Raw genomic sequence first — 69,184 nt, 5'->3', positions numbered from 1 at the left:
AAACCATAGTGCATTTCACCAAATATCTAAAAAAAATATTTAAACTTTTTATTATTTATTTTAATTTTCTAAAAAAAATATCATGACACACATGGTTGGCCCATCTGGGCTCATGGCACGAGCTTTCTTTTTACACTATGTTTGGTTTGAAGGAAAAAGTAGGAAAGATAGGGAAACCTTTACAAACCTTATATAAGTTTCTCTACCTTTCCCTTCTTTTCCCTACCTTTTCCTTCAAACCAAACATATAAGGGGTTTTGGGCCAAGTAGGTATGGCACGCCACACACCCAAGACCACATGTCAGCCCAACATAGCCCACATTACACCTATGGTTATAGTGCACAACTCCTTGAGCTTGAGCTTGAATTTCCTACATACATAACACTACATCTACATTAGGGCGCAATCAAACCAATTTAGTGGTGGATCCAAGACATTTGATCAATGGGGGGCAGGGATTATCATAATATTAATTTAGTCATAATACGACGGGTTTGAAGCGTGGATCATATTACCCATCTATGATCCCAATATCCATAAATAACCTATATCCTAATATTTTATGGAGTCGGAGGCTGTAGATCTCGGCACACCATGGTCAAGCACCACAATGGCCTCAACTCCGTAGCTCGGCACCTCTAAGGTCCCCTACCACAATGGCCTCAACATCGAAGTTCAGCCTCCCACTGGCATTAAAAAGCCCTTCCTTGACACTCAGCCAAGCTAAGCCCCCGACTCTGGAGTTCGGCACACCATGGTCGAGCACCACAGTGGCCTCAACACCAAAGCTCGGCCTTCCACCAATATTAGAAAGCCCTTCCTCGACACTCGGTCGAGTTAAGCCCCCAACTCTGGAGCTCGGCACACCATGGATGAGCATCATAGTGACCTCAACACCGAAGCTCAACCTCCCACCAGCATCAGAAAGCCCTTCCTCGGCCCCGACCGAGATAAGCCCCCAACTTCGGAGCTCGACACACCATGGCTGAGTATCACAGTGACCTCAACCTCCACCGGCATCAAAAAGCCCTTCCTTGACACTCGGCCAAGCTAAGCCCTAGACTTTGGAGCTCGGCACACCGAAGCTCGCCCTCCACTAGGAATCAAAAAGCCCTTCCTTGACACCCGGCCGAGCTAAGAGACCACGTAGCATTTCAGCCAAGGAACGAAGAGCCCTTCCTCAACTCCACCAGGAAGATGGACGTCGAAGCTCATCTCGACACCTCAACACCCTGTCGAGCTACACAATCGCACAACACTTCAGTCAAGCACTCCCCATCCTCAACTCCAAAACTGGGGGAGTGGTGTTCGGATTCCAAAGTTAGAATTCTTGGAGTTCTACAATCAACGATTGAAGGACTCCCCGGCCACAACCCACATTGTGCGGACCTCACATTCTGGCAAACACCGAGGAACATCAAATGGACCAGACGCTCAACCATACCAACTAACTAGACTTCGACTTGGAGCTCCTCAACCGAGGAACAAGGCATCCTGTCGTGCTACACCTCGGCCGAACACCTCATGCCTCGACTTCAGAACTGGGAGAGTGGTGTTCGAGTCATGGCTAAGCTGGTCCAGAGAGACATGTGGCCACCTAGTCATCGCTCGGTCAGCCCATCCACATTGGCATAGCTCGGCTAGCTCCGCAGCACGCACTCATTTTGCGGCCTAGGCTGAGCTACGCTATTACTGTGGCCCCCCATCTTATCCCCTCAACCACGTTAGCTACCCATGGCGTGGATAAGCGTAACTACGAATAAAGAGGAGTAAGGAAGACAACTCCACCAAGGATTAGGACTCTATCCCGAATACATCGGTGGCTTGCCTCATCCTAACAACCCCGGGAGCCCAATCTGACCAGGACATGGGTCTGCGGCTATAAGAAGGTATTCCATGCTCAAGGTAAGGGATCCGACTTCTAACACCCATACTGCTACTTAGCTCGGACCAGCACCCTTATAGCTTGGCCCGACCATCTACCACCTCCTACTGACTTGAGCATCAGAGTACTTACTCAGGGATAACTCCTCGGGTCTCTGACTTCTCCTTTCTTGATCACAAGTCTTGAAGCGCGGCCTTGTCCTTGCAACTCGGCACTGCCCTGTTGGCAAGAACTATTTGATGGCTCTCCTCAACTTGTGCACCACCTTTGATTGAGCAGCATCACACACACACACACACACACACACACATATATAGGGTTTTTATTGTTCAGTCCACCCCCAAAATTTCTAGCTCCACTGTACAGGTGGGGTAGGTGCCAGCTCGGAATTGATGCCAATTCATGGGCGGGTATGTGTATAGGTGGAGTTGTTTATAATTTGAAATTGTTTTAGGTTTGCAGTTCAAATCATAATTATGAGGAGGATTGCAGTCTAAAAATCCCTATTGTATATTTATATAATTGGCATTAGAGGCATGTCGGGGACTTCACTCCCTATCTCCATCCTTGACTTGATTAGGTTAGGGTTCAAGGAGGTTGGGTATCCAATAAGAAAGTGGAAAATTGCCATCTAGGTTTTGACAAGATAACAAATTGGGAGATAAGATTGAATTGCTCAAGGGATGAGAAATGGTTCCCATAAAATGTGACAAGCCTAGAAATATTAAAGTAACTCTTCACTTTATTAATTTTATAATCCTCAATTGTAGAAATGGCAAATTGAGACAGTAAAGAAAAGGTCTTATCAAAGTACAATTTATTGTTCAATCCACCTCCAAAAATCATAGCTCCACCGTACAAGTGGGATGAATCCTCACTGTGGATCGATGCCAAATCTACGAGTAAGATGCGGTTTATAGGATTTCTGAGGTGGAGTGCAGTCTAGTTATCACTAAAGAAAATGACAAAATGAATAAAGGTCTTATCAAAGTACAGTTTAGTTCAATGTTTGGTTTATGCTCTCAATGTAAAAGTTGTTTCTTTTTTCATTTTTCATGAGATCTAAGTTAATGTGAAGGTCTCTTATCAAAGTACAGTTAGAGGTATTGTTAAAGTAGAACCAGTGAGACAGTCGGTGTCTCATCGAATTAACAAAACAGTGGCCCACCAATCACAATCAGTTGGAGGTGAGCATTATTAGGTTAAAACTGAAATACTGGACCAAAAATTTTGGTTTCGGTTTTTGGTTATTTCGATTTGGTTTTTTCGGTTTTGTAAAATTTCGGTTTTCATGTTTAGAAATTTGGTTAACCGAAAAAAACAAATTAGCCGAACTTTATTATTCATAATATATATTAACATATAATACATATATAATTTGTATAAAATATATTATTATGTATTAAAATATATAATTTATTATATACATTGTATAATGTATTTTTTAATATATAATATACATTATATATTAAAATATACACTACAATATATAATAATATATATATATATATTGTTGAAATTCGATTTTAACCGAAAATCGAACCAAAAATTTTGGTTTCGGTTATTTTGGTTTTTCAACATTTCAGTTTTGGTTCTATTTTTTATTTAAAATTTTGGTTTATTCGATTTGGTTTTTAACCTAATAAACTGTTTGCTCACCCCTACAATTGGTGGCCTATCGGTCAAAGCCCACCTTTTCTTATTACTTAGCGGTGAAGACTATTTTCACCACTTAAGTATGTGGATGTAATTAAATCATCAAAATCCCCTTTATACCCCTCTCTACAAGTATAAATAGGGGTCCTTCCTCCTTTATTTTTTATTCCTTATTCATTTCATTGTGTACATGTATACAGTGTGTTGAGAGGAGTGTGGTGTTGGGTGTATTGGGTGTTGGGTACGAGTAAGGTTCTGGTGAGGTCATTTTTAATATTGTTTCTCTTATTTATAATGAAGAAGTAAAACTCCGAGCTGCTGCTCGTGGACATAGGCAATTTGGCCAAACCATGTTAAATCTGGTGTTTTATCTCTCTTCTTTCTTTCTTTCGCTTTCTTGCTATCTGCATTTGTTTCTTTCTATGCACATACAGATTATATTATCCGTTGTGCTATTCCAACAATTGGTATCAAAGCTTCATGATTTTGTTCTAGGGTTCTACCAAAATCTATATTTGATGCTATAATATTGCATGTGTTAAATATGACAAGCACAAGATTTACCTGGTTTGATATACCAAAATTCAATGAATCCAATTATGTAGTATGGAAGCTGAAGATGCATGTTGTATTGGTGAAAGAAGATTGTGCAATTGCTTTACAAGGAAAAGAGAAGAAGCCTACTGATATGAAGGATGAAGATTTTGAGAAGAAAAACTAGATAGCCACGACTGATATTCTTATTGCTTTAGAACATTAAGTTTTATTCAGTGTGTCCGAGGAAACCACTACCAAAGGTTTATGGAACAAGTTGTGGAATCTCTACGAGGGGAAATTGATGTCCAATAGAATCTTTCTCTGACGACAACTCTACAACCTAAGGATGAAGGATGAAGCCTCCATGCAAGAACACTTGAATGGGTTCAACACTTTAATAAGCAAATTAGCATATGTTAAGGTATGTATTAATGATGAAGAAAATGTTGCTTTTTTCTTTTCTCTATGCCAGATTCTTGGAATAGTTTGATAATGAATTTGAGCAATACCAAAGATCTATCATTAGAATCTACTATTTATACATTGCTCACAGAAGAATCTTATAGAAAAGTTGGTGAGAGCTCTTAAGGTGATGCAACGATGGTATGAGGTAGATCAAATGAGAGAAACAATTATAACAAAAATCAAATGAGATCCAAATCAAGAGGCAAAAGGAAAGGACAAGTGTTGGAACTATGGTAAGAATGGTCACATTCGGAAATATTTGTAGGCAACCCAAAGCAAATCAAAATCGGCCCAACTCTAACAAAGATCCAGTTTCAAATAATTTCCAACGAAATATTTGAGAAGGAAGTGATTCATCAGAAGATGGTGATGTACTGTATATTGATTCATGTGAAAACTTAAAGCACAACTAGATATTAGATTTTGGTGCTTCTTTTCATATGACACCATGCAAAGATTGGTTCTACACATACCAATCATGCGATAATGGGATTGTTTGCATACAACAACAACACATGTAAAATAGTGGGAGTTGGAGACGTTAGAATTACTATGTTTGACGACATCACTCGTACAATCTCTGGTGTACGACATGTTCATGAACTACGAAAAAGTCTCCTGTTACTGGGAAAGTTTAATGAGGACGGTTATAATTTTTTTGGAGAAAAAGACCAATTGAAGATCGATAAATGAGCTATGATGATTGCAAAGGGAAAATTACAAGGAAAGTTATATCACTTGATTAGAGATATCATGGTCGGTGAGGCCATCGTTGCAAATGCTGTGATCAATTTCGTCATTATTTGGCATAGACGTTTGGGTCATATGAACAAGTAAGGACTAAAGGTACTTCTTGGTCAAAATCTACTTATTTGAATTTTTGTGAATATTGTTTATTTGAAAAACACTATAGAGCTATTTTTCCTAAGTCTAAAGCTAGAAGTAGAGAGGTATTAGATCTAATACATCTAATACATGGGAAGCTACTATGGAATTTCTTTGAAGTTTTTTATTCTTTGTCTCCTTTATTGATGATTTCTTTAGGAAAGTATGGGTGTATATGCTCTGAAGGAAGAGTGATATATTTTTCTATTTTAAGAAGTTCAAAACTCTAGTTGAAAATCAGAAGGAAAAAATAATTAAGTGTTTGAGAACCGATAATGGAAAGGAATATACCTCGAATGAATTTGAAGATTTTTGCAGTGAGCATGACATTTTGAGACAATATACAGTTCCTCAAATTCCATAACAAAACGGAGTTTACTGAATGGATGAACCGTACACTTATGGATTGAGCTAGAAGCATGTTAAGAGCAACTGGGCTAGAGCAGTGCTTTTGGGCAGAAACAGTCAAAGCAGCATGTTATCTAGTAAATCGCTTTCCCACTATGGCACTTGATTACAAAATTCCAAAAAAAGTATGGTCATGAAACCTTGTTAATTATTCTTTCCTACATACCTTTGGTTGTGATGCTTATGTTTAGAATCCTAAGGAGCAGAGGACCAAGCTAGATGTAAGGTCCAAAAAGTGTATTTTTCTTGGCTACGCAGAAGGTACAAAGGGGTACAGATTGTGGGATTCTACTACTTACAAGATAGTTATTAGTTGAGATGTTATTTTCAATGAAGATTTGATGCAGAAAGAAAATACAAAATCAAGCTCTATGACAACGGAGAAAGTTGAAGTAGAATCTTTTCAAAAGATTTAAGAGCAACAAATTGATGCAACTGTTGATGAAACTAATGAAGATCACGTTGAAAATTTTGAAGGAGAAACCCATGATGATCAAGGTCGATCAATGAGAGCTACAAGATCTCTTGTTTGGCTTCAGGATTATGTAACAGCTTATGCTTGCATTACAGAAGAGCATGAGCCTTATTCATATCAGGAAGCATGCAAATGCCTAGATGTTTATTATTGGCAAGTGGCTATGGAGGTGAAAATTGAAGTTCAAAAGAAAAACAAAAGTTGGGAGTTAGTCAAACTACCTAAGGGTCAAAAGGCCATTAGTCAGAAAAGACACTAATGGAAATGTTAAAAGATACAAAGCTTGACTAGTTGTAAAAGGATATGCACAAAAATCAAGTATCGACTTTAATGAAATATTTTCTCCTATTGTTCGATTAAGCACTATTCTTATTATATTAAGTATAACTGCAGTACTTGAGTTGGAGTTGGAGCAGTTAGATGTTAAGACTATCTTTTTGCATGGTAATATTGAAGAAGCGGTTTATATGATTCAACCTAAAGGCTTTGTGAAGAACGACAAAAAGGATATGGTTTTTGGTTGACTAAACCACTTTGTGGCCTAAAGCAGGTGCCAAGGTGTTGGTATAAACGGTTTGATTCCTTCATTGTGAGTTTGGGCTTTAGCAAATGTGAAGCAAATCATTGTGCCTACACATACTTTGGTAAAGATTGCTTCATCATTTTACTATTATATGTTGATGACATGCTAGTTGCAGGTACTAATTGAAAGCTCATATAGCTAGGAAGTTTGACATGAAGGATCTAGGGGCGGTTAATCATATTTTTGGGATAACGATATATAAAGACAGAAAGAACAGAAAAGTTTGGATAACTCAGAAGAGTTATGTTTAAAGGATCTTATGTTGCTTAAACATGCAAGAATCCAAACCAGTCAGTATCCCATTTCCTGTTGGTTGCAAGTTGTCTTCAGAACAATTCCCTAACACTGAAACTAAAAAGACAAGGATGTCCCATATACCATATTTATCAGCAGTAGGTATCTTTATGTTTGCATAGTGTGCACCAGACCAAACATTGCACAAGTAGTGGGAGTAGTTAGTAAGTTCATGGAAAATCCAAGAAAAGATCATTGGACTGCGGTGAAAAGAATCCTTTGTTATTTGAAGGGTACTTCTAAAATTTCCATTTGTTACAGTGGCCAAAGCTTGATGCTAGTTAGTTATGTAGATGCAGATTATGTAGGAGATTGTGATTATAGAAAATCAACTACTGGATATGTGTTTTCTTTACTTAATGGCGAAGTGAATTAGGCATCAAAATTGTAATCTATAATGGCCTTATTTACAACAAAAGCAAAATATATCTTAATTACACAAATATGCAAAGAAAATATTTGGCTAAAGAGGTTGTTTGAAAAATTCCACATAAAGTAAGAAGTGGTGACTATTCATTGTGACAATCAAAGCGCATTACACTTAGCACGAAATCCCGTATTTCATTCTTGAACCAAACACATTGATGTATAATACCTCTTTGTTCATGAAGTAGTTGAGGATGGGCAAATCTCACTACAAAAGATTCACACCAACAATATGCTAACAAAGAATGTAATGAGAGAGAAGTTTATCTAGTGTAGAACTTCTCTAGGACTTAACGCCACTTAACAAAAGTTGATCGTCAGATATTCTTGAGAGGTTTTTTCACTATGAAAATAGTATTCAAGTGGGAGAATGTTAAAAGTAGAATCGATGGGCTAGTTGGTGGCTCACCGAATTAACAAAACAATGGCCCACCGACTAAGCCCACCATATCACAATCGGTGACCCACCAGTCGAAGCCCACATTTTCTTCTTACTTAGCGATGAAGCCTATGTTCATCGCTTAAGTATGTGGTTTTAATTAAATATTCAAAATCCCCCTTATAACCCTCTCTACAAGTATAAATAGGGGTCCCCTCTTCCATTCTTTTCATTCCTTATTCATTTCATTGTACACATGTATACAGTGTGTTGAGAGGAGTGTGGTGTTGGGTACGGGTGAGGTTTTGGTGAGGTCATTTTTAGTATTGTATTTTCTCTTGTTTATAGTGAAGAAGTAAAACTCCGAGTTGCTGCCTATGGACATAGGCAATTTGACCAAACCACGTTAAATCTAGTGTTATATATATATAGATAGCAAGAAAGTGAAAGAAAGAAGGAACTTCCTTCTTTCTTTCACTTTCTTGCTATCTACATTTGTTTCTTTCTGTGCACATACAAATTATATTATCCACTGTCCCATTCCAACATGTATTATCAAAGTAAAGGTATTAATGAATTTCGACTGATGTTGGACACTTGTCAAGATAAAGAAAAAAAGTTAAAAACAAAAACATCAATTTGTGTGATTGAAGCATTGAACTAACATTTTTATCTGGGTTGGTGTAATTGAAACCAATCCAAACCAATGTTAACCTAAGAAATCTCGGTTCGATTAACAATATTAACTGAAACTAAACCGACCCTACCCATGAACAGCCCTAATTTTATATTCTATAACGTATATATTTATGTATCTATATGTTAATTGAATCAGATTTGTAAGCTTTCATACCAAACTTTTTTATTGATTGAGCTTGAATTTTAATAAATAATCAAGCTTATCTCGAGATAAAATTTTGGTTCTAACTTGATTAGAATCGAACTTAAATCAAAGCCCAAACTATTCAATTAGATCTTGGTTCAATTGCAACCCTAATCCACACATCAAAGCATCTTCCCTGTTGAAAAAATGTTTCCAACGTATGGCTATAGTTGGTTGTGAGAACCAATTTTGTGTGGAGGGCATTCAGAGTGATATGCATGCAAGTCATGTGATCAAGAATGTTTGGGCTTTGAATGAATGATAAGAAAGATACTTCCAATGTACAACTTAAATGGCCTGTCAAGGAAGTATTGGGACCATTTTGTTGGTAATAGATCCCTAATTTGTTGTGGATTTAATCTCACAAATGCAAATAGGAATTTCAATGGATCTGGTCTTATATGAATTTGTTTAGATCATAACCCGAGATCTAAAACATCTCCCACCATCAAAACCAATCAAACTCGTCCATTTGTCCTCTATATAGTGCATCTTTTGACACAACCAAGCCTATATACATTTATAATGTATAAACATAATACTTGGATTTTATGCATTATGTAGGTATTTGGCATCAACGTTGTTGCAACATCAATGCCACATCAGAAATATTTTTTTTTTGGGGAAAATATTGGATGTTTGTTTTTTTCCTGGGAAAACGTTTTATGAGAAAAAAGCATGTTTATACAGCACCATTTTCTAAGAAATGGCATTAATTCCAAATGCCACCTATATATGATTAATACTTACTATACATGCCATCATTTTCAAAACCGAACCGGTCAGGACCGAGTGGTCAAATCGGAACTGGTCAGGATCGATTCCGTTTTGCCCAAGAACCGCTATTCTGCCAAAAACTGTTGATTTGGTCAGCAAACCGCTGACTCGAGCATTCAAACCATTTGAACCATCCAACAATTTGGCCGTTTATTTTATTTTATTTTTTTAGAATGGGTCATTCATTCAATTCAAAATGGTTGGACCGTTTAACCCAAAAACTGGACCCTGATCGGTTTTTATGCATGGGTATACCTAAAGACTCTTTTGTGGCTTGTTTCAAGGAACCCAATTGGCTTTTGTAGTACTTACTAAGGGTTCGAGATGACTTTTTAGGTGATGATCCTTAATTATTATCAATCTTTGATTTGTCGGAATTTATTTGACTTTTTTTTTTTAATTGTAGGTATAATCGCTTTTAAGAGTGGATGATAAGTGTATACCTCCGTGCTTTTGTCAAAATTTTTGAATCCTTATTTAGAATTTAACATCCACAATGAAAATGTGATTGTATTTGATGATGGCAGATTTGGCCCTCTAGTGAATTTGTGACATGTGGCACCTCGTGACAACTAGGCAAACACCCAGCCAGCAACTTACGAAGTTGGTGACCCACCCGGGCATCGGTCTGGCCGGCTTGGAGCGACCTGGCGCAACCTGCGCGACCTGGCCGACCTGGATCAGCCTAGCACATGATCCGGCCAAGCCGCACATAAGACGCCCACCAATAAACTCGGCATGCATACCCCACGAGCTCGGTAGCTCACCAAAAAGCTCGCTAAAGAGCCAGGCAGCTCGGCAGAGCCCGCCATAGGCAACTCGGCAGAGCTCGCCACAGGCAACTCGCCATAAGCAGCATGTTGCTGCTCGCCACTTGTAGAGAAGTTCGGTATAGGAGTAGTTTGGCATATCGCAAGAAGATCTCCTGCCTAATGACCTGGCCTAGACACTGACCCGCCAATTGACACAGGCGTTGACCTGACACGGGCGCCGACCTGACAACCTGGCCTAGACACCGATCCGCCGACTGACGTAGGCGCTGCCCTGACAACCCAACCCAGGCACCGACCTGGCCGCTTGACACAAGCGCCAGCCTGACGACCTCGAGGAGTTCACCATCGTGCCCCGGTTCTGACGGGATGTGACGAGTCTAACTGATTGGAGGCTTTTCACCCACCTAACCCGCAAGGACTCCGGTATATAAAGACCTCACCCCCCAAAGGGGAGGGGGATGGAAACAAGGGAGGTAACCCTTGCTCTCTCGCTCTCTCGTTTCTCCAATATCATCTTCAAAGCTCTCTACAGTCAGAGTGCTAACTTAAGCGTCGGAGAGCCCCCACCGGGAAAATACCCCCGGGTCCTCTGATTCAGTTCTCGTAGGTCCCTCAGCTCCGATCGCCTACAAAGAGGAGGAAAAGATGGAGTTCCCGCAGGTCCCTCAGCTCCCGCCACCTACAAAGAGGAGGAAAAGATGGAGTTCTCGCATGTCCCTCAGCTCCCACTGCCTACAAGGGAAAGAAAACCACCTCATGTTGAGGGCAGTCGGGTTGCGTTGCACCAGGGAGCTCCACCATTCTCTAAGTCACAGACTGTCTACTAGGGAGCTCGCCCCCGGGCAGTTCGCCACCAGGCAGTTCGCCACTAGGGAGCTCGCCACCAGACAGTTCGCCACATGACAGTTCGCCACCAGGCAGTTCGCCACCAGGCAGTTCGCCCCCAGGCAGTTCACCACCAGGCAGTTCGCCACTAGGCAGTTTGCCACTAGGCAGTTCGCCACCCGGGAGCTCGCCACCAGGCAGTTCGCCCCCAAGCAGCTCTCCACTAAGCAGTTCGCCACCAGGCAATTCGCCACCAAGTAGCTCATCACTAAGGCACGTCACCTCCGGGTCAAATAACGAGATACTTAACCAAAAAAATTTACATCACAAAACATTGATATATGGCCGAAAACGGTTACATCAGTAGGATCACATGTTTTTGTCGAAGTGTTGTATGCGATGACGTGGTGGCGGCTAAGGGATGCATGACGTAAGGTTTCTATTAATTTGTTAATTCGGGGTGTCTACTATGTTGGTTGAATTCTGACATCGACTTGTTGGGGCTTGTTTTAATGTTTTTGTCCTTGTAATAATCATCGTTAATTTCCTAACACCTTAGAAGAAGTTGTTGGTGGATATCTCAGCTTAGACATGTTGTATCATTTTTAATATCAACAATTTATTAAAAAATCACCCTTACGAAAAATATAATATATGAAAGTACATAAATACTTAATGTTGTAATTGGTTTGAAGATAAAAAAAAAAGTCGAGAAAGGAAAGGAAATCCTTTCAAACCAAACACAACAATGAAGAATGAAAAGATATTAATTTACCACCCAACTTTTTGCTAGTCTTATGTTCTCTACTTGAAGTTTGAACCTTTGACTATAGAGTCACAATCTTCATCAAAGCCACTACAAAGAAGTTAGTCACTCTTTGCTAGAGTTAGTATGATCATTAGCGAACTTCCTGATCAGTGAAAAATAAGATATCACCACTGTTGAAAAATAAGATATCACCACTGTTGCCGTGCCGGTTGGCCAAGAGCAATAAGGTAAATTTATTCTTCAAGTTTTGAGTCTTAGCCGAGGACCTTGGGGTCTCCAAAGAGGTTGACCGAAGCCAATGACAGAAAACCGAGGTAAAGTACTCCTTTTGAGGACTATGGTAGCCGAGGGCTGCAAGTCGAGGTGAGGTCCCTGGTGACCTGAGATGTTGCAAGATAGGGAGTGCCAGAGACCTTGGGGTGGATACCCAAGGCAGAGGCTCCGACGCTCAAGTTAGTATGAGGTGTAAAGCAGGGGAGAGTGCAAAAGTGCTCTTGGAGAGAGTCATCGGATGCACCAGATCTCCCTGAATTAATGTTAGGTAAACAATGTAGGCTCAGGAAGTAAATGTGTGAGTGATGTTGGAGTTACTTTGTCCCAGCCCCTTTTAAGGGGCAATTACCTCTTATTTATACTTGAACATGCTAGTGGTAGGTGAAGATTAACACCTCGGATGAGAGTCACGCGATGTTAGGCTGCAGGCCCTAGCGGTACGCCAGATAGTTATGAGGTTGGCTCCGTACGGAGGCAGGGGCTCCCTCCTACTGCCGTTGACATTAGCAAGCATTAGTGGGTTGGGCCAAGCTAACCCACATCACTTTCCCCCCACTCCCGAGATCGAGGTGAGGCCTCGGTTTTTGCCTATAATGAGGGTGGTAATCGAAGTGAGGCTTCGACTTTGGTCATTAGGAGTAGTGGTCGTTATGCATTCAGATTCGTTAGTAGAGGGATGTCATGCAGTGGCGACGTCTTCTTTGTTCCGGCTGGCACTCTTCGGTTCGGAAGTGCAAGCGATGCGGATGCCTTGGCTTGGCGAGGGTGTCCCGTACCCAGCACGAGCAGGTCACACTAACGGGGCTATCGTGCGGGGGATGACTGTCCCAGGAGTCTTGTGTTTGTCGGGTTGAATGGTTCGCCCGACGATCTGTGATGACAAGGCCTTTCATTTGTTCGGCGGGTTGCCACGGGCGATATTCGCGGTCCACCCGGCGTCGTTTCGCCTTCCGAGGGCATGCGCTAGAAGGTACGGTGAGATTGGTTCGCAGGAACGAGGGGCTCCTGTGTCCATTGGATATGCGTCGATCTGAACCATTGCTTTGGGCGTCGTTTCATCTTCTGAGGGCCTGCACTAGGGGGCTTCCACATCCATTGGATCTGCATCGATCTGAACCGTTGCTTTGGGCATCGTTTTGTCTTCTGAGGGCCTGCACTAGGTGGCACATCATAGTTGGATGGTGGGAGTGGATTGGTTTTAACCATTGGATTTAGAGAAATCCAAGCCACTCATTTTCCTTTAAATGGGGGCGCTGACAATGATTTTCTTCTCCATTTGAACTTAGACGCCCTTGCTCTCAAGTTAACACAACTCCCCAACTCTCAAGTCTCCAAAACTTTTTTACTTCTTCCCTTCTTTGGGACATTCCACCCTCTTTTAGGTAATCTTAACATGTCGTTTTCAAACTCTAGTCTCGAGTGCCATGAACTCCCGAACATCTCGGAAGGAAGTTCTCCTGCAACCCCTTCTCCCTTGTCTTCTCTAGGTTCTTTAGTAGTCCCCCATCGATGGGAGGTGGCCGTTTTAAGGGAGAGGTTAACCTCGGGGGTGCCGAGGGCCGTCACCAGGGAAATGACTCTCCCCATGAAAGCGCTATCTCGGCATCATCGAGGGAGCCCGAGGGATCTCCTCTCTCCGAGGGTGATGCCATGGAACTCGTCACCGGACCAGTAGGAGGGAGTGTTGCCCGAAGGGTGGTTGATGTTGGTGTCCTACATTTGGAGTTTGACAGCTCCTTGGACATGTGCCAGGTCAAATCCTTGGCGAAGAGGTTCTATATGCCCCTGTCTTACAACCTGAGGGTCCCCGACGTGGGCGATAGGCCGTGGACCCCCGAGGAGGGGGAAATCTGTATCTACTAGCATTTTTTAGAGTTTGGCCTTAAGTTTTCCCTCCCTACCTTGATCTTCAAGCTGCTGGAGTGGTACAACATCACTATCAGCCAACTCGTATACCCAACACCCTCCAAACCATTGTGGCGATGATGGTGTGGGCTTGGCTCAAAGTCGTGGAGCTGATGTTGAGACTATTTCGTGCCATGTTCGTGCCGAGGAAGAATGCTTCTGAGGCCAACATATACTACTTCCACCCGAGGAGAGGAAAGCTAGTGCACAACTCCTTGTCCATTCATGGGTGGAAGGATAAATTCTTCTACGTCTCCTGCCCCGAGGGTTGGCGCTTTAGGTCCGACTGGGGGGAGGCATGCGTCATCGTCGAGAGATGTCCCCCACCGCTCCAAGACGAAGAGGCTGTAACAGTAGCTCACTTTCTTGTGATGGGGACATTCCTGGCGAAACCGTTGGTGGAGGAGGAGGTCCTCCTAGTCTTCGCTAAGATTAGCCCAGCCCCCCTCTGTAAGAGAGATTCTATGGTTAGTGTGTCTTCCACGTTCTTTTCTTTTTCGCTAATGTGCTAACTGCTTTCCTTTGTTGTTTAGCAGAAGTGCCAATGGACGCCAAGGAATGCTTGTTAGCGAAGGCCCGGGCGAAGCAGGTCGGGGGACAGACGCCGAAGAGGCCCGACGATGAAGCTGCCCCTGCCTCGGTGAAGGGGGGAAGATTAGCAAGTACCCACCAAGGGGAAGCATTCAGTGGTGGCACCGAAGAGGATGGTGGAGGCACTGAAGAAGCCCACCATCGGGGAAGAGGCACTAAAAAGGCCCACTAAAGGGCCCGAGGGGGGAAGGAAGAGGCTCACTACTAACATGCCGAGGGAGGAGCCGTACGAGGTCAGGCTGTAGGCCTTGGTGGTACGCCAGATAGTTATGTGGTTGGCTCCGTATGGAGGTAGCATGGCTCCTTCCTACTATCATTGACATTAGCAAGTGTTAGTGGGTTGGGCCTCCTAGCCCTCCGTATGGAGCCAACCACATAGGACTGGGAGGCCTAGCTCACTAACGCCTGCTAATGTCAGTGATAATAGGAGGGAGCCCTGCTGCCTCCTTACGGAGCCAATCACATAACTATCTAGCGTACCACCAAGGCCTGTAGTCTGACCTCGTACGGCTCTCATCCGAGGCATTCATCTTCACCTACCACCAGCATGCTCAAGTATATATAAGAGGTAACTGCCCCTTAAAAGGGGCTAGAACGGAGTAACTCCAACATTACACACTCATTTACTTCTTGTGCCTACATTATCTACCTAGCATTAATTTGGGGAGATCTAGTGGTAGGTGAAGATGAATGCCTCAGATGAGAGCCGTACGAGATTAGACTGAAGGCCCTGACGATACGCGAGATAATTATGTAATTGGCTCCGTAAGGAGGCAATAGAACTCCTTCCTATTGTCGTTGACATTAGCAGGCGTTAGTGGGTTGGCAAAAGCTAACCCACATCAACCACCATTAATAATTCATTTCTTTTTTGATAAAGCAATATGTGCTACACAAGCCGAGGGGTACGAATGTAATTACAATTCAACTAAAGTACTTTTACTAATATTGGTTGTATGTTAAATACCGATCATATTAAAGTTTGCATATTTTTCATTGGTTTACATTTTCACAAAATGTACTTTCCCATATAGTAGTAAGGTGTACTTAGCCAAAGATGTCTTTTGTTGGACGGTGCAATGGATACACCATAGGTTTTGCTATGAATTTGTTAGTGCAAAATTAAACTAACTTTGCATTTTTATGAACCAAACATGCTTGTGCTTGTATTAAATACTTTTGCATTTGTATGTTTTCCTAAATGGAGCATAAAGTTTTCTTCCCTGATTCCAATAACCAACTAATCAATATTAATTTGTTGATTTAACGGTCCATTTGGTTGAAATATAAGTTAGAACTTTGGATCACAATACCATGTTAACAGTTTAAGGAGTATGCTAAGAGGACCTTATAAATGGAACTCAAAATTTTCCATTTCAGTTTTCACAAAAAAAAGCTAGTTATATGTATATTATTTATAAAATAGTGAGTGTCTCTTCTTTTTGGAAATTTCATTGGATGTTTTTTACCCCTTAACAATACCATGTTAAAAAGGGCATATATATCCTTTACTTTCACTCTAGAATCTGCCCACTTGTAATCATTCAAAAATTGTACACTTGTAATCATTCAAAAACTGTCCCTGAATTATAAATAATTTTGTTTTAGAGATATTGTCACATGCAAATGCAAGTACACCTTTACTAGTCATCTATAAGTGTACAAAGACATTTTGTATCATTATCATTTTATGTCTTGTCACACCTTTACTAGTCATGTTTTGCTGTTTTCTACCTTCTTCAATATATCTCATCACATTTTCTAAAATGTGTATTTGATGATTTTCTATACACCTGACCAACTTGACCAAGCCATCTCAATCTTTTTTTTTTCTCATTTTATCACTTATTGGAGTTATTCAAATGTCTATTTGTATAACTTCATTTTACCTTGCTCTAAGAGTGTCATTTGAGCAATTGCATTTCTGTTGCATTCATTTTTTTACATGCTGATTATTGATTGCTCAATCTGCTCTATATAATATGGTTGACTTACGACTTTTTATAAAATTTCCTTTAACATGTTGATGGATTCAAGAACCCATATGTATTATACGATGCACACTAATACATTGCAATTTTTTTGAGCATTGCATTGAAATTTCTTCAAATTGGGCAACTTGACTTGCACTTCTAATCCCAAAGTCTCTAGTAAACCAGAGAGTTTACAAGCATGTCAAATGGCGCCATTTAAAGAGGGAAACACTTTAGAGTAATGTATTAATTGAAAAATGTAACTTAAGGAAGGGTTCGACTATGATATGGAAAAGATATGTTATTGGAGAAACAACTGACCGTAAATTAGAATTATAAACATGGTAGCAAATAAGGTGTTATTTATCAAAATTCATGGGTGGGTTTTGATTGGTCAAAACTCTTTTCATATCATATATTTTCCCCTTTGGTCAAAATACTAAGGCCCCGTTTGGTTTGCAGAAATGAGGGGTTTGGAGTCGGAATTGGAATGAGTTATTCCAATTCCAACTTTTTGTTGGACTGAATTGGAATCCCTGTTTCCATTCCTATTGGAATGGTCATTCCCTCTCCCTCCCTTGGGAATTAAATCACATTCCTACTAATTCCAATTCTCATTCCCATTCATGTTTGAACCAAACAGACTATGGGAACAAATCATTCTGATTCTGAGTAGGGAGAATTTTGATTCTTATTCTGACTGCAAATCAAATAGACCCTAAATTAACTCTCATGGAGAGCAAGTGTAACAAAAGTAAGAAGTCATAAACCCCCTTAAAATGTTGATGAAATTCTCCATTGTTATCATTGTTATTGCAAATGAAAATGTTAACTTATTGCTTAAATATACATTAAAGGTAGTTTTGAGCTTTTGAAACATCTTAAGAGTCAAGTGATGAAATATTATCATATGGGCATTTTTAAGAAACATGTGAAATGATAAGAGAGGTTAAAAGCATTTTGAAGAAATATGAGACAATCCGTACGAATTTTGCTTTCCGAAGGGAGATGTTGTATAATTTAGGATAAATTGTTGATTAATACCTTGTATTTAGGGGGCTAGTCTCACTTATACCCAAACATCCAAAAACTATCAATTTAGCATCCACCTTTATCACTTTGTTAGTTATATGTATCACGTAATGGCATGTACTATTTAATTTTTTTAAATGTCAAAATTACCCATTTTAATATTTTGAGACAATTTTACTTTAATTGTCTTCTTTGACGGCAATAAGAATTACCTGTCATGATTACAATGACAGTGATCTAAATCCCTCTTCTCTAGTTAGGGCATAAAGTAAATAGTGGTGATCAAATGTAATAAAAAGAGATTTAAACATGACTATTTTGGCCATTTCAAAATTATGTTTGAGACTCAAAAGGATATTTATATATTCTTAACTAAACTAAGACTGTGTTTGATTAAAGCGCAATTTTATTTGCATTAGTACAAATGCACGGGGTGCAATGTAAAAAGCCTTTCATTTTGATTCAGATCTTATCTTACTAGATTAATAGTGTGATTAAACAAAATAACATAAAATTTAAAACAAAAATAAATTAGAATCTACACCAAAATCATTTGCACTAATACATTGAAGTTCGGGTAATAAAGTGAGAATATCCCCAAAATACAGGTTACGATCCGAAAGGAAATTTTACAGGAAACGAATAAAGACAAAACATAATAATAAAAAAACACCGTCTCTTGCATTTTAGCCATAATTTTCATCAACCATTTCATTTACCTCTGCGCTCTCCGCCAAACTAAACACAACTTGAACGCTAAATTCACCTCTAAAATTCGCAGGTATTTTTCCCCATGTGAACCACTAAAATCTCTAAAATTCGTGTTAAAGGAAAGGAGAAAAAAAATCATGACATCTGTATTCTGCAGAGATTTCGAGCTGCAATCCGCCTTGAAAATTTCGTGAATACTAATGGAGGATACATGGGACTTCCACCCATTAGATTGATCGTCTTGATGGAGTTTATTTCGGATTTTGAGTTGGTATTGTTAAGATTTTGCAGTTTCAGGAGCAGACTGCTCTACTGCTTCTTTCAGCAGATCTCGTTCGCTCGCTGACCAAGACACGATTCTGAATTTCTAGGGTTTTCTTGTTTGATTGGAGAACAAGGATTTTAATGCTTTCTTCCGTTGATCCTGCTCTTTTTCGGATGATGATCTGTTTTTGTTAATCAATGTAATTTCGCTTGGTTCGTTTACTTACTTTTCTTTCACACCCAAGGTTTGAATCTAGAACTTCTTAATCTAGTCTTATTTTCCGTGATGGTGTCTGGGAATGATCCTGTAGATTCCTTCTTTAATTCCTTTAACTCGATTAAAGAAGCTCTGTCACCACTTGAATCCGGTATTCGACGTACCGCGAAAGATTTGGAGTCGTGTTTGGCGGGTCCGAAAACTAGGCTTAATAATCTCGAACCGTTACGTCAATTGCATGTTTCTGCCGAGAGCAATGGGACTCAGAGTGGCTCTCCAAAGAAGAAACAGTTTCAGAATACGGTTTTCGATGGGAAAAGGAAAAGCTTGTCGACAAGGATTCCTGTTAAGACGTTCTTGGGAACGTTCTTCCTACATTCAGGAAGAAATGGCCGTAAGATTGAGACGCCGAAGAAAGGGCCTAAAGAGAAAGACTTGGTTAAAGAGGATTGTTCTTGTTTGAATTGCTTGCATTTTGCGGCGACCTGGTCTCATTTGCTTAACAGTTTCGTCCAAGCGTTTCCAGGTCCATTCAAAGCTTGGAGGAAGCATACACAGAAACAGTTTATCCAAGAAAATGCATACTCGGATTCATGCACAAAGTTGTCGTCAAAGGTTTCATTTAAGCTGAAGCAAAATGAAACTGGGGGACAATTTGCAGCCCCGTCTCAAAGCAAGTGCTCGATATCCAACGAAAGAGAAAATTTGTCTTTGGAATTCCTTCTAGATTTTATATTTCAAAATATTCAGAAACTCAATCAAGGTATCCAAGAAAGCTTCCACGAGAGTTGCGATCACATAAAATCCTATTCTTCTCCTCCATTCGATCATTTCGGGGCAATAGCAGGTATATTGGAAGGAAGAAAAGCTGATTTTGATGGCTTTCTGGGAAATCTGAAGTTTGCAAGGGTAGGAGGTGTGCCTCCCAACCTGGTTGGAGTACCCTCTTCTGTCAAGGTAGATGGTGAGGACAATGCTTCTGCAGAGACTAGGGAAGAAACAGAGAGCAATTCACCTCAGAAGATTGCAAATGGACTGCTAAATATTCCATTATCTAATGTTGAACGGTTGCGGTCAACACTATCTACTGTTTCATTGGCAGAACTGATTGAGCTTGTCCCCCAGTTAGGAAGATCATCTAAAGACTATCCTGACAAGAAGAAGCTATTCTCTGTCCAGGATTTCTTCAGGTACACAGAGTCTGAAGGTATGTGATTCCTACAACCTATGCTAGAACTCTGTTTAAAGTTAATTCCAGTGCGTGGTTTCTGAGAACAACCTTGGCCTAGAGTTTGAGAGGCAGTTATATGACTTATTTAAAGTTTGTGCTTTTCTATTTTCTAATTAACCAGCTGGTTATTAGATTGGTTATGGGCAAAGATGGGTTTTGAACTGAACCCTGGTCTCTGTATGTGGTATTATGTATATGATTGTTGCTTACATTTATTCACATTATATTATGATAATATTAACAATTTTACAAGCTAAAACTAGATATTGGATTTTGATGTGTGAGTTGCAGCCTTATTTAGTTTATCAATTTAATTGATCAAAACTATATTAAACAATTGGGATATTGGTAATGATAAAATCTCAGGCTGACAACCATGAGAACACACAATGAAGTTTGAGAGCAGCCACTTTGTGTCAAAAAAAAAAAAAAAAAACATAGGTTAGTTCTGTATCCAGTCTACACCTCCCAAGGGATCACTGGGATGATGACTTTTCAAGACTATAAAATAACTTTTTTTGTGTGTGTGCAAACAAGAATTCAATGCAAGTTCCTTGACATAAATTCATAATGTTGCAATATTCCCAGAAGTCCATAAATGCAAGATTTGCAATATCTAACATAAAAAAGTTAATACAACAGGAAAGTAATTTTGGAGGTTTGGAAAGAAGCAAGGGTAGTTCTGGAGAGGTTGATCGAAGCTGATTATGGTACTAGGCATTTTGGGCGGGACAGTGGGAAAGTGGAAGGAGCCAATGTACCTTGATGTGCAAAAGGAACAGGGAAGATTCTTTGTGGTCTCCAGAAATATGTAGTTTTCGAAAAAGGGAAAGGGAATTACATATGGTTTTGGAAGGTGGTGTGGACCAGTTCCCTTATGTTGTGCCTGTTCAAGTTGCTCACCATCATGGCCAGTAAAGGGCATTTGTGAAGGAGTTCTGTGAGATAATACATTGGTCAAGTTGTAAGGAATTGACTCTCTTTGTAAGTTGTAACTTGTAAGGCCAATGACTGGGAAATGAACTTGTATCTTCTACTGTGATTGAAAGGTACACCCGGTCAAGCATGGAAAAGGATAACAGGAGAAATTTAGTTTAACCATACTTTAGTACCTTGGTAGTGTAGCTGACTTTTGGCCTCTTTTTTGGTGCACTCTCATTCCTGTCAAAGTTGCATTTCTTGTTTTGGCTAGCACGCATGGACTCTCTAGACTTTAGAGGGAAGAATGTGAAGAATAATACAGGCTATATCAGGACATCATATAGTCCTTTGCTTTCTTATATATTATCCCTTTTCTTTTAGCTTTTTGAACCAGCTTGTTTGTTAATTTGGAATTTCATAGTTATGCTAGGAGACTAAACAAGACGATTGGTACATGGTCTTTTCTGGAATTTGGGCCTAGGGGCAGATTTGAGAGTGGAGGAAATTATATGGTGTAAAAAATCAAGATTCAAATGAATAAAAGAAGGGGATGGGAATCATAGCTTGCATGAGGTTGATCAAGTTTAGTGATAAGGAGAAGAAGTCAGTATAGCCAGGTGAACAGGTTGGAAGGCGATGGTAGAAGATGACTTGAAAGCAGGAAAGCACAATTCTTCCACTGGATGACGATATTGAACTTGTCCTCTACTCCTCTATTCAGATAGGTTCAGGAGGGTGGACTGCATAGCCAGTGTTATTGGAGGTGGAAGGCCGCGAGGGGGTATTTGAAGAGGTTGAAGGAGAGGAGGTCCATATTATCAAAGTGTACATGGTTAGTAAATCCAATCCTCCAGAAAAAAAAAATTGTGGAGTTTTAGATCCACGTAACCGATTCTCTGGGTCGTTTCTTTTTGGGAGGTAAAACATTGCTTGGAATATGTTTAAAAAGACAGAGGGAGATAGGGTGAAGTGAAAGAGATCTGATGTGGATATGGTAGAGAGGAATGAAGACGTGAGCAGTGTGGGTAGTGAGGTGATGAGTGTTTGATGACAAGAAGAAGAAGAAGCAAGAGGCTGGTCCAGCCAAATGTATGTCTTTGCAGCCTAAGGCAGGAAGAGGGATATGCTGTACTATAAGAGGTAGAGGTGGTAGGGGTAGTAAGCAAGCAGTTTAGGGGTTTGTGGTATGTGTGGTCTGTGGTGTTTGAAGATTGTGGCATAGGGGCTATCATAGTTGGAGTGTTGAAGTTGAAGGTGTTTTAGTTAGGAGTTTTTGAATTATGGTTTCTGGTCTCTATTCTGATATGTTTTTATAGATGTCTGTGTATGTGTGGTCTGTGGTGTTTGAAGATTGTGGCATAGGGGCTATTATAGTTGGAGTGTTGAAGTTGAAGATGTTTTAGTTAGGAGTTTTTGAATTATGGTTTCTGGTCTCTATTCTGATATGTTTTTATAGATGTCTGCGTTCCTAGTTGGAGCATGGTAGGGGATCATTTGTATTTATTTTTAGCTTTTCAGGGCTTTTTTTCATGAGATGCAAAGCTCTCTCTGCTCTATGATTTACCTTCATCGTCAAATAAGAGGGAAAAAGAGGAAAAATTTGTTTTTGAGTTGTTCCACAATGGAAATGATATAATGGATCTTGGTAAAATTGAAGAAACATTATTTTCCCTGTTGCATGCACTAATGAGTAATGAGAGTGAGGTGAGCTCTTATTTGTAGTTCAGTGGGACTTTATTTGTAGTGTGGTTTATCCAAAGCTTCTTTTAAGGGGATGAAGGTAAGCAAAGTTAAAGCACCTGGACTGAATGGATTCTCTATGGCCTTTTCTTAGAAATATTGGGATATAATAGAGAAGGTTTTGGAAGTATTTGAGGAATTCCATGAAAGAGGCAAAACAAGTAAAGGAATAAGTGTTGCCTTCGTTTCCTGAATTCCCTAAAGGCTTGGGGCTTCATCATGAAATGATTTTAGGCAAATTATCTTGGTAACCAACATTTACAAAATCAATGCAATTCTACCAAAGAAAAAACATTTACAAAATTATTGCTAAGGTACTTTCCCTAAGGTTGAGGGGGGGGGGGTTGGAATCTAGTGTCTCCCCTCCTCAAGGTGCTTTTGTTAGCAGATTGCAAATTCTAGACCAGATTCCAATGGTAAATGAGGTGGTTGATGAAGGTGGGAGAAAATTTGTGTAAATTGGATATGGAAAAAGCACATGATCATGTTAATTAGGCTTCTTAATTTGATGCTTACTACGATGGATTTTGGGAGGAGGTAGATTAAGTAGATACTAAGTTGTTTTTTATTCACAAACTTTTCCATCATGATCAATGGGAGCCCAAAGGGGCTCTTCCACGTCTCAAGAGGCCTCGCCTGTTGCCATTGCTATACATTTTAATGGTGAAGAAAATCTTTCACAAGTTGATAACAAGGGTGAATGATAGGGGTGCATGAGAGCTTTTGTGGTGGGAAAACCAGAAAAGAAGGAAAAATTGTCTCACCTGCAGTTTGCCAGCATTATCATTATATTAGATGAATACTTGGATTTAAAAGACTTACTGAATTTGAAAACCTTCTTGGAAGCAGTAAAAAGAGTTTCATGTTTGTGAGTTACTTTCCATATATTGCATTATTTTTTTCTCCAGTTGAAGATACCCTTGGCTTATTTTTGTGGGACTTCTCATATAACAGCAGCTGATTTAAAGGGGTGCATAAAAGTTCCTTTTTGTCATGCTTTTGCTTTTATTGTTTTCTGCAATCAAGTTACTTGCCTTACACTAACCTCATCTGCTTACAGGAAGGCGTTTTTTTGAGGAACTGGACAGAGATGGTGATGGCCAGGTAACACTGGAAGATCTTGAAATTGCAATGAGAAAGAGAAGATTACCACAGAAATATGCTCGGGAGTTTATGCGCCGAACCAGGAGTCATATATTCTCAAAATCATTTGGGTGGAAACAGTTTTTATCCTTGATGGAACAGAAGGAACCTACCATTCTTCGAGCTTATACCACTCTCTGTTTAAGCAAGTCTGGTACCTTGCAGAAGAGTCAAATTTTGATGTCTCTTAAAAGTGCAGGACTACCTGCGAATGAAGACAATGCTGTTGCCATGATGCGTTTTTTAAATGCTGATACTGAAGGCTCTATTTCCTATGGCCATTTCCGCAATTTTATGCTCCTACTCCCTTCTGATCGACTTGAAGATGATCCTCGGTAAGATGAGTTCAGTCTGTTACTGTAAATAATTTGAGAAGTTATAGAATAAAAATGAAATGAGCAAATTTGGCTTCTTGTCAATGTAAATGTTACAGGCATTCAGTTTTTCAGATGAACATAATCTATCAGTGAATAGTTAGTCAATTTTATTTGTATAAACATTTATTTGATGTTCTGTTCACAACAAACTAAAGAAGCCTTACGCAAACTACTTGGACTTTGTGAACCCTATCATTTTTTTTTAAGATGTTGCTTTAAACTGAAAATCTTTTTTTTTTTGGTAATAAAAATGAATATCATTTTCATTTACCTTTTGTCTTATTCAGTACAGACAAAATAAATTGTGCGAAAATTCATATAACGTGTGAAGTGAAGTTATAGTGTATTATGTGTTTACTTGTCTCTCATGGCCTCAATGAAAGAATAGAAACTTCGCCAGCTGCTTTGTGTACTTCTTTTTTGATGTCAGGAATGATTCTATTTCATCCTTTGCTTTCTTCATTTTCTTATATTTCTGTAATCTTTATTACTGTCCATGGAAAAGGGAAAGGAGAAATATAGAAGAGCTTCAGAAGGATTTTCTCATTTTTTTATACAATGATAGTATTCAAGTTACTGGAATCTTTTCTTTCAAGAAACCTTAAACGAATATTTACAAAATATTACATGGTTGCTGTAATGTTAAATCTCTGAATACAAAATTCTCCCATTTTATATTTACCTCAACTTATGCCTGCCTTTTATTCTAAACTTTTTTGCTTTTTTCTTGACTTAGATTTCAAGTGAAGCATATTTATCTACAACTTCTGTTAGGAAAATGCCTGACCAAGAACAAACTAACAGATGCATGGACATCCAAGACATCAGGTGTGTCCTATGTAATGAAAGGGAAGAGACACTGGACCATCTTTTTATCCATTGTTCCTTCATCTTTAGAATCTGGATGCACTTCTTTTCTGTCATGAACCTTTGCTGGTCATCACCCAAATCAGTTAGAGAGATGCTGGAAACTTGGTGTGTTGAGGGACTTTCCAGAAAAGGGAGAATAACTTGGTGAATTATTCCAGCTGTCATTATCTGGTCCATTTGCACCAAAAGAATCAGCATAATTTTTTAAAGCAAAGATATAAAGAAGTGGATCTGCTGAGAAGGGTGGCGAGGAGAGTTGGGTTGTGGATTGCTGTGAACAAAAACTTGCAGAACTCATCTGTTTGGGATTTCTTAGCAGGAAATAGTCTTTTCAGAGAGTAGTAGGGTCTATTTTGTTTTATCATTAGTTTTGTATTGGGTTTATGGGGATCGGTACAGTCCCTCACTGTTGAAGGGATTACCCGTCAACCTTAATGATCTTGCAACTTCCTTTTGTTTCTGCAAATAATTTGAGGCATTGTTATCTAGTGACTTGAAAGGTCAGAAATGGTTGGGCTGTCACTGATTCCTTAGCCATCTTTTCATTCTTTTAACTGTCTTGGGCTAAGCATTTTACTTCTTCAAACTAAAAACTGGAAAAGCGTTTTAGCATAATATAGTTGAAAAGATTCGAGGAGGCAAGAACTGTTAAAAGTTCATTTTACTACCATTGCATCATTAGAGTAGGTCTCTATCGGGGTTTCATTGACATTGACCCTTGGTCAAATACAGAGCACAATTGTATTAGAACTGTTCACTGACTCTATCAAGCATTGTTAGTAGTACAGTAGAAACATTGGATCTTGATTCATTTGTAGATCAAAATGTATCAAAGCTAAACATGAGACATTCATATCAAGTTTTTTGGAAAATCTCATCTTTGATAAAATTTTTTGGAACTTGTTCCCCTTCACCTGGAATTGTTCATCTTTGCAAGTAAATCAGAACCCTAAATGCTAATTCTATTAAGTGGTTTCAGGAGTTAATGTTTAATTTCTGTATGAAGATCTGATGATTCTTGGGTTTCTTTATTTCTTAGCTTATATGGATATCTGGATAAATACTGTTTGCAAAATGTTTTATATTTATATATTTTATAATAGTCATATTCTACAAAAGATTGTTCTGATGATTGAGTTTTGTTACTTTTTTTTTTAATATTATGTACAGGAGTATATGGTTTGAAGCTGCTACTGTTGTAGCTGTTGCACCACCAGTGGAAATACCTGCTGGAAGTGTCCTAAAATCTGCGTTGGCGGGTGGCCTTTCATGTGCACTTTCCACTTCACTAATGCATCCTATTGATACAATAAAGGTATTTCTTTGGCTTAGTTGTCCTTCATAATTTCTTTTTACATTTTCTTTTTTTTTTTTGTGAGGGTGGGAGGGAGATTGAGGGAGAAGACCTGTGGTCATTGGCTAGGGTTAGTAGGTCAAGACAGTTGCTTGATAATTTAGCTGGCTACACAGGTAATTTAGGCTTTTTACAATTTCCAGAAATACTTTTGTCTTTGGATAGGTATTTTTTTTAATCAGCAACACAGAAATTCATTCATTCATTAACTTTAGGAAGAAGATATTACAAAAAGAAGTAAAAAAGCAGTCAAACCCATTACAAGACAGACCAAATGAGCCCAGCACATATGTTGTCTTTGAACCCCTTGCTTAGCTAAGCCATCTGCCAGACTATTAGCAGATCTCCTAACCTACTTTATTTGAATGGTCATATCTTTTGATAGCCATTTGAAGTCCTTGAATTCATTTCTAAGCTGCCAAATCACCCCCTTTCCTTTCTTTAACCACCCTACTACCAGCTTTGAATCACCTTCAATTACCAACCTCCCAATTCGCAGTTCTTTAGCCATCTTTTTCCCGAAAACTGCAGCCAAGAATTCTGCTCTTACAGAATTACCTTGCTCAATTGGGTCTGAGTACAAGGCACGTATAAAACCACCCTCATCTCTTATCACCCCTCCAATTCTTGAAGGACCTGGATTGCCCACACTATCACCATTGAAGTTCAATTTCAATCACCCGCCCATTGGGGGAGACCACACCTCTAGTTTTGTTTTTTTGATAATTAGCAGAAACTTTTATTTAGAAATAGTAAGAGAATAAGATACAAGAGGAGGGAGGGGTAAAATCTCTTCACACCTCTAGGGGTTTTTGTTTGTCTATAGATAGGTATTTAATAAATAGATTGATGAAATTGATGCTAAACTGGATTTATCCTCAAAGTATTGGCTACTTTGTGAAAAGGAAGTGCTTAGACTTTCCAAAATAACTTGGTCATGTAATCTCATCAGGAAGTGCTTAGTAACTAAAGGGTTGATGGTTTCCTCCATCTCCCCTCCTTAAAGGGGAGGTAGCATCTCGTGTCTCTCCCTAAAATGTACCATCTTGGGCTATGAATTAATATATCTTACAATTTACTGATAAAAAAAAATGTAATCTGATCAGGAATAGTCCATGATGGCTAAACCTGGATTTGGTTAGCTGAGATGACATAGGAATGAACTAGTTAAGAGTGATGAGATCTTCTGCAGACATGTAGAGGAATTAAAGAGAACAGGAAAAAAGGGTATCATTTGCAAACTGGATTTGAAGAAAGCTTATGATTTGGTTGATTGGTCTTTCCCATTAGAGGTGTTGGAACATTGCAGCTTTGGGGAGAAATGGTGTAAGTGGTCAGTCGCCTAGGCGATGGAATTTGAAAGTATAAAATAAATATCCCTACCCCTCTTAAGCTACTTTATTGGTTTTATGTACTAACCAACATACCTGTATGCTAGCTATTAGCAATAAAATCATTCGAATAAAACATAAGATGCCATAGCTAGCATACAGGCCAACAAAAATGGGGGAGTGCAGCTAAGAAAAGAGAGAAAAATAAGGGGGCAGAGCCCCTGTTTCATTCCGAAAATAAGTTGTCCAAGAGGATGACTTGGACTATGTTTAAGGGGGTGGAGACCCTGTTTCAGGCTAAAAAAATGGAGAATGCAACGAAAAATGAGGGAGAAAAATAAAGGGACAGAGCCCCTGTTTCGTTAAAAAAAAATGCATTATTAAAAAATAGTGCAAAAAATACAGGAAAGTTTTAGAAAGTTGGGGCACAACCCCTATTTAAGAAGAAGAAGGGGGCAGAGCCCCTGTTTCGTTCCCAAAAGTGTGTTTTTTTTTTTTTTTTTTTTTAAGTAAGAAAGTAAAATAAAGGAGTACCAGTGTGATTTTAGGACGAACAAGGAGGCAGAGCCCCTGTTTCATCCCAAAAAGATTTCTTAAACAATGGACTGAACAATACTTTAATAAAAAAATTGGTAACATACAACAGGGTGTGTTCTAATAAAATAAAACAAACCAATAAAATGATATAATACATATGCACATTCAAAAAATGATAATATATATATATATATATATATATATATATATATATATGGGTGAGCACCTAATACAAAAACACCTTGGCTTTGGGTGAGGTGACCTCTAAAAATTGCCCAATTGCCTAGGCGTTGCCGTGACAACTATGATGGTATTGCAGTGGATTTTTTCCATGCTATCCGTGGAATTAGGCGGGGACACCCTCTCTCCCCTTTTTTATGTACTCTTATTACAGATGTGGAGGATTTATAGAGGGTTAGAAACTTGAAGATGATGGTACAACTCTTTGAAAGAATGTCACACCTAAAGATTAATTTTGACAAGAGCTGCATGGTCTGCAGCTTGTGCCTCCATGGGATGTTGTACAAAATTACAATTCTAAATCAGGTTCTGAATTAATAAAATTTTACTATTACTTGTCAAAAATTTTTTTGACAAGATCTGCATAGTGGGTATAAATATGGTAGTAGGGGAACTGACAGAGTGTACATCAATCTTGGGGTGTAGTGTAACACAATGGCCTCTTAACTACTTAGGTTTACCCCCTAGGAGCCAACCCGAAGGAGTCAAGCTTTTGGAGCCCCGATGTGGAAAGGTTTACTAAGAGACTTGCTTGTTGGAAAAAAGGGTATTTATCACTAGGGGGAAGGATTACATTGATTAAATCGACCTTAGCAAACCTTCCAATTTACTTCATGTCAGTCTTCAAGCTCGCTGAAGGTGTTGAACAAAGGCTAGAAAAATTGATGAGAGATTTTTTATGGGAGCCGGGGGAAGAAAAAAGGGATCATAGGGTCAATTGGAAAGTAGTTAAAAGATGTAAAGCCTGAGGGGGTTTAGGGCTAGGGAATGTACTGAGAAGGAACTTAGCTTTGTTGGGGAAGTGGCTGTGGAGGATGCCTCTAGAAAGGGACAAATTGTGGTGCAAAGTGATCATCAGCATTCATGGGCTCTTGGACAATGGGTGGGACGCTGGAGTGTCAGCTAGGGAAACTCAAACATCTCCTTGGAAAGCTATCAATCCAGTGCTACCTTCTTTCCTCCCCTATGTCAGGTATGACCTTTGTTTTGGAGATCGTTTAAAATTCTGGGAACATGTTTGGGTTGGAAATTCCCCTCTAAAAGATCAATTCCCATTGCTATTTGCTTTGTCTTTTAAGCATAATCCTTCCTATCTCCAATTTCTTGGTTCCTTCAAACTCTAATAATGGCTTCAGTTGGGATTTGGGTTTTAGAAGGGGACTAAGGGATTCTGACAGGCCTAATGTGCTTAATTTATTTCACACCCTGGAAGAAGTATTCCTGGACCCTCTTAATCTTGATGGTCGTATATGGACATTGTTCTTCTTCGGGCCTGTTTTCTTGTGCCTCATTCTTTAAACCCCTATCTGAACCCTCTACTACCTCTTTCATCCCTTTCCCTACTAAAGAGATATGGTGCAAGCTCTAGCAAAGACCAAAAACTATTTCCAACATCTTTTGGAGACTCCTTAAACAATCCTTCTATTTATAGTACAGTGTTTATCGTTCTGATACTATTATATCATTGGGCTTTCATAATGATGTCTTATTTTTTCAGACTCGAGTGCAAGCATCGACACTCTCCTTCCCTGAAATTGTATCAATGCTTCCTCAAATTGGAGTGCAGGGACTGTATAGGGGTTCCATCCCAGCAATTCTTGGTCAATTTTCAAGGTTAGCTTTCTCATCTTTATTTTGTATGTACGAATATCTGTTGTTCTGGCTCACATTTATGTATATTTTCTTTGACATGGCAGCCATGGATTACGGACTGGAATTTTTGAAGCAAGCAAAGTTGTACTAATAAATATTGCGCCAACTCTTCCGGATATTCAGGTAACTGGTTATTAGGTTTCTCAAGTTCATACAATAGCCTATTCTTGTTCAATTTCAGAATTTGCAGTTCTTCATCCTATGATCCTATGATATACTGTTATCTGTATAAGCTACTCTCCCATCCATAGTACAAATAATTCTCTCTCTCTCTCTCTCTCTCTCTCTCTCTTGCACACATTCACATACAACACTGGGAGTTTTTCATAAGAAGTAAGCTGCTACTAGTAAACTTAATTTAATAAACTTGATATATGTTTTTGTTCATCAGGTGCAATCTATATCATCCTTTTGCAGCACAATCTTGGGGACAGCAGTGCGGATCCCTTGCGAGGTATTGAAGCAGCGCTTACAGGCAGGCATTTTTGACAATGTGGGAGAGGCAATTGTTGGTACCATGCGTCAAGATGGCCTAAAAGGTTTCTTTCGTGGAACTGGTGCTACACTTTGTCGTGAGGTTCCGTTCTATGTTGCTGGAATGGGGCTCTATGCTGAGTCTAAAAAGGTACTATTATTTACATCAAACAAATTTAGACAGTTTGTATTGTGCTACAGATTCTATTTGTGTTTCACAAGGTTTAAAATGTCAATGTTGGTGGAAATATCAATAATCAAATATAGGAAACATGTCGGAAATGTTGTACGGAAATTTTGTAAAAAACAAAAAATTAGGCATGGTGGAAGCATTGTGAAATATGTAAAAATATAGAATGCTATTTTGTGTAATTACAAAAAAGATGCATAGGTTGACCCTTTTAAATTATTATCTTGTCCCAAATCATCAAAAACTACATCATAGAGCGAGTTAAAGCAACATTTAAACTCAAAGAAAGCACAAATGATTCTAATTGATCAACCAAATCGTCATGTGTGAAAAGAATTTTGAGCTGGCTCAAAGTGGTAATCATGTACATTAGGTGGGAAGTTACACTATTACTTAACATATCTAAAACATTGTTGCCAACTTATGTTATAATACTAACTCTTATACTCAAGATAGCACTTGTATCTTTGATTGGGGAATATGTTGATTCCAGCAATATTCTGTCTCAGCACCCATGGGGAATGAAAACATGTTTTGGAAATACTAGGAAATTTATGGACACTTTAAAACATGTTTCAGGATATGTAGTTTAAACTGGTAGAACTTATTTTTATGGTAAAATATTTGAATTAATCAAATTTACAATGTCTGTACATGAAGCTCATGTATAGTGAGATGCTACGCAGTGTTATCCATCCACCCTAATGCATTGACATGTAACTGTAGTTCATTTACAGAGATGGGACTTCCCCTGAAATCCTTTTGGATGGCTACTGATGCACCCTGCCCATCAATCCTCTGAGAAGCTCTTCCAGTTTCAGAAAATCTTGTCTTATGCAAGTAACTCAAATCACTGCCGTAGGAAGGGTTTCACAAATTACTTTGGCCATCTTACTCACCTTTCTTAAAGAGCAGCTGAATAATAGCTCTTTAAGGGATCTTCGGAAGCACCATCTAAGGTGGATCCAATATGTGATTCACTGATTCTATAGGATAGAGCTGTTTTTTGCTGTGTAAAAACAGGTGATCCGTTGTTTCTACCTCTTTGTTACATGAGACGCAAAATCCAGATAATTTGTTCTTGGCATTTACCAAGGATTACTGTCTGGAACACAAAAGCTATTTCTACGGGATCTTGGGACTCCAGATCTGAGAATGAGGAAATTCAACTCATACTGATACACAGATGCATCAATAGACTATTATTTTTTGAAGAATGCAAATATTGGTATTAAATAAAAAATAGAAAATAGGCGCATCACCCCAAATTGTGGCTGAAAGAAACTTAGCTCTTTTTTGAAGATTATTTTTTGAAGAAGGTAAAGTATTGTATTATGAATCAAAATGAAAAAAAATATACAATCATCCCAGACCCCTGTACAATGAGAATCTGTACCAGAGGAGACCCAACGTCCCCAAAATAAACCCAACCAACCAGAAATTACATAAAACTATCCAAAAAGAAAACCCTATCAAAAAAAGAACTTGTGTGTCTAGCTTTGAATGGAGAGTGATTAGCCAACCACGAATAGAACATGCCCAAATTTTTTTGAGAACCTCCTCTTTTGAGTTTTACCCCATCCACACTGCTGCAGGTATAGTGTCCCAGACTACTCCGCCAGCCTTAACCCCTTTAGCCACCAAGCAAATATGAGGCTCTTCACATTAGCTGGAAAACACATCTTTACCCCTTTAGCCACCAAAGAAGAAGCACAGGGTACATGAGAAACTGAACTTTGATGGGAGTTGTGTGGGCAATCCGGGCCCCTCAGGTATTGGAGGGGTCATTAGGGATGAGGAAGGTAACATAATAGCCTCATAATCAGGCCCATCTGAGCAAGGTGATGTGGTTAGATCAGAGTTATTGGCTGCAGTTTATGGGGTTGAGAAGGCCAATGAGTTGGGTATTGATAGACTGATTATTGAGGGTGATTTGGGAACAGTTGTCAAATGGCTGAAAAGGGGAGAGGGGGTGACATGGCACTTAAGGAATGATTTCAGGTGCTTTAAATGACTGTCAAAAGACATGATCCATGTTAAATGGGTAAGGAGAACTGCAAATAGTCTGGCAGATGGCTTAGCTAAGCAAGGGGTACAAAGACAATCTTTGTATTGGGCTCAATTATAATACTTGGGTTGGGTCAGCACTACTAATCCAAAAAAGAAGACGCATCAGCACCCATGACCCATGTACACCAGGGATCTGGAATTTGGACCTCATAGTTTCTGCTTCCAGTTGTGTATACCTCCCAAGTCAATATTTACTTTTATTCTCCAACTACATACATGATATGAATTGTTTGTAATTCGACATCTAGACATCCTAGTTCATCTTAGTGGATATATTAGGTATGTCTTCTCCAAGACCGCATTGAAATCTTTTGTATACATCCCAAGTCAATATTTATTAAGAGAATGTATTGTTCATACAGTCAACTTGAGTTAGGGAACAATATGGCAATGAAACTTGTCTCAATCAGCACCCAAAGTGCCACAAACTTTTGATTTTTGACCATTACAACTTTGGCTCACTTGTAGGTTGACTCATTATAACATGCCTCATACAAAACATATTAATGCATGACACCCTTATGACAATTGTACATTGCAAACAAGTTTTGGACACAGGTACAACAAGTTGGTGTATTAGGGCAGTGAACTGACTGTTGGAACTGTGTATGCACTACTATTCTTGAAAGAATTATTGTTCTACTTAGAAGAACTACTGATCAGAATGCATGCATCCTAGATATTACTACCTGAAAATTTAGCATTTTCTGAAATCTGTTATTGTAATGAGTGAGGCACATGTGCAAGCACAACAGTTAAAACTTTCAAGGCAGCATTAGACAGTGCTCCTAGATCAATCCATGTTGTGCGCTCAAAGGCGTAAAACAATAATTGGGGAACTGTTTCAAACAAATGCACATTCCCCGCTTTTTTTTGGACAGAAGAAAAGACAAAACCGTTATTTTTTTTTCTTTTGATATCTCCAGAATTCTGAAGCTAACTTTTAGGAATTGGATAGAGAAAAATACGGAATTCACAATTTCAGATTCTGCTGAGGAAGAAAAGGCAAAAGAAAAAAAAAAAAGAAAGAGAAAAAAGAGGAGAATGAATGGATAAGAATAGCAGAAGCCTGGGATACTTTTATATTTATGCAAGCAATAAGAGGTTTTATGTTAATAACCCAATTAACTCTTAGAAAATATATTGTATTGCCTTCATTGATAATAGCTAAAAATCTCTGCTGTATGTTATTATTTCAATTCCCCAAGTGGAACGAGGATTTGAAGGAATTGAATAGAGAAATGCATATTAAATGCACCTATAATGGTATTCAATTATCAGAAAAAGTTTTTCCTAGGAGAATAAAATGGATTTGAAATGCTAAGTTGGAACTAAGAAAAAGTCAAGAAACTTTATGACATGTTTCTGGTTATGTTGAATTCTGCTTGTCCTTGTGCCCTTGTTCTGTACAGTCAACTGTTCTGTGGCAAAATAACAAGGTTAGCGAATCCTGCAATTCCTTTGCAGGTTTACATAATCAACAGCCTAATCATCACAATCAAAATGGTGAAAACAGATTGTCCTAGAAGGCCATTATCCAATGTTGGTCCCAGCTATCTGGGGTCTTGGGAGGGGTTGACTGGATATGGTCCTAACCTTTGGCTTTTGCACAAAGTGCCTGCTCGCAGGGGTAAACTGTATATTTTTTTAGAAAAATATATTTTCCCTATGAAATGGCAGTTCTTATTATCAAGCACCATGTGATTTCATCAGATGCCTGGGTGTGACCATGTAACCACTCTTCTATTTCTTCGTATTTCCTATCTAGCAGTACCTTTTGCACAAAGTGCCTGCTCGCAGGGGTAGACTATATTTTTTTAGAAAAATATATTTTCCCTATGAAATGGTAGTTCTTATTATCAAGCACCATGTGATTTCATCACATGCCTGGGTGTGACCATGTAACCACTCTTCTATTTCTTTGTATTTCCTATCTAGCAGTACTTCTGATTATTGTTATTTTGTGTTTAAAGGCTGCCCAGCAACTTCTTGGGCGGGATCTTGAGCCTTGGGAGACTATTGTGGTTGGAGCTCTGTCTGGAGGACTTGCTGCTGTTGTCACAACACCATTTGATGTGATGAAGACAAGAATGATGACTGCTCCTCAGGGTCTTCCAGTATCTATGTCAATAGTGGCTTTCTCCATTCTCCGTCAAGAGGGACCCCTTGGCCTATTCAAAGGAGCAGTCCCTAGGTTCTTCTGGATTGCACCTTTAGGTGCCATGAACTTTGCAGGCTATGAACTGGCAAGGAAGGCAATGGACAAGAATGAGGAGCCACCAGGTGATCAACTTCCTCAAAAGAAGCTTGCCAACTCTGGCTGAAGTTTCTTGACAATAAGAAACCACTGAGATTTCTACCAGCTTTACAGTTTGCTTGTATGATGACATGCCTGCTCTGTCAGCATGGGCTAAGGTTTTACATCTTTTATACCACAGCATCATGTGCTTCAGTTCCAACTGTTGATATCAGTGTTCTAGTTGAGACATTGTAATTTGCGAATATCTTATTTGTTTCAAGCAATTTTGTAATCCTTTAACAATGGCTTGTTTATATTCTGGGCGCTCAATGTTGTATAATGTATATTAAGGCGGCCCAAGTTTCTGACCAATTCAAGGACGTCATATATATTCAACAGCTGGGAGAATTATTCGGCGACCAAATGATGTCCAGAATCCAGAGTTTTTCACTTTGTACATTAACATTTGTGCAGCTGGCCATAGCTTTCACATGGTTTAGCCGTAACCTTTTGTATTTTTCAATGCTTTAGTCTTAGATATTGTGTGTTTGGTGGGGGGAGGGGGGCGTAATGCCATTCAAATAGGAATTTGACTGTTCTCAGCAGCTCAAATGCATTTGTTTAAATTTGAAGCGAGGATAGCAGGCCTTAATTTCACGATTCCCAGTAGCAAGTACGGTCTGAAAGTGAGGACAAGCTTAATTCGACAACCTTTATATCATATCCAAGTTACTGGAGGTCTTTAAAAAAAAAAAAGGAAAAGCTCCAACTAGGAGATTTTAAACTCAAGGTGTAAAGAAGACACGTACAGCGAAGCCCCAATTTATCTTTTCACACGTACTAGCTTAGGCTTATGCCTATTATAGCATGAATATTTTGCACTTGCATACAGCATGCTCTTAGGGTAGTTTGGTTGCACTTGCACGCAGTAGAAACTAAAGTAAAGAGTAAACACGTTTGGACCTGGACATAATAGCTGTCCGGATCACAGGCGTGCCCACTTGTGATTGGGTTACGTAGCACATTGTAGCACATCCCGAACCAAGAGGACATTGTGTAAGGGTGTAACCGTATAACATGGGTCGGCTTAGATGTGAAGTTTTCAAATTGGTTGACAACGCTTACCTCCCAGAAAACTTGCTTATACCGTTCCCCGCTAGAAGGAAACTAATCTTGCGAAATAACGAGTGTTACCATTCCAACAGCAGATGATCCCATTGATATTTCGAAACCTCTACTTGCCAATTTGGAGAAGCATTTTTCTAACAGTGAGCTCTGCTCACAAGGTAATCTAGAACATTTGCCTAGGAAAAAATGTCTCAGCAATTGATTTTTAGGCCATCCTATTAGAAGATTGTACCTTCTTTTCTTGAAGAACCTGGAGGAGTCATCTGCTCATCTAACAGCGATGGTAAGAAAAAAAATATGGTTATTTTTTATTTCAAGAAAACATAACAAAAAGGGGGAAAGAAATCAGGTTTGATATTTCCAAAGTTGAGAGCTCAATAGCCCCAGTTGTCATTCCGGATTTCATCATCAAACTTCTTCTTCAACTCTGGATGCTTCTCAAAATACTCCTCTGCAGTCATTGTGCTCAATTTTTTCTGTTAAGACGGAAAAATATTTAATCAGAAATTATACAATGAATAATACCTGCCAAGAAAATACTCCTTTAGCTTACCTTCAACTCTTGGACTTCTGCAATTTCTTTTTCCAATCTCTCAGACTCCTTCAGGGATTTTTCTTCCGCTTCTTTCAGCTCCACCAACTGTAAAGTCATGAGCATTGTTACATTGCAATGATGGATATCTTACGGTGAAGAAAAAGCAAAAGCTGTAGGGCAAGCAAGGGAGAGAAATGTGGAGAAAACAGTTAAAGGAAGAATTAATAAGTATCGTATTGTTCTCACCAGTGCATCGAACTTGGGTTTGTATTGAGGAGTCACTGTATCCACGTACTTGGGGATCTCTATGCCTGAAAGGAAACAGGAACATGCAGGAAAATGAAATTTATGGCCAGTGTCAGTGTGCATGGTGTACACAAGCACAGAGATGGGAGTTGGGGGGGGGGGATATCACATTTCACGAGTGGCAATCACATGTGCAAATAACATTTCGAGGGATCAAAGTGTAAGCTACATAGAATCTTGTCCCTCACAAGCTCAGTCTTCTGTCAGGTTTGCATCCAAGTTATAACTGGTCCTGTCACACAAAATCTAGTTTGCATCCATGAAAGGATAACTGGATGAGTGGAAGTTAGATTGTTAATGACTGGGGTTGCATATCTCACAAACCAAATGCCAAAGATGAGAGCTTGCATACCAGAAGCTTGTCATTCTTAGCTCTCTCAAAGCCAAGGTTTTTGGCCTTAATGATTTACTTCATGAGTCACCTAATAATAAATAATTAAATAAAAATGAGTGGCTAGGCTAGAAAAAGGGTATAGTCATAAATGAGCACATTAGAGAGAGGACTTAGGAGTTGACTCCAATTAGTGACAAGTAGCCCTGTTCATGGCCCAGCCCATGAATAGGTCTAATGACAAGAAGAGAGAAACTTAACTGAGATGGTTTATTCATGCGTATAGAACTATAGATGATCAATGACTGCACCACTGAAGGGTGAGAAGGGCTTGAAAAAATCAAGGGGAAGACAGAAGAAAATGTGGTCTGAAGTAGTAAAAATGATGTAAAAGTTTATCATTTGATAGAAAATATAGCCCTTGACAAAGCACAATGATATAGTTGAGAATTAGAGATCAAGGCCGAGTTCAACCATATAAGCAGTGGCATGTCTGCAACTTATGAACAAGGCAGTGCTTGATAATTTCACAAATATTTAAGTCACAACATTAATTTCAATTAATCTGAATAATTCTGTGAAATAAGATGAATGGTTAATTAAATGGCTTCCAATTTTATCAATGATTTGTAAAAATATCAACCATTAAACATGCAAGGACAGTTTTACAACTTAAATTCTTAATCCACGTATCATTCAATAAGAATCATAGAGTAATATAGACTATCGAGAAGCATCATGCATATAACTAACACAGTTCAGCTTTCTATGCATCTCTAGATCAGTAAATCATAAACATATACAGGTGAAAGGTAAGAAATAAAACCACAAAGGTGACAAGCAACAAGAATTATCCAATTATAAGGGAAGAAAGGAAATAAATAAAATAAAAAGAGATGCCAAAAAGAACAGAAAGCATAAAACATACTGTCATAAGCCTCTTTATACATATCCACCAAGCGAGAGCCAATTCCCTTTCTGTAATACTCCCAGTCTATGGGTTCTGGTTCCTGCATAACATGAAATGTAGTCAGCGTAAGTGTTCAAATTGTTAATAAATTAAAATACAGCAGTAAGCTAAGCAGTAAAGCAGTAACCCCAATTAAAATGCTGCTTTGTACAGGTGCAAATTGCAGTTGGAGGATAAGAGGCTGCTTGATAGGATGAATTGACCAAACTGAATGGATTATCAATTTGTCTTTAGTGGATAAAATAGTTATATAATGAAATATTTAGGAATATAGTGGTTACCTGGCATGCCATTCAGTCATATAGTATCTGAACCCCTATTTAATGGCTCAAGGGACAAAGAAATAAGTCAGGGAGCTTGCCTCTTGCATGCATTGCAGTTTTAGATGGATTCCTATAGAGCTAAATCAAGTGGCTGATAGTCTTGCTAAATCTGCGTTGGGAAGGGATTTTTTGTATAGTGCACATACATTGCCAAATTATTAATGGGCTTTGTCTTTTGTTTTTGTTTTGCCGACAAGGCTTTTTACATCCCCTCATGTACATCCCTCCCTTGTTTATACGATATGCCCCGTATCGGGCATATTGTATTGTATCATTGGCTTAACGATACGCCCCAACAGGGGTTGTATCGGGGTGTGACCTGGTTCAGGGGTTAGACCAGTCTTATACCAACCCCTCTGAACCAGTTTCAAAGAAAAAAAGGGGAGAGCAAGCTTCAATACAGGCCAATATGGGCTTTGTCTTTTGTTTTTGTTTTGCCGACAAGGCTTTTTACATCCCCTCATGTACATCCCTCCCTTGTTTATACGATATGCCCCGTATCGGGCATATTGTATTGTATCATTGGCTTAACGATACGCCCCAACAGGGGTTGTATCGGGGTGTGACCTGGTTCAGGGGTTAGACCAGTCTTATACCAACCCCTCTGAACCAGTTTCAAAGAAAAAAAGGGGAGAGCAAGCTTCAATACAGGCCAATACGCCCCTACCGACATATCGGCCTGTATTGATATTTTAAACCTTGGTTTTAGCTAATTCGGCTGTTAACAAACATCCCCCTGCAAATGATGAAATCATAGCATCAATACAATATTAAGCATTCCTTTTTTAGCTGCCACAGTTTTTCTAAGCAGTGAGAACTTTTTTTATCAGTACTGAGCAGTAAGAACTTTGAGAACTGCAACATAATAACAAGGTATAAATTTTACTAAGGTGGCATTTGAAAATCTGAAAAACTGTCACTTATGCCTGAATAGTAGTCACCCCCTTTAGTGTGTTTGGTTGCACCTCCTAAAGGTCCATTACATCTGAAATTTTGCTCTGATTAATAAGTTGTTGGATTACCGCTTATCACTTGTTGGTGCTGCATGCAAGCATTTCTTATACTCTTTTAACATTTAAAATCTACTGTAATAACAAGACTATCCCTCGTACTCACATTTAAATGGAAGAAACTACAAGACCCAGTCCAATCAACAACTCAAACATGATAGTTTAATCAAACTTCAGACATGGCCATTCAGAACCAAAAGTAACCTCTTCTTCCAGTAAGATTTAATTAGACTTCAGAGAAATCAGATGTGTACTTCCAAACATCGCCTAATATTTGTGAAATTGGGGACAAATGGGAGAAAAGAATTGAATGAAATTATTTTGATTAGAAAAATAAATCTGTAGCGAAAATTTAAGAAATTATAAACAGAAGGCCCAGATGGCTCCTTATCGTATTTAATCTTACCACCCATTGCAAATACAAACCATAAAGGCACATATCTGAAGCACTAGGAAAACCTGATTTTGTTAGACTGTTAAACAAAATTCACAGACACGGACCTGCCACAGCATATAAAATGGCATAATGGCTGAAGGCATGAATGGCATATGAACTGTAATTTACTACCCAAAAAAATATTTTTGGCGGAGAAAATTCTGAGGCAATTCTAATTTTTGTTTCTTGCTTTCCAAGACAACTAGTCTTGTCCTATAAAAGATATTATACCCCTTAATTTCCTTCTTAATGAATATATTTTATGAGATTTAAGCTTCTTAGGATGAAGTAACAAACTAACAACTTATGCTGAAGATTTCGAATAAGGTATATGAATTCAAATGCAACAATGCAAGATGACTTATCTATAAGCCATTAAAGACACTAAAATTTAAGGAAATATAGGTAATGCTACAATTGTATACAATAAGAGAGATAAAATGCATGTTTATCTTGAACTAATCTATGAAGGATTACATTATAATCGATTAAAATACTATTACAGTGCAAGAATTATAAAGTACCCTACTAGATATAGTACCACACCTACTTTAACAGGTTACATAGCATACCTATTGGTTTTCAATTTTCAAATGATGCAAAAGGTCACAAATTGCAACATGGAAAAGATTAAGCAGAGTGAAATCATTATGCATCCGAGTCCTGCGGGACCCCAAAATTCAAGGCTGCTTACATAACAAACTCATGTAAAAAATGCAGAATTAAATCCATTAACTGTAACATGCCAGTTTGCGAGAGCGTGCGGGGGAAATAGGCGGGGTTGAATCATTCGTTATTGTGAAGAAAAATATATCAGAACTTAAGTCTCGTCCATTGAACTTTCTTCCAGATAAAAAAAAAAGAAACCCTAAATTCATGAAGACATTCATTTGCAGGATCAGAGAATGCCGTAGCCAATATAGATAAAAAAAATGTAGGTAATGCGCCGAACAAAACCTTAGCTGTAAGAAAATAGCAATCGATCAAAAGACGGCGATCTGCCAGATACATAGATCTCGAGAAAAAGAGAAGCAAAAGAATAACGAATAACAAAACAATAGGGATTGAGAACGAGAGTTACTTGGCTGAACTTGGTCTGGAGGGTGGAGTTGACTTCGTCGAAGGCGCGACGGAGAGAAGCGAACTCCTTGCGAGCCTCTTCGGAGACGAGAAGTTTTGCCATTCCATCCCAGTCGATGCCCTTCGATGCCTTCACCGCCACATCTACAATCTTCCTCCCCGCACCACTCATTCTTCTTCTTCTTCTTCTTCAAGTCTCTCCCTCTCTCTCTCCCTACGGACAACGCCAACTGGAGTCACAGTCGGTGGTGGATTGATTGCAAATGGAATAATGGTTTTGCCGCAAAACACAGTGAGGAGAATATAATCAGCCGCGGATAAAAAGAGAAAGACGATACAACCCTTGCTATTGCCTTCAATATTCATCCGTTTATAAAGCCATGTTTTCTCACTGAACGAACCGGATCGACCCAGGCTCGGTTTTTTTGGATGTTATCATAAATCTCAGCGATAGACGTATTAGTGCACGGGCCCCGGAGGCCCGGATGGGCCGAATCCATCATGCATGAAGTAGGTGAACGCTAGCATGACGGGGTGAAGCAATCGTGAACCACCCACCATGCATGTTTGGTTATATAGGCGTTTATTGAAAAAGCACCGCTACGTTGGCGCCATACAGATGTCGGTGTTTGTTGCATATAAAATCATTGTGTGATATTATTATTTATCAAATAAACACTAAATGATTGAAATGCTTTGATTTATGTGTATATGCCATTTGGAAAAATATCAAATTATTGTTTCCTCCAAATAAAAAACATGTACACTTTAAGTTGAGGTGGAAAGCAATTTTATGGGATGTTACTTGAAACACCCATAAAATGCATAACCAAATAGATAAAAATCAAAAAACATTTAAAGTAGCGTTTTTCATATAAATGTTTGCTTCTTGTCCCACATTTGGATGGATAATACCTTGTAATCTTGTATCTGATTCAGCCCTAAAAAGCTAATGCCATAATTGGGATTGCTTATACTAATAAGTGCTCATATGTGTTAGGTCTAGGTCGAGTATTAAGGACCCAAAATCAAACTGGAGCTAAATTATAGACCCACAAATTAATTGATCAATTCTCATGATAGTGAGGACTGGTTCCAAACCGATAATAATTGGGGCAATATATCAAAAACTGGAATTGACCTACTGGTTTTGATACCTATAACCAAAACTGACCTAGCAGGTTCAGGTATGTTGGGTTAGGCTTGATCCATTTTAACCCTTGGAAATAAGCACTTAAAAATAAGCTAAAATTTTTATCTTTTTATGCTCATTGGTGTGGTCCCAACTCTCATCTAAAATAAGTATTTATTCAAATAATCACTCCCAATCATGGGCTAAAAGCCTAGATTGCTTTTACAGGTATTAAGGAATTGAAATTGAGATGAGTTTCACTTAATTATACTCCATTTTTATTTTTTACGATGTAAAACTATAGGTGAGCAAATGAAAAAGGTTATACTCAGAATTGACCTCGAATCAACATTGAAAGGACCCTAATTAATAATAACAAAGTAGATAGGGTCCTTGAACCCAATCATTTATGGTTCTCTTCAATTTAATATGCATATAATAAGTAATGTAAAAATTGATATTTACAAAATTAAAATTAAAATTTTAAATTTTGAATTATATTATTATTATTATTGTTATTATTAAGGATTATAACAGATAATGACAACTTTTGAGCTCTAAACAAGTTTTTAATAAAAAAGTTTCATATTTTTTAGCAGAATAAAGAAAGAGCAGGCAAGCTCTTTGAACCACCAAAACTAGAACTGATCCTATAACTAATCTTTGATAGGGTAGGTTTCAGTTAAAAAACTTGGAATCGAACCTTATAAGCCACAACGTACGCTTTAGGTTTCTAACTTGGAACTAGACTTGGCAATTGGGTTGGGTCAAAGTACTTTGGGTTGATTTCAGGTCGGGTTGAATTTCTGGTTGGGTTGTCAAATGCTAGAACCTAACCCTAAATGTTTGGGTTAGGGTTGACCCATGGGTCAATTCGGGTCATCCTAAAAAATAATTGAAATTTAAAAAAATAAAGAAAATTTATATGAAAAAGTCAAAATTAAAAGAATTAACCTTAAAATTTCAAATATAAAATAAAAAACTTGAACATTTAACAATTTAAAGAGTAAATAATAAAAAATAAAGACTAAATAGAAAAATTTGAAGAATGGAAACTTCTAACAATACATAAATAATCTCAATTAGACTTGACAATCGGATCATCGGGTTGACCCACGACCCAACCCAACCCAACCCAATTTTTTCGGATTAGGTCGGGTCATTTTTACATTCGGGTAGTTAAATATGAAACTCTAACCCTATTTTTTCGGATTGGATTGGATCGGATTCGCGGATTGGGTCAACTTTTTGACAGGTCTACTTGGAACCGAACAAAACCTACCAGCGTCCCATAATCAGGCCAACAAGAAGAGAGGAGTTTGGTTTCTGAAAACACTCCGCTTCTGAAAATAAAGATAAAGCGAGATGCGTTTTGATTGAACGGGATGATTCGAGCCGAATTCGAGTATAAGCCACGTTACAGGTTTGCTTTTTGCTATCCCATTTTCATTTATCTGCTCTATGTAACTGGGTTTTCCTTATCCGATGTAAGAAACTCGATAACCAGGAGAATGTAGTTTTTGTGGCTAGAATTAGTGTGATCCTTACTTTCACTTTTTCTTCTTCTTTTCTTTTTACATTGATGATTCCAACAGATAAGCTCTGTTTAATATATACTGCATAACTCTCTCTCCCTAACCCGGCCAAAGGGAGTGAGGAGGGGGGAAAATGAGAGAGCGTCAGAGCCATATCTCTTGGTGATGGGAGAAGGGGAGGTGATTTCTTGCCAGGAGATCGTCAAAATGCTTGCTGACCATTCATAACACTATATGAAGGTCTTGAATAAAACAGGAGACCCCAGCTACCCCAGCTCTTAGCAGATGCACCGGAAAGGCCATTTTTGATGAAGAGGGGGGAGAGGAGACATATATATTGTTGTACAAAAGCCCCTAGGCCTAAAAGATTTCATTATGGGTTTCTTCCAAGGAAGAGGGAATTTCAGAGTTTATGGCGCTGATAACATCGTGAGAGTATGTTATGTGAACTCATCATTGACTGGTAATGAGCTGATACAACAGCATTGATCACTTCCTTCTGAAAGAACCTTCATATTGAACTTTTAACAGCTGTTCTATCGGCATATCTGGCCTTAAGAAGTAGGATGCGCTTTCAGAAGCCATGAGAGGGACGCGTTCTGGTCTGCCAGGATGCATAAGTAATGGGAATTCTGTTAGAGTCGAGATCATGTCACTTTTGTGGGGCTGCGGCTGATATCCTTTTTTGAGCTGGAGGTTGGGGAGACTCCCAAAGATAAGGTGGACAGGGCTCTTGGAACCTTTGTTACTGTATTAGGGAGGCTAGCTCCTTGGTGTCAAGAGTGAACACCTTTTTTAAATGGGTCTAAAGATCATCCACATTGGCTGCAGCTTCTTTAGATAAAGGCGTATGCTAGGATCAACTTTAGTGACTGCAGATTCTGTAGGAGAGTTACTTTTTTGTATTCTCTTTTTTCTGCATCTTTATTAATAATTTTTTTTGATCTTGTTACGGTCAAAAAATAAATATTGTTATATTGGTTTCTGATTAGTCAAATTTTATTTGTTTTGAAAAGTTATTTCTTGCTATCCAAGTCTTAGTAGTAGTTAAATGAAGTGTTTTTCAATAAATTCCTTTTTAAGAAAGGGTTAGTATAGTCCTACTTTTATACTAAATTTTAGATTTCCAACTTTATACTTGCATCTCCCACACCTGTGGTTTACAAATAATGTCTGAACAGCTGTTGTTTTGACATTCAATCAATAAAATCTCAATTTCTATGATATCAAGGCATTGCCTAGGTCATTTTTTCCCTTTTTCTTTTTAATATTCCAATTGCCTAGGCATGCTTTAGGTGGCTATGCACCAGGGAGAACAAGGCAGTTCCCAACAAGGCCATAAGCCTTCAAGATAACCATGGATATTTTCTTTTTAATTTCTTACTACCCAGAAATTACAAAATTGCTAAGCATTAAATAGTTCTATCTTTTCTCTAGTCGTTCTCTATTTCTTTTATCTTCTTTCTCTATTGATTGGCTGCTTTATTTCTAATACAACAGCTATTTATCTTTGGCTTTCTTCTTATTTTTATTGCCAAAGTTTTGAACTTTTAATTCAGCATCTTTTTTACTCAGTCTAGCCAGCTCTACTTCATCTTTATTATTAAATCTTAATATCAAATTCTCATAATCTGCTTCATATAAATTTATTTACCATTTCAAATCATGCATTATATTAATGCAACAAGTTATTATATTGAATTGTTATTTGTGCTATATGACAAAAATGAAATTATGATGAAGATCCAGAGGTTGCGATGAACTCAGCGCAACCTGTGATGAAGTGGCGGAGACTTTATCGCAAGCTTGAGAATGCAAAGCTTCCAACGTGACTTTATCGCAAGCTCGGGAATGCAGAGATTCTAGCGTGATTCGAAATTAGAAAAAAAACCTCATTGAAATCTCATGGATACAAGGGTATTTATAATTACAGTTGATGCTCAACTACTTGCTGAACAAGTGGCAAGATCAAGATCAAGAAAGTGCCAGCTGGATTGCCAGCTGGCAAAACTAACTAGCACATGTTCTTGATGTTCCCAGCTAGAGAAGCTAAGCAGCACGTGTTTTGATGTCGTAATACTCCCCCTTAAGTTGGAGCAGGAGGTTGAATGCCCAGCTTGGATAAGAGATACGTAAATTGATCACGCCCCAAGGCTTTGGTGAATATATCAACTGGTTGCAACTTAGAGGGAATGTGGTTAGGTGCAATGGTGTGAGCTTGAAGATGAAAGCGGACAAAATGGCAATAAATCTCTATGTGCTTTGTCCGTTCATGAAAAACTGGATTGGCAGCAATGTGTAGAGCAGCTTGATTGTCGTAGAAGAGTTGCATGGGTTGTGGATGTTGCCGTCCAAGATCAGCAAATAGGCATTTAAGCCAGAGTAACTCATTTGTAGCTGCCGCCATTGATTTGTATTCTGCTTCCGCAGAAGAGCGGGAGACGGTTGGTTGCTTCTTGGGCTTCCATGACGGAGGGGAGGAGCCCAAAGTAGTAAGATAACCAGTTGTTGACCGTCTCGTTGATGGACAACTTGCCCAATCAGAGTCATGGTATCCTCGTATGAGGAGATTAGACTTGGAGGAAAGGAATACTCCATGTTTAGGTGAAGACTTGAGATACCGTAGAACATGCATAGCATCATCGAGGTGGTGGTGTCGTGGATCACTCATGAATTGACTGAGGATATGGACTGCATATGTGATTTCTGGTCTAGTAATGGTGAGATATATTAGGCGCCCAATTAGACGCCTATACTGGTTTGGGTGTGGTATGGGAGGACCAGAATCTAGGCCTAAATGGTATTGCTGCTCTTTGGGAAACGGACTTGGAGGGCATCCAAGTATTCCTATTTCTTTGAGAATGTTGAGCGTGTATTTACGCTGGTTTAGGAAGATGCCCGAAGGGGACCGAGAGATCTCAATACCTAGAATGTATCGGAGTGGACCCAAGTCTTTGATGGGAAAGCAGTGATTGAGATACTTCTTAAGGGAGTCAATGCTATCTGGATCATCCCCAGCTATGGTTAAGTCATCACATAAGCTAGCACAATAAAAGTCCTGCCAGTTTTGTGAAGCGTGAATAGAGTGTAGTCTACAGAAGACTGAGAGAATCCTCTCTGCTTGAGTGCTTGTGTTAAAGTTTCAAACCAATTTCTAGATGCTTGCTTCAGCCCGTAAATGGACTTGTTCAATTTGCAAACACGGTTGTCGCCTGGAGGAAGGAGACCCGAAGGGGGTCGCATATATACTTCTTCATGCAGAGTACCATGGAGGAAAGCATTGTTTACATCCATTTGATGTAAATTCCAGTCCTGTGCAGCTGCTAAAGCTATTAGACAACGAACAGTGACGCGCTTTGTAGCGCTCTATACCACCATCAGGATTGGTCTTAATTTTGTAGACCCATATACAGCCAATAGGCTTTTTTCCAGGAGGAAGACTTGTTAGAGGCCAAGTTTTGGTAGCTTTAAGAGCTTTAAGTTTAGCTGCCATGGCATTGCGCCAACATGTGTGTTGATTTGCTTGCTAATAAGTGGTGGGTTCAAGGGGCAGATCAGATGGAGCAGAGGTCGAACCAAGGCTGGTGAGAAAGTTACAAATCGAATGACTTGTACTACATGTTGAATTGGTGACTTGTGGCCTATGCTTGATGGTGGGGCAAATGAAATCCTTCAGCTTAATGGGTGCTTGACGCACTCTGATGGGCCTGTGATTGGATTGGGCATTTTCATTGGTGTGCATAGGTCCGACAAGTTCATCACGTGGTTGTGATTGTGGTGGTTTTGCAGCCTCAACTTGATCTATGGAATCTGCACTCAGTTCTTGTGATGGGATTGGGGATGCATCGTTGTCTTGATGAGGCGGACTTTGAGATGAGTCCATGTTGACGTCATCAGTTGTTGCACGGACTCCATGCCTATTGACTAATCCATGTTGACGTCATCAGGGTGGCTTCTATGGTTGGCAGTCTTGAACGAAAACTGATCTTCCTAGAATATTACATCTCGAGAGACTAGTATTTGCTTTGTTTCAAGATTAAAAACGCGGTAACCTTCCTAGCCATAAGGATACCCAATGAATATACATTGCTTTGAACGGGGTCTGAATTTATCCCTACCCCATTTATGTGTCGTGGCATTGCAGAGGCATCCAAATGTGCGAAGATGATCATAGGTAGGTGACCTTTGAAGTAGTATTTCATATGGGGATTTACCAGATAGGTTGGGAGTGGGCAAATAGGTGATCAGATACGTAGCTGTGAGGACACATTCTCCCCAAAACTGAATCGGCAAACCTGCTTAGAACCGTAGAGCTCTAGCCATCTCAAGAATATGACTGTGTTTTTGCTCCACCACTCCGTTTTGTTGTGGAGTTTCAAAACATGAATGTTGGTGGAGTATGCCATTCTCAATAAAGTATGTTTGCATAGGACCAGATAGAAATTCCAATCCATTATCGGATCGGACACATTTTACCCGTGTGCTAAATTGAGTTTGAACCATAACAAAGAACATAAGCAAGTAACGGTAAGCATCAGGAAAACCCATGTAGCTCGTGAATAATCATCTACAATGGTAAGGAAGTATCTGGCCCATGTAAGTGAGGGTGTACGGTATCCACCCCAGATATCTATGTGTATGAAATCAAAGCATTTTGTAGCACGTGTCTTATTAATGGGAAAACAATGTCGAACCTATTTTGCCTTCATACAAGTGTCACAACAAGTATTATTAGGTACATTAATATGTAAATCAGAAATCAAAGCAATGTTCTGATAAGAGGCATGCCCAAGTCTTGAATGCCACAAGCTTGAGTTAGCATCATGAGCAGCATGGAGGGCCATGGGTGGCGGATTGGGCAGAAGGTAATACAGACCATCATGCATCAGACCGAGCCCAATCACCTTCTTGGAGCTCAGGTCCTGTATCACATAAAAATTTAGGAAAAATAGGACAGCACAATTAAGCTGTGAAGTCAGTTTGCTGATGGATAATAACTTGCATTTGAACTCTGGTACGAATAAGACATCCCGTAGGAACAAATCCGGGGATAGTGCCAAATCGGCCTATGATTGAACTGGCATTACAGATCCATTTGGCAAGTGGATTGGCTTGTTGGGTGTGCGATCATTTGGACTCATGGTTGACGGTGCCATGTGGTCAAATGCGCCACTATCCAACAACCAAGGTCCAGATTCAAATAGCCAATGTAAGCTAGAGGCCTTACTAGCAAAATTTGATGAGACCACTGGGTTATCAAACCTGAGGAGATTCAGAAGTTGCTGGTACTACTCCATTATGAGGTTTGCTATTGGTGAGTCTGCAGCATTTGAGGCATGTGAACTTGGCCTCAGAGGGTTGGTCTTATTCTTTTCTTGGTAATGAATTTTCTTCATCCTAGATTTTCCTTTTGTATCCTAGCCAGGAGGGTAACCAACGAGCTCGTAGCAGCGATCTTTGCTATGTCCCCGTCTTCTTGCAGTGATCACAGTGAAGCCTTGGTCGATCTTTGGTGTTCTTGGAACTTCCTTTGGTTTGATCAGTTACATGGTATGCTGCTGCCTCAATCGTAGGGCTCCGTTGTCTAGCTACTGATTGATGTTTCTCTTCCTGTGTAATTAAGACATATGTCTTGCTCACAGATGGGAGTGTCTCCATTCCAAGAATGTTGGAGCGAACAGTACTGAATCAATCATTAAGACCCATGAGGAATTGGTAGACACGATCTTTTTCGCACTCTGACGCTAGATCTTTCATCACACCACATGTACAACAAGTACAGACCGACGTTGAGACATAAGATGAGAGTTCATCCCAGATCCCTTTCATCTTTGTGTAATACATTGAAACATAGAGATTGTCTTGCCTGAGCAGAGCTAATTCCTGTTTTAAGTGGAAGACGCGGGGAGCATTTCCTTGCTAGAACCTTTCTTCAAGATCCAACCAGATTGCTCGAGAGTCATCCATGTAAGCAACACTGTCATGCAATTCCTTGGTCAAAGCATTGTAGATCCAAGATATGACCATCGAATTGCATTTTTTCCAGGCGAAGAGCTCTACTGGTCTTGTCTGATCCGACTTCAATATTGTTCCGTCAACAAAGCCAATCTTGTTCTTTGCCCAAAGAGCATTCATCATTGCTCTTCTCCAAGTATGATAGTTGTCACCGTTCAGTAACGTGGTGACCAGCACCATGCCAGGATTGTCTGAGGTGCCAAGATAGTATGGAGATGCGGGATCAGAGTAGTTTGCATCTCTGAGGTCTGCGTCTTTGTGCCTGTTGCCTCTAGAAGCCATTTTGTGATCTGATGAAGAACAGAGTTGTGGTGGAGACCAAGAAACAGAGGTTGGTGAAGAAAAAACGCTCAAGATGCAACGGTTGATGGGACTATCACTCTAATACCATGACAAAAATGAAATTATGATGAAGATCTAGAGGTTGCGATGAACTCAACGCAACCTATGATGAAGTGGCGGAGACTTTATCGCAAGCTTGAGAACGCAGAGCTTCCAACATGACTTTATCGCAATCTCGGGAATGAAGATATTCTAACGTGATTCAAAATCAGAAAAAAACATCATTGATGTCTCATGGATACAGGGGTATTTATAATTATAGTTGATGCTCAACTACTTGCCGAGCAAGTGGCAAGATCACGATCAAGAAAGTGCCAGCTGGTGAAACTAACTAGCACGTGTTCTTGATGTTCCCAGCTAGAGAAGCTAAGCAGCACGTGTTTTGATGTCGTAATACTATATGGTGGAGATGTAAGGGGGATCAAAGTTAGAATTAGAAAAAGAAAACTAGAGCAAAGACAAAGTTCCAAAGAAGTAAAAAGGACTAAGGGAGAAGGAAACTAGGATAGAAGAGTAATCTCATAGGGCGCACTGTGGACAATTCATAATATATTTTTCTGGTAAGCATTCTAAATATAGTATTATGTATAATGCGGTGAAGTGGCTTTATATCTTTTTTAGCATGTCAGACTTAATCTGTTAATCTTTTAGCTAATTAGCTTTGCATAAGTATGGGATTTTGGTTGGTTCTTCATTATAGTTCTTTTAGAAATAATGGATCTACAATATGTGTAAAATAATGTATACATGAGAGGATGTGCAATGCTGCAAAGCCTCCCCTCTGCATGGAGGAATAAAAACTAGTTAAGCATAAAGCTGGCACTATCAAGACTGCCAGGTATGGTGTTCACATCTAATATTTCTTTGATTTCGTTTAAATAGTAATCAAGATGCCATTTACCTGCCTTATTCTTACATTTCAAATTGCATTGGTGCCTATAATAAGAGCAAGCACTTAAGCTACAGTGGAGTCTGCATCATCCATGGGACTGCTTTCATGGTCCTAGTTTGTCCAGGGTTCCTAAGTGAGGTTCCGTGAAACTGTAGCTTAATCTCCCCATTGCCCTATTGCTTGAGGTGAAGATTAGAGGATTTCTACCATGTTCTTTCTAATGTTGTAATGACTTAGGAGACATGTCTCCAAACTCCTTAGAGGTCAAGACCCATGAAATCATGAACTAAGGGGGAGAGAATGTGGCCTTTGAATGTCTCAAAGGATAGCTTCTTGCTTTGAAAGGTATGCTTATTCCTTTCCCATGTTCCCCACGAAAGCTAAATTACTGTAGCCGAAGTAGCAGAAAAGAGAAGAAGAAGAAGAGATGCTGGAATGTCGAACTTTCCTACTCAGTCGACAGTACTATTATTTATATTATGATGTAGTACAATGATACAGGAAGTTACTAGAATGCTCCTGATTAGTGATGGGACACCTAGACAACTTAAAACATTAAACAGGATTAGGCCCATTAACAAAGGCCTAGTACAAGACAACTTAAACTTAAGTATAGGCTAATAAGAACTCTTATCATCCGAATACTCATACATACAAAGACTTCAATCCAACACTCCCCCTCAAGCTAAGCATGGATATCAATCATGTTTAGCTTGCCAAGCACGTCCCTAAACTTTGCTGCAGCCAGCCCTTTAGTCAGTACATCTGCAATTTGCATCTCAGATGGAGTATAAGGCACACAGAGTTCACCTTAGACAATTCTTTCTCTAACAAAGTGCCGATCAATCTCAATATGTTTTGTCCTATCATGCTGCACGGGATTGTTGGCAATGTTGATGGCAGCTTTATTGTCACAATACAGCTTGAGAGGACCTTCAGCCTTAATGCCAAGTTCATTAAGAAGAGTTCTGAGCCATAAGAGTTCAGCAACCCCATGGGCCATAGCTCGATATTCTACTTCTGCACTTGATTTAGCCACTACATTCTGCTTCTTACTACGCCATGTGGCCAGGTTTCCTCCCACAAATGTATAGTAACCCGAGGTTGACTTCCTGTCTCCAACAGACCCAGCCCAATCTGCATCAGTGTAGGCTTCAATTTCAATTCTATAGTTTTTCCTGAAGAGAATTCCCTTCCCTGGGCAAGTCTTCAAGTACCTGAGAATCCTTTCAACTATTTCATATGAGGGATCTTTGGAGAGTGCATAAATTGACTGACAACATGCACAACATAAGCAATATCTGGCCGAGTGAGGGATAAGTATATCAGCTTCTCTACCAATTTTTGGTATCTCTCTTTATCACAGTAGTCTTCCCCTACTGATTCCTGCAGGCCATGATTTTGTTCCATTGGAGTATCTGCTGGCCTGCACCCTATCATGCCTGTTTCCTCTAGGAGGTCAAGAACATACATCCGCTGACATATGTAGATTCCCTCTCTTGACCTGACAACTTCAATCCCAAGAAAATATCTCAAATGACCCAAGTCTTTGATCTCAAATTCATAAGCTAGAAACTCCTTCAGTCTTTTTATCTCTTCCAAGTCATTCCCGGTAATTACCATATCATCCACATAAACAATGAGTGCAGTAAGTTTGCTATCCTGTCTCCTTATGAACAAGATATGGTCTGCACCACTCTAAGTGTACCCCACTTTCTTCATGGCCCCACAGAGCCTCTCAAACCATGCACGGGGAGATTGCTTCAACCCATATAATGCTTTTCTCAGTTTGCACACCTTTCTACTAAAGTCATAGCTTGGTGGAGGTTCCATAAATACCTCTTCATGAAGGTCACCATTTAAGAAGGCATTCTTCACATCCAGTTGATGAAGTTCCCATGAAAAATTTGCTGCTAGTGGGGCAAAGGTTTCTTTGTAGTCAATCCCTTCTTTTTGAGTAAACCCCTTTGCCACAAGTCTGGCCTTGTACCTTTCAATGGACCCGTCCTCCCTGTGTTTTACAGTAAACACCCACTTGCGTCCAACAGTGGTCTTCCTCCCTAGCAGATCCACTAATTCCCAAGTTCTTGCTTTCATTAGGGCTTTTATCTCTTCATTCATAGCTTCTTTCCACTTTGGATCAGACATAGCCTCCGAGTACCTAGAAGGAACACGCACAGAGGAAAGAGCAGACACAAAGGAGTGATAGGCAGGAGATAAATGTGAGTAAGAAACAAAATCAACAATGGGGTGCCGGGTGGTGCAAGAGCGGATAGGCTTACAGAGAGCAATAGGAAGATCCAAATCAGAAGTATGAGAGTTGAAATTACCTTGGATTGTAGAGACAGATTGATTCGAGTCCAACTGGTTGCTGTCATGAGGTTAAGGGCCCCTTTTTCTTCTGTTGTATGTAAGTATCTTTTTTTGTTGCCTACCAGAGCCTTCAGGAACATCTGCAGCATCAGGAGAGGTAACCGGCATAGTGGGAGCCTCATTGGGTTGACCCGTAATGTCACAACAAGGAGTAGGAGGAGAGGATGGAAGACCCGAGGCAGATAGGGGAACATAAAAGGAGGGAGAATGAGAATCCTCTTCCATCCCACTAGTCTCCCCCTGAAGAGGATTCTGAGAAGACTGAAAATAGGGTTGAGACTCAAAGACGACCACATCTCTGGTGACATACTTTCTCTTGGTGACAGGGTCATAACATTTGTAACCCTTTTGTGTAGGAGAGTACCCCAAGAATATTCCCTTTGTAGCCTTAGGATCCAGTTTGGTCTTCCTTGGATCCTTCACATGTATGAAGCATATACAGCCAAAGACCCGATGAGGAAGGGGAAAGTCTGGAAGAGTGAAGCACAAAACAGAGAAAGGGGTTTTCATACCCAACACCTTAGATGGCATCCGGTTTATCAGATATGATGCAGAAAGTACAGCTTGAGACAAGTATTGCTTGGGGACTTTGTGCTGGAATAGTAAGGCTCAAGCTGTCTCCAATAGATGTCTATTCTTGCGCTCAACAACCCCATTCTGCTGAGGAGTATAAGCACAGGATGACTGATGTAGTATGCCAGCATCTTCCATGAATAAGTTCAAGGATTTTTCAAAGTATTCAGCAGCATTGTCTGACCTGAATTGCTTCATCTTCTTATTAAACTGTGCTTCAATCATCTTGCAAAATGCCATGGTTATCTGTGGTACTTCATTCCGTCTTTTTAACAAGTAGATCCATGTACAACGAGAGTAGTGGTCAATAAAACTGATAAAGTACCGGAAGCCATCAAAGGAAACAATGGGTGAAGGGCCCCAGACATCAAAATGAACCAAATCAAAATGAGCACAAATTTCATTGCTGGAAATTGGATACACAGTTCTACATTGTTTTGACATTTGACATACTTCACAGGTTAGACTCTGACTTGGAATGCCCTTAAACAATTCGGGAAACAACATTTCTAATGAGGAGAAAGACACATGACCTAGCCTAGCATGCCAAAGATGCAGCTTAGCTATTGACTCCACACTTTCCGGATTACTAGCAGCAGATGCTTGTAAGGTTGAGCCGATGTCTGCATCAAGGTAGTAGAGACCTCCATACTCATGACCGCACCCAATCGTTCTCATTGTTAATCTGTCCTGGAAGACACAATGAGTAGGAAAAAAGGTTATACTATAGTTCAAATTTTTGGTAAGTTTTGAAACAGACAAAAGATTTGATGTAAGACTGGGAACATGTAAAACTAATTTAAGAGAGAGGTCCTTGTTTAGGTCAACAATTCCCTTTCCAGAGATAGTGGAGAAAGACCCGTCAGCAACTCTCATCTTATCCTGACCAGACAACAAATGATATGAAGAGAATAGGGAAGACATATGTGTCATATGGTCAGTAGCACCGGAATCAATAACCCAAGAAGTAGAGTCAATAGAGCCAGTGTCACTGAAGGCAGAGGCTGTACCTGATCTAGCAAGAGATGTAGAAGCAAAAGAATTATTTCTTAGACAGGCTAATGCCCTGCTAAGGACCTCAACCTCACTAGCAGTGAAGCCCAAAGTACCAGTTCCAGAGGAATCAGCAACCTGTCCCATAGGAGAAGAAGACACTGTTGGTGTATTTTGTGAGTTGTCATCATTGTTGCTGGTGACAAAATTCCCACTTGCCGTAGGCCTGTTATCTCTAGAAGAAACATCTCTGGGTATTGAAGACATCTTGACTGCAGCCACTGTGTAGGTGACACTGATTAAGACTAGCCGAAGCAGTTCTGAAGGTTCTGAACCAGTTCTGGAGCAGATCTGATTAGCTGAAATGATCACAGCAGGTTCTGACAGCACTCGACACAGTTTCAGACTTGCCAAGACTGTCACAGTTCTGAAACAGTTCAGTTGCAACAGCAAGCAAGGAGTTCTGGGCTGGTAACCGACCTGAAGCTAAGGGTTCTCAACTATTGTGCTATGCAGACTCCACTTGAACTTCGAGTACTGCAACTGTAAAGAGAGTGCCCTTCCTTGCGGCCAATACTAGGACTGCTGACATCAGTCCTCAACTAGGGTTCACAGTGCTGAACAATCTGGAGCTGGCAGCTCCCTAGGTAATCTCACAGCAGTGGTGAGGGGTTTCGGACTGATAACCACCCTGAACTTGGAGCTGTTTGCCACATTGCTATGCTGGTAGAAGTGTTCACAGTGCTGGTAGGACACTAGATAGACTTCACTTGGGCTGAACAAAAAACTGCAACAGTTCGGGTACAGTAGCGAGTGAACAGTTCGAGGATGCAACAGTAGCAAGTGAACAGTTCTAGGCTGCAACAGTTCGGGAAAGAAGCTAAGTCTGTGCGAGTCTTGCTGGAGCACCGAAGCTGCAACTGTAGAAGTAGCTAAGCCCCTTTCGGCTAGTGCTAGGACTGCTGAAATCAGTCCTCAACTAGGTCTGTCCTACACAGACCTCTCTTAGTAGCCAAATAGCTACTATTTGCTGGAAATAACCTAGTAGGATATCTACTTCTGGGTCTTACTTCCCTTGAGTCCTACAACCAAGAGAAACCCTATGTTCGAACTTGCTTAACTCTCTTACACTCCTAGGTCTTCACTGCAGCAACCCAGAAAAGGAAGAGAGAAGATGATGAAAAGACAGCAAGAGAAGAGAGTGTGTGCCGGTTGAAACCAGGAAGAAGCTAATGCTCTGATACCATGAAAGTTAAATTACTGTAGCCAAAGTAGCAGAAAAGAGAAGAAGAAGAAGAGATGCTGGAATGTCGAACTTTCCTACTCAGTCGACGGTACTATTATTTAATTATGATGTAGTACAATGATACGGGAAGTTACTAGAATGCCCCTGATTAGGGATGGGACACCCAAACAACTTAAAACATTAAACAGGATTAGGCCCATTAGCAAAGGCCCAGTACAGGACAACTTAAACTTAAGTATAGGCTAATAAGAATTTTTATCAGCCGAATACTCATACATACAAAGACTTCAATCCAACACCCCACATGACAGCATGAACAGTGATTTTCCCATATGACCTTCCCTTGACTGTGTGCCTTCCAAAGGATCCAGCCAACCTTGATCTGAAATGATACTGAGGGTCTCCCAGGAACTTATAGGTTGCCCTTTTTATACTTAACCAGCCAAAAGTGGCCAGCCTCGGAATCCGGGGTGAGGTATTTTATCCTGGATGCCCACATTGTTGCCTCTAATCACATACAACAGTCTCCATTTAATGACTTCATTTGTCTTGTAAATTATGTTAGCTTTTGGCTCCCCTTCCATTTTAACCCTCAACGGTCCTACCAAGTGAGGTGACTATATACCTTGGAATAAGGCTTCAGGCTACAGTTCTAATTGCATCCTTTTCCTCTTCTGGCCTTTGGAGCACTTGTGCTTTCACCATCCTTGGAAATGCCTTCTGTCCTTGGAGGTGCTAGACTTCCAACTGAATATAAATAAAAGTTTAGCATCTCCATATTTGGCTTTGGGAGTTTGGGTGCTATTGCTTTACCACCTTTGGATGGAATATTGTTTTCTTATAATGCTCAATGAAAGTGCTACCTCAATAACTCTAACTCTGACACACAATTCATCCTTCTAAGTTTCATACGGTTAATGTGGAAGTTATGGACATCTATCTTCTATCTCCCTCATATTCTTTCTGCCACAATATAATGGGCTGTAGTATATATCTTCAAATATAATTGGCTGCAAAACAATGAATGCATAGATGGGTTGCTCATTCTCCATAAAGTTGCATATTTGACATGTATAGCCATAGTTTTTATTCTTTTTTTATCTTGATTACTGAATTGGATGTATTCCTGGGATAGCTGGCAACTTCAGAAAGCCTTTGTATTAAAACCGGAGAGGCTTTTTCGTTTTTTTACAAAGCTTCAAAGAATAGATCATTTATAAGAAAAAGTACTATGCAAGCCACAGCGACTAGAGATTATTATTATATTATGAGGGAGAGATCAATGCATATTAGGGGTGCTCAATAAGATTAGTAATTTGATTGGTTTCATCTTCTTGAAGTTCCTGGAAAATGGTCAGGTTCCATGAGAGTCCAAATAACAAATGAATGAATAAATGAACCTATCTTTGTTTGTTTTAGGAAGGGAGATTGTTCTAACAATGATAACCAGAAGCAAGTGTGCCTTTTTTACTCCAAATATCTTACTAGAACCCTACCCCATCAGGGACTATAAATGGAAGACTTTTTGTAATTGGATCTTATCACACCTTGAGTCTCCCTGATAGTAAGCATTACAACTAAAACACTTTAGGAGCTAAAGCTTTCTAAGTCACTTTCAATATGTTTTTAATACTATGCTGGTTTTTCACAGTAGAATGAAATAGTAGGGTACGGTAAGGAATGGGTACAGGTTGTACCCTTGTAAGTGGAATTGTATAGTTTAATCATGTCCTTATATATTGCTTACTTAGTTTAAACTTTAAATCTTGTACACAGTTGAGGTAGTATGCCCAGAGCCTGTGAAGCATTAATGAAATTTTTAGAACCCTTAAAGGCATCATTTTTCTAATAGTGATTTTTTTGATTCCACTAAAGGATATGCACCATACAATTCCACTAAAGGATATGCACCTATTTCTGATGAATAATATCTTTCAAAAGATTTTAGTTCATAGAGTAATAAATATAAGTTTTAGAGTATCCAATTTAATATGTTCTTTTCATGCATCTTCATCTATATATATATATATATATATTGAATTCAAGTGTCATTCCTCAACACTCATATCTTACCATATTCAATTAAACTTATAGCATACTGTTTTTTATAGTATGATTTATTAAAGCATACCATTTACATATTTAAAAAGTGTTAATGCTATAAAGTATACTTTAGAAGTGTTCATGCTGTATCTTTTATTGTATTGGGCACATAGTGTGTTGGACACCAGCATGCTAGGCACGTAAAGATATCCAAGTATCATGGATTGCTCCAAAACAGAAGTGGCTATGGGCCAACTGTTCCTTTTGACTTTATCCACTTGAAGGTGAGAAGCATTTTTAGTCACCAACTCACTGTCCTGAGCTTAAGTAGAATCTGTTTGAGGTGCAATTGGAACCCTAAATATGTAATGCGGCAATCTTTTGTTTCCGTCATGTTTTGGTAAAAGAGGCAAGAAAATATCATGCCTATCTTTTTTCATTCCTTCTTTTTTGTCTCTTCGGTTTGCGGAGTGGACTTTCATGTGGTAACATTCTTTAATTGACTAACTATTAGAAAATGTTCAATCAACTGTCAAAATGATTTTCAGAAGTTCATGCAGTTGCAATGTTATGCCAAATAAGGTCTTAGCTTTATCAATTAAACCCTCTGAATTTTGCAGAATATTTCTTTTCCATGATACGAAAAACTGGAAAAAGCCCAGACCCACTTATGAAGAGGGGTTTCAACCAGTGCTACATGGAATGTTCTAAGTGGATGAAGTATCTATTTCTGATTCCAACACTCTACGCATTCCTAATAGAAACTTCAACTAAACATTTTCCTTTATCTACCTGCTTATTTGACATAATTGAATAGTTAGTATACACAATGAGTGCCATTTATAAAAGCTGAATTGTTGACTTTACTGCAAGGTCTTAGGTTAGCTAAGCAATTGGGCCTCAGTCAAATGGAGGTGGAAGGGGACTCAAAAGTAATCATCTCTTGGGCTAGATGTAACAGATATATTCCATGGACTCTCAAGAATGTTTACAGGGAAATAGAAAGGACTGCAAGAGAGCTGGGTGCTGAATTCAAATGGGTTATACAGAGTGCAAATGGGCTAGCTGACTTCCTTGCTAAACAAGGGGTAGAAAGGCAGCAATTGTTTTGGGCATCTTTGTAACATAGTGTTGGTTTTGGGGCTGATGTTATGTTCATCAAATTAAACTTGTAATGCTTTTTTTTTTTTTCACATATTAATAATATAGTCAAAGTTTTATTGATAAAAAAATGAATGCCATTTATAAAAACCTGTATTAAGTAACGAAGGTAAAACTTTGGTCCTTTTCTAAAGGTATATATAGAAAAATATGGAATATTTTAATAGTTATGCTTTCTATAGATGTCTCCACGAGTCCTTGGTTTTGTTTCTTGCAAGTCAGACTCCCAGCAATGCATCAGTTCCGATTCTCGTGTCTGTGTCCATGCAACACCAGTTTCAACCTTGTTTATACTTGTTGTACATCCCCCAAAAGATCTTAAATGGTGCATTTGAATGATTAGAGTTTGTGCACTGATATCTGTCATTGAAAGGCCAAAACATAAAAATGATAAAGCCATATGACTCAGCTCCAACATAATAATTCTGATATAGTTGGCTTTTTTAGGTATTTAACACTTCTCAACTGATGTGGTGCATTTAGAGTTATTGCCTCTGTGGACATAGTAACTGAATTACCGCAATATGTTACTAAGGCAGCTATTATAAAATTGTTTGGTATTATTCAGTTATCCCCATTTGTATCATATTATTAGCGAGCATGTATGGACCATGTTCTGTTACTTTCATGAGGCCCCACTTGTTTCTTTTGGCAGGATTTAGGACTACCATCTAGATCTATGTTGTGATATATTCAGATGTATAACTTTTCCAACTAGATCTGCATATGATTGCTTGTAACATCTGTCATAGTATGCTATTGTTCCTAAAATCATTTATGCCTTACTATGGGTACATGGTCCCTTTACTCATGGTTCTTTTCTTAGCCATATACTGTTATGATGAAAGAAGAATAGATCCTTAGTTTTTTGTTTTTTTTAGGTAAATGTAGATCCTTGGCTAGAAGGATGTTATCTGATGCAGACATTCTTAGAGCTCCTTGTTATGACTTATGGTTGGTGACATTTCTATCGACTTTCGCTTCAGTTATTTATCTTCCATGTACTCACTTGTTGACAACTGCCAACCTGTGATGCGTCTTGCTTCAAAATTGCCCTAATTTTGAGAGTTGGAGTTTAGTAGAGCCTTTTAAATTACCCAACAAAAATCTGGTAATATTGCAGTCAATGACACTGATGCGTTGAATGCAGGTGGAGTCTTCCATATATTGAGCTTGCTTGTATATGAAAGGAATGTGAATGCAAATTGATCACAGCACCATAAAGTAAATGGTTGGCATGTGTCGGTCATGTTTGAAACACCGAGTTGTCTTCATCCAATATATCAAAATTTAGAAAGAAGAAAGGAGGAAGATTTGGCGGCAATTATATCCATCATGCTGACCCTGCTAGTTTTGTTGAATGATCTATGCATTGCAGAAGAGTGGACATAATTGTGACTTTTATGTTGTTACCATTTCCAAGGTCCATATGCAGCATTAGATTGGTTTGGAGAACAAGTTTGATGATTGGTTTTCCACTTGAGAAAAGCAGTTTGATGTGAAGTGAAATCTTGGGACTTGTACATAGTTAAGGGACAAGAACTCTTGTATTGATCATTATACCAGAAGCTTGAATGTGGACGATTCCCTAGTGTAATGTTTCTCCATTGAGTTATGACATATTAATGCTTGTGTAGAGATGGGGGTTACAGGGTATGTAAGCCACATTTACTGCTTTAATTTTGAAACTTCTGTACAACATTCTTTCATTTCACGCTGTATCTTCTAGAAATGATGAATGTATTGCAGCTGCTATACTACTTGTAGACATACATTTGATGTTGGACGGTTGGATATGCCAAAACTTGTTCATATATGGCCTTGATATGGGGTTGTAAACGAGCCAGCTGAGCCTGGGAATGACCTATTTGCTACAGTGGACGGTTGCATTAATTGCAGAATAACCATTTTTGAATTGCCAGATGAACAACCGAACCTCAACTTGGATGGTTGGACCACTTATTCCCATGCTGTGGTCCAGTGCTGGCCATCTAGTTTGTCCTGCCGATTGCTTCCTTTTCTTGAGAGCTACAATTCCTTGCTGAGGTTAAAAAATTCGGCCTATTCAGGTGAGTTCATTTTCATTGTACCGACTAAAAACAGCAAGCTGTAGCAGACCAGCATTCCTTCTACATAAGCTTACCTATCAAAGAATCTGCATATGAAGATTCCTTTGCAGTCCAAGACGCACCAATTCTGTCAATTCTTCAATCTAAAATGATCTTCGTGGGTCACCCATTTGAATTCGACAACGTTTAGATGCCACCAACTTCGACCGTCCAACAAAATGGCTGACTATGAAGATTGATTCATGATCAATGGTTACAGCGAAAGGTACTCACAGTGTATTGGATTGATAAACATTGTTTATTAGTAGCCCAAGAGGAGTTCTGGGCCCTCTGGCTACAATCTACCATATAGATTTTGCTTGAAAAGTAACAAATAAAACTTCCAATCTTCCATACAGATTTTATTTAAAGAAAACACCTCATTAATTTTCTTTTTCCCTTGGTAGCATCTGGCGCAGCTGTTAGAACTTGGGGAGTGAACTTCTGGTGAGCATCAAAAACACTGACATTAATCTTGAAACCAACCATTTGATTTCTAAGTTGGGGAAGAGATGTGCCCAAGTAATAACCATAACAGTCCTGAATGGTCAATCAGTTCCTCTAAAACTTCTATTATCGAAATGCCTCTCAAACTTTTGTTCCTTTTTTTTTTGCGTCTAATAGTTATCCTTTATGCTCAGTTTGGAAGGAGTACAAATACAAATATAAATCTGTACAGTGCAAATACATACAAAATACAAGGTTTTGTAGTCTGTGCTCCTTCCAAACTGAGCCTTAAGTTTTACACAGCAAGATAGAATGAACGGTAAATGCCCCCTCAAGCATTTCTTTAACATTGTTTCCATGAGATTACTCGTCTTGAAGCACTCTCTGCAAAATCAGTGCCAAATGAACTAAAATTGAAGCTTTTAATCTTATATTCTCTAATTGGTCCACGGAGAAATCTTGGTTGTATATTAAAAATACCTGTCTTGATTAATACATGAATAATTAAATAAGGTTTTGGTTGAGTTCAATCACATTTTGAACCATTAAAGTGCTATTTACGCACTTAGGTACAATATGATGAGCTATCTACTCCTATTGTTGCTATCATCATTTTCATTTTCATTTTTTTTTTCTGCTGCTACCATTGCCACCATCACTATAACCATATCCATAACTTTTCTACTGTTACTTCTGAAAGTACATAAACATTTTTATCTGATCTGTCAGTAATATAAAAGTTTCCCTTTCCTAGAAGTTGCTCCTTTTTTTCCCTTTGAAAAGGAAAAGGAAAAAGGAAAGCCTTATTTTGGAAGAAAAAACAAGAGTTCTATTAAGTCAGACTCATTTGCAAATCGAGACAGGATTTTTTTTACTTGAACCATTCACTCTGGGCTTGAATATGCTTAATTTTATGATAAGTCAGGTAGGGAATGACCAGAGGGCTTGTAGATTGAGCTCAAAGCCAGAACAATGTGGATTACATTAGACTAGTTTAAGAAATTGTTAGAAAAAATTATATTGTGAGTGGTGAAAAAAAGAAGAGTTGTGAGCAATTCAAAGAAGAAGAAGGAAGAAAAGACAACTACACCACCAAACAATCATCAAAGATATACCTTTAACTCAAACTTTGCCAGAAGATAACTATCTTGCAGTATTCAGAAAAACAATAACAATTTGATGACCTCTAAGTTGAGAATTTTATTTTACCAAAAAAATGGTTATATTCTTTTGGCACATCTCAACTAAAATCAATTAAAGTTAGCCTTAATCTCAACAGTCCTGACAAAGTGCAAAGATAAAATAATGTGCATCAGAAATTAAGGGTATTGCTCTGAGCACAAACTGCACAGAAATGCAGACTATAATGGATTAAGAAAAAGTCAGATCCTACACAACATTCACAAAAGAAAATAAGAAAACATCATGCGTAGATTAAAACAAATGAGGTCCTACTATGAGTTGAACCCAGGTTGCTGGATTCAAACTCCACAGTGCAAACCACCATACAATAGAACCAAAAGCTGGAACAAGGAGGTGGTAGTGTCATGTTACTTGATAGAATATTCTAAAGCAAGTGCTAATAGAAAACGAATTGTCACTAAACCTTTCATCCTCTTATTTATATTTTATAGATGTAAATTCTTTTTACATTTTATGGATGCAAATGCCTTAATTTTTACCATGTTTTATTTAAAAATTGTAAGTAGTTATGATTAAAACTCCTCAAAAATGAAGATTCTGAAAGACTGAAATCTCTATACATCTTTAAGTATATAGCCTTTGATGTTTTAGATTTTAATGTAGATGAATAATTTATATATTTTCTTCAAAAAGCAATTTTTAGCTTACTAAAGCCCCCTGCCAAATTCTTTGCTGCACTTAACATTGCTTATCCATAACTTAGCACTGAGTAAAATCAGGTTTTAACAATTAAGGGACTCAATAATAAAAGGATAGTCCAAGTGTTTTAAAATAAACAATGAGAGGTTAATCATCATAGAAAGTTTCTTTATAAAATGTTCTGGAAGGTTATGGATATTTTATGAATTTTCTTTAATCCAAAAAGGCAAAAGCTAAACACATCTTCAGAAGCCTATTAACTGATATCTGGGTTGATCATAATGCCCATATAAGTAGGTGGTGTTCATATTTTTCTGCAATCCAAAAACTATTTTCTGAAACTATTCTTGATTGCGACAATGTTAATAGTTAATACTGTGGTCTATGACCAGCCAGCCAATCTGTAATTCCCTAGCTAGAGAGTCCTTGGTTGGGTTTGAGCATATCCCTACGCAGCCCATAATGGATATATGCCATTGGTATAATAATAGAATAATCACCATGAGTTCATTAATTTGAGAATGCCTTCCAGTCCATGTACCTTCCCAACTGGTTTCTTTCCGGGATGAGATCAAACTTGAATTAATTATAAACATGCATTGCAATAAAAATTATTAAAAAACTATGTTTGGTTTTAGTCACATCATGAATCAATTTTTTTTGGGAGAATGACTGTTCAGTTCATCTCAGAATTCTTAGTCCTACCGTGCAGGTGGGATGAATTGATGCCAAATCCATGGATAGGATGCAGTTTATAGGGAGGGGAGGGGCTATTAGCAGACTATGGGGCTGTAATTCAGAATTCTGCAGTGGGCTGTAGTTTATTTCACCGATTTTTTTTTTCCTTTCTGCAACTCCATTTTATCCGATCAATCATTCTATGTCATATCCACATAATTCGGTGGATGGATGCATATCGATATCTCATTGAACTGTAGAATTTTTTTTTTTTTTCTAGATCAAAGTATTTTAAGAGATTTTAACTTGGTGAGATCATGAAACTATGCAAACAGATTACACGTACATGTTTTTGAGTTGGCAGCCACTTGGAAAATGAATTTCAACCTTACTTTGGGGTGGCGCATAACAACCACTTGTGTGGACGATGTGTCATCAAGCAGATGGGAATGCATTACTGAAATTCTAAAAAGATGAATTCTTGTTCTGATCCCCTGGTCATTTTGCCATCAATGAATTTGAAAGCAACCCCATCTCCTTTAGGCTGTGTTTGATTTGAAGGAAAAAGTAGGGAAGCGAAAGGAAATGTAAAAAACCTTTACAAAATTTATATAAATTTCCTTACCTTTTCCTACATTTTTCTTCAAACCAAACATAACCTAATGGTTAGAAATAAGGATGACGAAATGGTGGTGGTGCGTCACGTTCAACATACCCAACAAGTTGGCTATAAATGCAGGTTGGAGAGACAAATCTCTGTAAAGGCATATATTCCTTTGGGACCATCTTGGGTCCAGGGACAGATGATCCATAGCTGAGATCTAGGCCAAGCGAAACTTGCCACGTGTCGCATATTCAGAGAATCTGTTTAGTTATTAACGCACTTTACCTAACAGTTCCAAAGAAAAAAAAAACGCTTCCACATGCAATTGGGCTGCTATTTGCTTAGATTGCTTGATTACGTTTGGAGAATAGCTGAGATTGTTAGGCATTCAAGTTGAAAAACATGAGGGTTTTGCGCTCTCTCTCTCCCTCCTATCACATGATTGAAGCCAGTGTGGAAGAAGATGGAGGAGGAATCGTCTTGAAGTGTAAACCACTGCGGTTCTTTGAACCCTAGAGAGGAGTGATTGAACTGGGAAAGCATGGAAATTATTAGTATCGGGGCCACTTGGGTCAGCTTGCACCAAGCTCTCTGTATGAGAGCAGATTGAGCCAGCTGATGGCTAGGACGGCCCGTTTGGGTTAGAGATTATTTAGTGCTTATTCAAATAAGCATTTATTTTGGGTCAGGCCCATATCAATAAGTACTTATTTAAAAAGCTCAAATTTTGAATTTATTCTTAAGTGTTTATTTCTTTGCTGGCATATCCTGGCCCACCATGCCATTTTAAAAATACCTATACTATCCCTATTTAAAATAAATGCTTTTTTTACCAAATACTCATAAGTGCTGATTAGAAGAAGCATTTATTTTTCAAATAAGCACTATGATCTAAGCCCACTTATGGTGACTGAGGTCGTCATGATGGCCACTTGGGTCATCATGCATGATGCATCTCAAAGGAAATACAGATTCATTGAAGAGGGTTTTGAACAAGAGACAGGATCTTCTCCTCACACAGGGGCGCCTCACACGCACATCCTACGGAGCAGATCCCGTCTCTTGTTCAAAACCCTCTAAAAATGAATTTGTATTTCCTTTGAGGTATACCTCTCACTTATCCAAAATAGACCGGATGTATTTTGCCAATTTATTCAGTATTAGGCCAAGTTTGAGAGTGCTTATTTGAAAAACAAGTGTTTCTTCTAATAAGCACTTATGAGTATTTAGTAAAAAAGCATTTATTTTAAATAGGGATAATATAGGTATTTTTTAAATGGCATGGTGAGCCAGGATATGCCAGCAAGGAAATAAGCACTAAAAAATAAGTTCAAAATTTGAGCTTTTTAAATAAGTACTTATTGATATGGGCCTGACCCAAAATAAATGCTTATTTGAATAAGCACTAAATAATATCTAACCCAAACGAGCCGTCCTAGCCATCAGCTGGCTCAATCTGCTCTCATGCAGAGAGCTTGTTGCAAGCTGACCCAAGTGGCCCCGAAACCTAATAATTTCCATGCTTTCCCAGTTCAATCACTCCTCTCTGGGGTTCAAAGAATCGCCGTAGTTTGCACTTCAAGACGATTCTTTCTCCATCTTCTTCCACACTGGCTTCAATCATCCTCCAGTCATGGAATTTTTTCTTTGCTTTTCTCTTCTTCCTGCTTTCTTCACTCATTCATTCTTTCTTTCTTTCAATTAGTTGAATTGGGTCACTATCCAGAAACCAAACAGGTGAATGTAGTCTTACCCTTCCCACCTGCATCCATGACGAGTTGACGACCTCAGTCACCATAAGTGGGCTTAGATCATAGTGAGTCGAGTAATGGCTCAGGAACTATGTCCGAATTCCCAAGCGAAGACTCGGTTGAGTAAAATAATTAAGGCGACAGGGCTAGGTGAAGTGATTGATTGTCATGATCTCCTGGGAAGCATTGTAGCTAGTAATAACATACATTCTAGTGTAAAGGTTATGCAAATTCTCTCAACTCCATTTTAATATGTCTATTTAGCTTGTAAAATCAACAAAACTGTGGATGCTAACCTCTCACATACAGTACTGTAGAATGGTCAACCATCTGTTTGTCTATTTAAGCTTTCACACACAAATGGTTGAATCCAAAAACAGAATGACAAGATCAGAATTCAGAAAGAAAAAAGAGCCTACACAGAATGGCTATGATCTTACCAACATGAGTCTAGCTAATGAAAATTTTATTTGAATATGAAGCAATTTTTCCTGCTTTTACATTCTAATTAATTAGTTGGGAATGCTGCATTTTGATTTGACATCTCTTCATCCTCCGTGCTCTCCACATTTAACTATGTAAATTTGAAAAAAAAAAAAATAAACAAATTTCAAGTTCTAGAACAATGTTGAAAAATAATTAAATTGGGTAACCGAATTCTACAATGCCATCTTCTGGGGAATGCTGCATTTTGATTTGACATCTCTTCAACCTCCGTGTTCTCCACATTTAACTATGTAAATTTGAAAAAAAAAAAATTAAACAAATTTCAAGTTCTAGAACAATGTTGAAAAATAATTAAATTGGGTAACTGAATTCTACAATGCCATCTTCTTGTTCTTATTTGTTCTCTAGAACATTGCTTTCCAGCTTACCCGAGTTGACTTAGACTGTAAAAGTTGAGTCACCTCACCGATTCCAAAGCATCCAGGAACCAGGAGTCATTTCTACGTGGGAGTCCTTATTGTTGTTGTTATAGAAAAAGAAGCAAACCTAGTATCGGGTAAGGGCCGTCTCTGTTGGCTTTTTTGTTACAATCGTTAATAGAAGAATACGAACGATGTTCTGAAACCCGGCCAGGCCCCTGGATCATGGGTCCATCAGTTAGGTCATCTTGACCAATAACTCAACCTGTTCAATGGGGGAAGAGAAAAATTAAGGCTATGTTCGGATTGGCAGAAAAAAAGAGAGACAGAAAATTGAGGGGAAATTCATTAAGAACATTCCCTCGAAGTCATACATATTATCAAACACCCCATAGACTTTCCTTGAGGAAGTTTTCTCAGGAAAGCAGATCATACATAATTAATGCATTCCACCATTTTCATGATCTGAAAGCAATGGTAACCCGTTCTTCTTTGTTGTTTGTTTTCATTTCTGTAATGGGTCCCCATAAGCCAAATAAATAAGGCTGTTAAATAGTCTGGTCACCCTAGAGAGCAAACCAGTCCGTCCCCATTACAGCAGTTCTGATTCTACATTTTTTGAATTCTAATAATAATTGAGTCAAGATTGGCTTTACTTGCTCCGACCCCTCAATTAAGATCCAAACACAGTAGCACCTTCGAAAGATACAGCCCAACATTTTATACATGTTTCAGATTTTACTAGATGTCTAAATTGTCATTTTATGGCTAGGAGATGTCATGAGATAAATTGAGAAGATAGACCAAGAGAATGATGAACAGATTTATTATCCAAAAGCTGAAAGGCTTTTTGGTTATAATTGGGTCTTACTGGGACAGACCGGATAAGGTTGATTAGCAATTATAGGTTGGTTATGGGTCAAGTATAGATCAAGACCAAGATTATGAATTGGTTTGGGACCAGGGTCTATCCTAACCTTCTCAGACCCGGCCAATAATTTAAATTAAAGCAGGTCCTACCCAGATGGCATTTCGTTTTTGTAAACTTTTTTTTCTATAGCTTCAACTCTTGATTCTCTTATGGAGGAACAGACAGTTCCATTGGCG

The 69,184-nt window shown here is 38.9% G+C and overlaps 2 protein-coding genes and 1 long non-coding RNA gene across 4 annotated transcripts; 2 read left to right on the top strand and 1 right to left on the bottom strand.

Moving 5' to 3' along the window:
- The first annotated feature begins 18,452 nt into the window (after window positions 1-18,452).
- Window positions 18,453-35,781, top strand: LOC148870259 (uncharacterized). Its single transcript, XM_088973101.1, has 7 exons — window positions 18,453-20,194; window positions 23,940-24,357; window positions 26,440-26,584; window positions 30,230-30,345; window positions 30,429-30,507; window positions 30,776-31,009; window positions 35,092-35,781. The coding sequence occupies exons 1-7, from the start codon at window positions 19,057-19,059 to the stop codon at window positions 35,440-35,442; spliced, it is 2,481 nt and encodes an 826-aa protein (XP_088829227.1). The 5' UTR covers window positions 18,453-19,056; the 3' UTR covers window positions 35,443-35,781.
- Window positions 35,782-36,701: 920 nt separating this feature from the next.
- LOC148870258 (ATP synthase subunit d, mitochondrial) lies at window positions 36,702-42,021 on the bottom strand. Its single transcript, XM_088973103.1, has 5 exons — window positions 41,478-42,021; window positions 38,586-38,667; window positions 37,267-37,331; window positions 37,039-37,125; window positions 36,702-36,961 (listed from the first exon to the last, which is right to left on the bottom strand). The coding sequence occupies exons 1-5, from the start codon at window positions 41,646-41,648 to the stop codon at window positions 36,860-36,862; spliced, it is 507 nt and encodes a 168-aa protein (XP_088829229.1). The 5' UTR covers window positions 41,649-42,021; the 3' UTR covers window positions 36,702-36,859.
- A 2,019-nt stretch (window positions 42,022-44,040) lies between these two features.
- Window positions 44,041-61,552, top strand: LOC148870257 (uncharacterized). Of its 2 annotated transcripts, none has more exons than XR_016108038.1 (3): window positions 44,041-44,863; window positions 60,663-60,735; window positions 60,932-61,552. It is a non-coding gene; the product is annotated as an uncharacterized LOC148870257 (long non-coding RNA). The 2 variants fall into 2 exon arrangements; XR_016108037.1 differs by having other exon boundaries at window positions 44,098-45,026.
- The last annotated feature ends 7,632 nt before the right edge of the window (window positions 61,553-69,184 follow it).

The sequence above is a fragment of the Nelumbo lutea genome, chromosome 2 (genome assembly GCF_056320005.1).
Source record: "Nelumbo lutea isolate HS-2025 chromosome 2, American lotus-T2T, whole genome shotgun sequence".
Lineage (NCBI taxonomy): Eukaryota > Viridiplantae > Streptophyta > Magnoliopsida > Proteales > Nelumbonaceae > Nelumbo > Nelumbo lutea.
This window is presented reverse-complemented; position numbering and strand designations above follow the sequence as displayed.

What these genes read in the sequence shown, in the direction of transcription:
- LOC148870259 (XM_088973101.1), top strand. Translation starts at nt 19,057, where the DNA reads ATGGTGTCTGGGAATGATCCTGTAGATTCCTTCTTTAATTCCTTTAAC. An exon ending in CGACTTGAAGATGATCCTCG is followed by an intron (nt 24,358 to 26,439) that starts GTAAGATGAGTT and finishes TATTATGTACAG; the next exon opens with GAGTATATGGTTTGAAGCTG. An exon ending in CAACTCTTCCGGATATTCAG is followed by an intron (nt 30,508 to 30,775) that starts GTAACTGGTTAT and finishes TTTGTTCATCAG; the next exon opens with GTGCAATCTATATCATCCTT.
- LOC148870258 (XM_088973103.1), bottom strand. Translation starts at nt 41,648, where the DNA reads ATGAGTGGTGCGGGGAGGAAGATTGTAGATGTGGCGGTGAAGGCATCG. An exon ending in TCCAGACCAAGTTCAGCCAA is followed by an intron (nt 38,668 to 41,477) that starts GTAACTCTCGTT and finishes CATGTTATGCAG; the next exon opens with GAACCAGAACCCATAGACTG. An exon ending in CAGAAGTCCAAGAGTTGAAG is followed by an intron (nt 36,962 to 37,038) that starts GTAAGCTAAAGG and finishes CCGTCTTAACAG; the next exon opens with AAAAAATTGAGCACAATGAC.